At 35.7% G+C, this 72089-nt stretch overlaps 2 protein-coding genes across 2 annotated transcripts in view; both read left to right on the top strand.

Moving 5' to 3' along the window:
* The first annotated feature begins 27423 nt into the window (after positions 1-27423).
* On the top strand, positions 27424-51830 carry LOC121424166. Its single transcript, XM_041619775.1, has 9 exons — positions 27424-27707; positions 29397-29741; positions 31084-31419; positions 38013-38396; positions 47019-47078; positions 49579-49893; positions 50271-50354; positions 50717-51121; positions 51241-51830. The coding sequence occupies exons 1-9, from the start codon at positions 27647-27649 to the stop codon at positions 51609-51611; spliced, it is 2361 nt and encodes a 786-aa protein (XP_041475709.1). The 5' UTR covers positions 27424-27646; the 3' UTR covers positions 51612-51830.
* Positions 51831-67818: 15988 nt separating this feature from the next.
* The window catches only part of LOC121423917 (methylcrotonoyl-CoA carboxylase beta chain, mitochondrial-like), an 11382-nt gene continuing 7111 nt past the window's right edge, over positions 67819-72089 (top strand). The window contains exons 1-4 of the mRNA XM_041619466.1: positions 67819-68401; positions 69828-70006; positions 70682-70762; positions 71739-71917. Coding sequence (XP_041475400.1) covers positions 67951-68401; positions 69828-70006; positions 70682-70762; positions 71739-71917 — 890 coding nt within the window. The 5' untranslated portion in view covers positions 67819-67950. The remainder of the gene's footprint in view (positions 68402-69827; positions 70007-70681; positions 70763-71738; positions 71918-72089) is intronic.

Genomic DNA, 72089 nt, shown 5'->3' with positions numbered 1-72089 from the left:
ACTCGAAGCAAGAGTGGAAATTAGAAACCGCAACAGCTAAGCCAATCTTTCACGCATGGCAGATTACAATTAATAACTATGCATATCAGAAATGATTTGCGCAGAAAATCACGTGTGAATCTGAATCCACTCTCATTTCAGGGATCAGTGAGAGAAACTAAAATTGGAATGAAACCTTTGGAAGAAGTGGGCTCGTTTGGAAATAGAAAAAATAAAGAATATGATCAAAGAAAATTTGAGAAAATCATAGAAATAATGAAAAAAGATACATACATTTGGATATTGTGATCATAAAGGCTATGTAGATCCTCCTATTGTCCTATTGACAATGCGACAAAGATGTGTGATGTCATATGTGAAAAAATTACCTTTGGTGGACTATAAAATACCCCCAACATGTCTCTTGATGCTTTTTGTCATGGTGATACAAACTGTTGGTCCATAATTCATTATTTGAAAATGTGCGTAACGTACCCTCCTCTGGAAAAATACATGATCTACCAATAGATGTTATAAATAAGGCAGTTTAAATGAATTATACTAAAGTAATGGCAAGGTTGTTAACATGTGACATCACACATCTTTGTCGCATTGCCAATAGGAGGATCTACATAACAATAATGACTTAAAATTCAAATGCTCATAACTTTGTTACTATTCATTCAATTTTTCTCCAACTTTCCTTGATCTGTTTGTTTCAATTTTGTGTTTTCGCACAAGATATCTTTTTTCAAAGGTTTCATTTTCCTTTGACAAAGAATACAAAAGAAATGCTAATGAGCCAATCGTCGAAAAAACAAGGTCGTCGTATCTCGAACCAATCTTGTCCATTTCAAATTCTGCGCAACCTGGTCTCGACTTCAAACTCGTCTTGCTCATTAATGCGTGAAGTGTTTGTCTTATGTCTGGTAACAGATTAAAGATGAATAACTGAAATATATAAATATGTAATAAAATATCACTTTTTTTGTCTTTGAATGAAAATCACAGGATTCCCGGTTTCCTTTTTTTCTGAGACGCACTGTATATCTCGTCCTGGTTGTGGAAATTCTTTATTGTTTTAGAGTAAATCAAAATGTGCTTACCAAGCTTCAATGTCTTCAAAATAATGCTGCTGCGGTATGTTATGGAACATCTCATTTTCCTCATATCACTACAGCTAAGAAAATATCTTGCTGTCGGTATACAAAATAATAGATATCAACATAATCATTACGTCACTTGGAAAACCGTGCATGGTAATCTCCCGTACACATGATGCAAGATCTATCTTGGAATAATACGCTCTCAATCTCTGATCCTCCAGAAAAACTAAACGTACAAAGAAAATGTTTGACCATTTCATTTTTCATTTTATATTTGTTTCTTAACACTGTTCCCAAGCTTGGTAATGATTAACAAAGTGAAAATCAACCCTAAGCCATGTCATGTAAATCGCAGCTCAGTATAAAGCAAATATCGTTACGAGGGCCTCGGTGTGTGGAGGAGCGGGGTGGGGCGCAATACACTCTCCGAAGTGTTTTGGGAAGGAAACAAGTTTAAAAGGTAAAAGATATATTCAAATCAATTTTACTAGCTAGATTCCAAGTGTTCTTCATGATTAAGGTCTACTTTTATTCCCATAACGATTTCAAAGTTCTGCGCAAATCATTTTCACTAACTTTTCAAAAGTAAGTGGTGCTCACTCAAGAGGAAATATTTTTCGACAGCTATATCGTCATTTGCTTACATGGATCTGCACTAATGTTGAAATGTGGAAAATCACCAGGATATTACCAGTGTATAATTTAACGGGATTTTTTCTAAGTGTAAATTTTTTTACACTTAGAATTTTTATGTATATTGTTATTATTGGAAACGGGAAATGTAAAAAGATTAACATCAACTTTACCTTAATATGACAACTGTACATTTTATTTTCAATGTGCTCGTTTTTTTCACAAAAAGGGAATGAGAGGGTATATGTTTGACGGTAAATTATATAAAAGTTCTTCTCATATGATTATTGTCTTTGGTGATTGCATCAGTCTTTAAACGATGGCCATGCTTCACGAGGAATGTATATTAAGTTATTTTGCCATTACGAAAGCGACCATGGCGCAGCAGGCAATTAGGATTTTTTTTCATATATATATCAGAGCTACCATACTAACTGTATGTCCAGTCGAAAGTAGCCCATTATCAATGTCAAATTTGAAAATATCTTACTTTTACTACATTTATTTCTGATCTTTTGTTATATAATATTGTCTATTGTCATCAAGGACAGAGGTTTAACTGGTGGTGGGTTGGGCAGGGGGCACTCTACCCCCCGGAGGATTTCGCCGGGAATAAAAAAAAATAGGGAAAATGTGGGATTGTAAATTTCAACTTCAAGTTTACAACGTAGTTCAGATGTAATTTTACTCAAACTTTAGATGATTGCAACTTCATACCAGTCTTCATCTGTTTTGACTGAATGCGATAATTTGACCCTGAAATGTGAATATTAATGTCGAGATAGGTATCTCGATTGCAATTATAGAAACATCAGCTTGAAACTTAATGGAGACGATAGTTCGTAGAAATGAAAAGGAATTAATATGTTACCAAAGAGAAAAAAATTGAAATCCTTAGACCTTGAATGAATTGTAGCAAGGCGGTGACTTCAAGAATGCATGAATAAGGAGCTTACTGAGTCAGCATCCTTAATTGAAATCGATTGTGCATGAAAATAATTGTGTCATTATTGGATTGTTGTAAATGCCTATTCATCGAAAGCAAAGCATTATAATTTAACAACGTATTCATGAATAGGAATAATACATGTACAACGTAGAGCAGACAGTGTCACCAGATATAAGTTGAGCGACGTCTCTGAAAGATAAAAAATATAACCAATAATAATGCAAATTTTGAAAAATACGAATAGTAGTCCTTAACCATGTTAGCAACCCATCTAGATGAAATGTATCGATCATGATTATCTTTTGATGAATAATTCACAATTTTATTTTGAATTGGTTTCAAAATTACATTTCGCTGGATGAAAAATTCATAGTAATTGGTTTTAACATCAACGATTTTGCATTCATTTTGATGGATCAGTTACATTAATTTAATCAATATGCCATTTACAATATGTATATATTGGGTTTATGGAAATAAACAAACCAGAAGGACGTGTGAAGAAATCCCGAAACGTTATAGCTCCTTCTTATGTTTTATTTGTGTGTACAACCAGCTCATCAGACTCCAAAATAATTGAAGCTGACGATGCGAACCTCGGTGAACTTTTCATCAGACGAGGCTACCCATCTCGACTTGTCCATCATGCCCTCACCCAGGTTAGAAAAAAATCAAGAGAGGATCTCCTATTGCAGAACCAAAACAAGGAAATAATTGCATTGACGCCCAATGGCGACAATGCATTGTTCTTGTTCCATATTCCTATTCCGTAATTGCATTGACGCCCAATGGCGACAATGCATTGTTCTTGTTCCATATTCCTATTCCGTAATCTTCTTCTTCCACCAAAATCCCATTTGTTTAACACATGGTTTTGTTAGCTCTACCCTGACTCCGTCCCTGATCCAAATTCATCCAAATTTGGTAGACATGTTGTCCAGCATCCCTAGTTGTGCCTCTCGTCTTCCATTTTCCAAAATCACTCATGCATGACCATCCAGGCGCCATTTTGTCAATTTCAAGTCCATTTGCATACCATTCTTCATTCTTTCATATCTCAGTTATCCTGCATGCTACAGACTTCTAACAAATTGCTATAGATAGTCCAAGAGTTGCTCCATCATCTGCGACGCATAACTTGACCTTCAAAATGCCATCTTCATGCCTTAAATTCAAATCCGAAATAGCCTTCCTTCAAAAACTTCATATTTATTGAAATGTAATGTCTAAAAGTCGTAAAATGGCCGTAACTTTTGTGTTTTTATTCATTTTGCGCTCATTCTTTTAGAAATTGATCACGGTATCATAACATACATGCTACTAAGTTTTCACGCATCATTGATCTTCCGTCATTGAAATAGCGCCCTCTAAAGTTTCAAAAACGCTTACCTTTGAATGCCCCTCATTGCGCCATGCATGGCCAAACCCGTACCCTTTCTTGGATTTAGGGTCTTCAAGATATGCCCTTTCATGCCATTTAAAAAAATATATACCTTACAACTGACGAAATATCTCAAAAATGCTCCCGAAAATCAGCAAAATACCCCAAAATGCACTTTACTGCCAGCACAACTTCAACTTGCTCTTATTTCCTTATTATTGAAGCTTATTCTTTTTAACTTGGCAGATATGAGTATTGATATATACTTAAACAGTTCGTTAATGTTTTGTAACAGAAACTAACAAATTGCTGACGGTAGCTTAAAATTATTGTGCAAAACCTTCATTTTTAATGTCTTTCTTTATATGGCATTTACTTCCGGTCTATTGCCTCCACACAAATAAAAGTGGTATCAATGTCACCGCATTGGAATACTCTTTCTAGCGATACCAAATACGACATAGGTTACAACAGAAAATTTCAAGATAAGTCAATCTGAACACATGGTATCCTGCTCACAATGCACACATTTTCAACAACCACGTATGGGCCGCCAATATGGTCTAAAAAATTTTACTCGAGAATGTAACTTCCTATGGACAGCAAAAAGTGCTAATATCCAATTTGATTAACATGTAATATTTGTTAGTCCTCCCCTGCCACCGTTCCTCATCAAAATTCATTCTAATTTGGTAGACATGTTATCCATAATTAGTGACCATAACTTTAGAAATAGCGCCCTCTATTGCAAAGTCTTAAAATAGTTGAATTGCCATAACTTCCTTTGAATTTATTTTTGTCTCATATTTTCAGGGTTTGCCAATTGTATCATTTCACATAATCTAACTGTGTTTTACGCATCAGTGACCATTCCTTTAAGAAATAGCGCCCTCTAATATTTTGAGAATGTATATCATCTACAGTTTTCTTTCTATCTCTTTCTGTTTCTTGCCCTCTATTAAATCAGAGGCGTCAATGCATGCACATCGTTCTGAAACGATTGCAGTTCTAGTTGCATTGACGCCCAATGGCGACAATGCATTGTTCTTGTTCCATATTCCTATTCCGTAATCTTCTTCTTTGCATTGACGCCCAATGGCGACAATGCATTGTTCTTGTTCCATATTCCTATTCCGTAATCTTCTTCTTCTTCTTCTTCTTCTTCTTCTTCCACCAAAATCCCATTTGTTTAACACATGGTTTTGTTAGCTCTACCCTGACTCCGTCCCTCATCCAAATTCATCCAAATTTGGTAGACATGTTGTCCAGCATCCCTAGTTGTGCCTCTCGTCTTCCATTTTCCAAAATCACTCATGCATGACCATCCAGGCGCCATTTTGTCAATTTCAAGTCCATTTGCATACCATTCTTCATTCTTTCATATCTCAGTTATCCTGCATGCTAAAGACTTCTAACAAATTGCTAAAGATAGTCCAAGAGTTGCTCCGTCATCTGCGACGTATAACTTGACCTTCAAAATGCCATCTTCATGCCTTAAATTCAAATCCGAAATAGCCTTCCTTCAAAAACTTCATATTTATTAAAATGTAAAGTCAAAAAATCGTAAAATGGCCATAATTTTCTTGTTTTTATTCATTTCGAGCTCAAATATTCAGGAGTTGATTACAATACCATATCAAACATACTACTCAGTTTTCACGCATCACTGATTTTTCGTCATTGAAATAGCGCCCTCTAAAGTTTCAAAAACACTTACCTTTGAATGCTCCTCATTGCGTCATGCATGGCCAAACCCGTACCCTTTCTTGGATTTAGGGTCTTCAAGATATGCCCTTTCATGCCATTTAAAAAAATATATACCTTACAACTGACAAAATATCTCAAAAATGCTCCCGAAAATCAGCAAAATACCCAAAAATGCACTTTACTGCCAGCACAACTTCAACTTGCTCTTATTTCCTTATTATTGAAGCTTATTCTTTTTAACTTGGCAGATATGAGTATTGATATATACTTAAACAGTTCGTTAATGTTTTGTAACAGAAACTAACAAATTGCTGACGTCAGCTTCAAATTATTGTGCAAAACCTTCATTTTTAATGTCTTTCTTCATATGGCATTTACTTCCGGTCTATTGCCTCCACACAAATAAAAGTGGTATCAATGTCACCGCATTGGAATACTCTTTCCAGTGATACCAAATACGACATAGGTTACAACAGAAAATTTCAAGATAAGTCAATCTGAACACATGGTATACTGCTCACAATGCACACATTTTCAACAACCACGTATGGGCCGCCAATATGGTCTAAAAAATTTTACTCGAGAATGTAACTTCCTATGGACAGCAAAATGTGCTAATATCCAATTTGATTAACATGTAATATTTGTTAGTCCTCCCCTGCCACCGTTCCTCATCAAAATTCATTCTAATTTGGTAGACATGTTATCCATAATTAGTGACCATAACTTTAGAAATAGCGCCCTCTATTGCAAAGTCTTAAAATAGTTGAATTGCCATAACTTCCTTTGAATTTATTTTTGTCTCATATTTTCAGGGTTTGCCAATTGTATCATTTCACATAATCTAACTGTGTTTTACGCATCAGTGACCATTCCTTTAAGAAATAGCGCCCTCTAATATTTTGAGAATGTATATCATCTACAGTTTTCTTTCTATCTCTTTCTGTTTCTTGCCCTCTATTAAATCAGAGGCGTCAATGCATGCACATCGTTCTGAAACGATTGCAGTTCTAGTCTTCTTCTTCTTCTTCTTCCACCAAAATCCCATTTGTTTAACACATGGTTTTGTTAGCTCTACCCTGACTCCGTCCCTGATCCAAATTCATCCAAATTTGGTAGACATGTTGTCCAGCATCCCTAGTTGTGCCTCTCGTCTTCCATTTTCCAAAATCACTCATGCATGACCATCCAGGCGCCATTTTGTCAATTTCAAGTCCATTTGCATACCATTCTTCATTCTTTCATATCTCAGTTATCCTGCATGCTACAGACTTCTAACAAATTGCTATAGATAGTCCAAGAGTTGCTCCATCATCTGCGACGCATAACTTGACCTTCAAAATGCCATCTTCATGCCTTAAATTCAAATCCGAAATAGCCTTCCTTCAAAAACTTCATATTTATTGAAATGTAATGTCTAAAAGTCGTAAAATGGCCGTAACTTTTCTGTTTTTATTCATTTTGCGCTCATTCTTTTAGAAATTGATCACGGTATCATAACATACATGCTACTAAGTTTTCACGCATCATTGATCTTCCGTCATTGAAATAGCGCCCTCTAAAGTTTCAAAAACACTTACCTTTGAATGCTCCTCATTGCGTCATGCATGGCCAAACCCGTACCCTTTCTTGGATTTAGGGTCTTCAAGATATGCCCTTTCATGCCATTTAAAAAAATATATACCTTACAACTGACAAAATATCTCAAAAATGCTCCCGAAAATCAGCAAAATACCCAAAAATGCACTTTACTGCCAGCACAACTTCAACTTGCTCTTATTTCCTTATTATTGAAGCTTATTCTTTTTAACTTGGCAGATATGAGTATTGATATATACTTAAACAGTTCGTTAATGTTTTGTAACAGAAACTAACAAATTGCTGACGTCAGCTTCAAATTATTGTGCAAAACCTTCATTTTTAATGTCTTTCTTTATATGGCATTTACTTCCGGTCTATTGCCTCCACACAAATAAAAGTGGTATCAATGTCACCGCATTGGAATACTCTTTCCAGTGATACCAAATACGACATAGGTTACAACAGAAAATTTCAAGATAAGTCAATCTGAACACATGGTATACTGCTCACAATGCACACATTTTCAACAACCACGTATGGGCCGCCATATGGTCTAAAAAAAAATACTCGAGAATGTAACTTCCTATGGACAGCTAAATGTGCTAATATCCAATTTGATTAACATGTAATATTTGTTAGTCCTCCCCTGCCACCGTTCCTCATCAAAATTCATTCTAATTTGGTAGACATGTTATCGATAATTAGTGACCATAACTTTAGAAATAGCGCCCTCTATTGCAAAGTCTTAAAATAATTGAATTGCCATAACTTCCTTTGAATTTATTTTTGTCTCATATTTTCAGGGTTTGCCAATTGTATCATTTCAAATAATCTAACTGTGTTTTACGCATCAGTGACCATTCCTTTAAGAAATAGCGCCCTCTAATATTTTGAGAATGTATATCATCTACAGTTTTCTTTCTATCTCCTTCTGTTTCTTGCCCTCTATTAAATCAGAGGCGTCAATGCATGCACATCGTTCTGAAACGATTGCAGTTCTAGTCTTCTTCTTCTTCTTCCACCAAAATCCCATTTGTTTAACACATGGTTTTGTTAGCTCTACCCTGACTCCGTCCCTGATCCAAATTTATCCAAATTTGGTAGACATGTTGTCCAGCATCCTTAGTTGTGCCTCTCGTCTTCCATTTTCCAAAATCACTCATGCATGACCATCCAGGCGCCATTTTGTCAATTTCAAGTCCATTTGCATACCATTCTTCATTCTTTCATATCTCAGTTATCCTGCATGCTACAGACTTCTAACAAATTGCTATAGATAGTCCAAGAGTTGCTCCATCATCTGCGACGCATAACTTGACCTTCAAAATGCCATCTTCATGCCTTAAATTCAAATCCGAAATAGCCTTCCTTCAAAAACTTCATATTTATTGAAATGTAATGTCTAAAAGTCGTAAAATGGCCGTAACTTTTGTGTTTTTATTCATTTTGCGCTCATTCTTTTAGAAATTGATCACGGTATCATAACATACATGCTACTAAGTTTTCACGCATCATTGATCTTCCGTCATTGAAATAGCGCCCTCTAATTGCATTGACGCCCAATGGCGACAATGCATTGTTCTTGTTCCATATTCCTATTCCGTAATTGCATTGACGCCCAATGGCGACAATGCATTGTTCTTGTTCCATATTCCTATTCCGTAATCTTCTTTGCATTGACGCCCAATGGCGACAATGCATTGTTCTTGTTCCATATTCCTATTCCGTAATTGCATTGACGCCCAACGGCGACAATGCATTGTTCTTGTTCCATATTCCTATTCCGTAATCTTCTTCTTCTTCTTCCACCAAAATCCCATTTGTTTAACACATGGTTTTGTTAGCTCTACCCTGGCTCCGTCCTTCATCCAAATTCAACCAAATTTGGTAGACATGTTGCCCAGCATCCCTAGTTGTGCCTCTCGTCTTCCATTTTCCAAAATCACTCATGCATGACCATCCAGGCGCCATTTTGTCAATTTCAAGTCCATTTGCATACCATTCTTCATTCTTTCATATCTCGGTTATCCTGCATGCTAAAGACTTCTAACAAATTGCTATAGATAGTCCAAGAGTTGCTCCGTCATCTGCGACGTATAACTTGACCTTCAAAATGCCATCTTCATGCCTTAAATTCAAATCCGAAATAGTCTTCCTTCAAAAACTTCATATTTATTAAAATGTAAAGTAAAAAAATCGTAAAATGGCCATAATTTTCTTGTTTTTATTCATTTCGAGCTCATATATTCAGGGATTGATTACAGTACCATATCATACATACTACTCAGTTTTCACGCATCACTGATTTTTCGTCATTGAAATAGCGCCCTCTAAATTTTCAAACACACTTACCTTTGAATGCTCCTCATTGCGTCATGCATGGCCAAACCCGTACCTTTTCTTGGATTTAGGGTCTTCAAGATATGCCCTTTCATGCCATTTAAAAAAATATATACCTTACAACTGACGAAATATCTGAAAAATGCTCCCGAAAATCAGCAAAATACCCCAAAAGGCACTTTAATGCCAGCACAACTTCAACTTGCTCTTATTTCCTTATTATTGAAGCTTATTCTTTCTAACTTGGCAGATATGAGTATTGATATATACTTCAACCGTTCGTCAACCTTTTGTAACAGAAACTGACAAAAATCTGACGTCAGCTTAAAATTATTGTGCAAAACCTTCATTTTTAATGTCTTTCTTTATATGGCATTTACTTCCAGTCTATTGCCTCCCCAGAAATAAAAGTGGTATCAATGTCACCGCATTGGAATACTCTTTTCAGTGATACCAAATACGACATAGGTTACAACAGAAAATTTCGAGATAAGTCAATCTGAACATATGGTATACTGCTCACAATGCACACATTTTCAACAACCACATATGGGCCGCCATATGGTCTAACATTGTTTACTCCAGAATGTAACTTCCTATGGACAGCAAAAGGTGCTAAAATCCAATTTGATTAACATGTAATTTTTGTTAGCCCTCCCCAGCCTGCCACCGTTCCTCATCCAAATTCATTCTAATTTGGCAGACATATTATCCATAATAAGTGACCATAACTTTAGAAATAGCGCACTCTATTGGAAAGCTTTAAAATAGTTGAATGGCCATAACTTCCTTGTTTGAATTTATTTTTGTCTCATATTTTCAGGGTTTGCCAATTGCATCATTTCACATAATCCAACTTTGTTTTCCGCATCAGTGACCATTCCTTTAAGAAATAGCGCCCTCTAGTATTTTGAGAATGTATATAATCTAGAGTTTTCTCTCTATCTCCTTCTGTTACTTGCCCTCTATTAAATCAGAGGCGTCAATGCATGTACATCGTTCTGAAACGATTGCAGTTCTAGTCTTCTTCTTCTTCTTCTTCTTCTTCTTCCACCAAAATCCCATTTGTTTAACACATGGTTTTGTTAGCTCTACCCTGACTCCGTCCTTCATCCAAATTCAACCAAATTTGGTAGACATGTTGTCCAGCATCCCTAGTTGTGCCTCTCGTCTTCCATTTTCCAAAATCACTCATGCATGACCATCCAGGCGCCATTTTGTCAATTTCAAGTCCATTTGCATACCATTCTTCATTCTTTCATATCTCAGTTATCCTGCATGCTAAAGACTTCTAACAAATTGCTATAGATAGTCCAAGAGTTGCTCCGTCATCTGCGACGTATAACTTGACCTTCAAAATGCCATCTTCATGCCTTAAATTCAAATCCGAAATAGCCTTCCTTCAAAAACTTCATATTTATTAAAATGTAAAGTCAAAAAATCGTAAAATGGCCATAATTTTCTTGTTTTTATTCATTTCGAGCTCATATATTCAGGAGTTGATTACAGTACCATATCATACATACTACTCAGTTTTCACGCATCACTGATTTTTCGTCATTGAAATAGCGCCCTCTAAAGTTTCAAAAACACTTATCTTTGAATGCTCCTCATTGCGTCATGCACGGCCAAACCCGTACCCTTTCTTGGATTTAGGGTCTTCAAGATATGCCCTTTCATGCCATTTAAAAAATATATACCTTACAACTGACGAAATATCTGAAAAATGCTCCCGAAAATCAGCAAAATACCCCAAAAGGCACTTTAATGCCAGCACAACTTCAACTTGCTCTTATTTCCTTATTATTGAAGCTTATTCTCTCTGACTTGGCAGATCTGAGTATTGATATATACTTCAACAGTTCGTTAATGTTTTGTAACAGAAACTAACAAATTGCTGACGTCAGCTTAAAATTATTGTGCAAAACCTTCATTTTTAATGTCTTTCTTTATATGGCATTTACTTCCGGTCTATTGCCTGCGCACAAATAAAAGTGGTATCAATGTCACCGCATTGGAATACTCTTTCCAGTGATACCAAATACGACATAGGTTACAACAGAAAATTTCAAGATAAGTCAATCTGAACACATGGTATACTGCTCACTATGCACACATTATCAACAACAGAATTGTACACAGTGTCTATTGCATTGATAAACTCAGTTCATGCATGCACATCGTTCTGATATGTACTTAACACTGGGTTACGTTAATGAATTGTCAGTGAATTTGTATGCTTATTTCTATTACTCTCTCTACGTCTTTATCTCTCTCTCTCTCTTTGTTCAGCGGCCACATGGTCTAAAAATGGACGAAATCTGTTTGACTCGAGAATGTAACTTCCTATGGAAGGCAAAATCTGCCAAAATCCAATTTGATTAACATGTAATTTTTGTTAGTCTTCGCCTGCCTCCGTTTCTCATCCAAATTCATCCAAATTTGGTAGACATGTTGTCCAGCATCCCTAGTTGTGCCTCTTGTCTTCCATTTTCCAAAATCACTCATGCATGACCATCCAGGCGCCATTTTGTCAATTTCAAGTCCATTTGCATACCATTCTTCATTCTTTCATATCTCAGTTATCCTGCATGCTACAGACTTCTAACAAATTGCTATAGATAGTCCAAGAGTTGCTCCATCATCTGCGACGTATAACTTGACCTTCAAAATGCCATCTTCATGCCTTTAATTCAAATCCGAAATAGCCTTCCTTCAAAAACTTCATATTTATTGAAATGTAATGTCTAAAAGTCGTAAAATGGCCGTAACTTTTGTGTTTTTATTCATTTTGCGCTCATTCTTTTAGAAATTGATCACGGTATCATAACATACATGCTACTAAGTTTTCACGCATCATTGATCTTCCGTCATTGAAATAGCGCCCTCTAAAGTTTCAAAAACGCTTACCTTTGAATGCCCCTCATTGCGTCATGCATGGCCAAACCCGTACCCTTTCTTGGATTTAGGGTCTTTAAGATATGCCCTTTCATGCCATTTAAAAAAATATATACCTTACAACTGACGAAATATCTCAAAAATGCTCCCGAAAATCAGCAAAATACCCAAAAATGCACTTTACTGCCAGCACATCTTCAACTTGCTCTTATTTTCTTATTATTGAAGCTTATTCTTTTTAACTTGGCAGATATGAGTATTGATATATACTTAAACAGTTCGTTAATGTTTTGTAACAGAAACTAACAAATTGCTGACGGTAGCTTAAAATTATTGTGCAAAACCTTCATTTTTAATGTCTTTCTTTATATGGCATTTACTTCCGGTCTATTGCTTCCACACAAATAAAAGTGGTATCAATGTCACCGCATTGGAATACTCTTTCCAGTGATACCAAATACGACATAGGTTACAACAGAAAATTTCAAGATAAGTCAATCTGAACACATGGTATACTGCTCACAATGCACACATTTTCAACAACCACGTATGGGCCGCCAATATGGTCTAAAAAATTTTACTCGAGAATGTTACTTCCTATGGACAGCAAAATGTGCTAATATCCAATTTGATTAACATGTAATATTTGTTAGTCCTCCCCTGCCACCGTTCCTCATCAAAATTCATTCTAATTTGGTAGACATGTTATCCATAATTAGTGACCATAACTTTAGAAATAGCGCCCTCTATTGCAAAGTCTTAAAATAGTTGAATTGCCGTAACTTCCTTTGAATTTATTTTTGTCTCATATTTTCAGGGTTTGCCAATTGTATCATTTCACATAATCTAACTGTGTTTTACGCATCAGTGACCATTCCTTTAAGAAATAGCGCCCTCTAATATTTTGAGAATGTATATCATCTACAGTTTTCTTTCTATCTCCTTCTGTTTCTTGCCCTCTATTAAATCAGAGGCGTCAATGCATGCACATCGTTCTGAAACGATTGCAGTTCTAGTCTTCTTCTTCTTCTTCTTCTTCTTCTTCTTCTTCTTCTTCTTCCACCAAAATCCCATTTGTTTAACACATGGTTTTGTTAGCTCTACCCTGACTCCGTCCTTCATCCAAATTCAACCAAATTTGGTAGACATGTTGTCCAGCATCCCTAGTTGTGCCTCTCGTCTTCCATTTTCCAAAATCACTCATGCGTGACCATCCAGGCGCCATTTTGTCAATTTCAAGTCCATTTGCATACCATTCTTCATTCTTTCATATCTCAGTTATCCTGCATGCTAAAGACTTCTAACAAATTGCTATAGATAGTCCAAGAGTTGCTCCGTCATCTGCGACGTATAACTTGACCTTCAAAATGCCATCTTCATGCCTTAAATTCAAATCCGAAATAGCCTTCCTTCAAAAACTTCATATTTATTAAAATGTAAAGTCAAAAAATCGTAAAATGGCCATAATTTTCTTGTTTTTATTCATTTCGAGCTCATATATTCAGGAGTTGATAACAGTACCATATCATACATACTACTCAGTTTTCACGCATCACTGATTTTTCGTCATTGAAATAGCGCCCTCTAAAGTTTCAAAAACACTTATCTTTGAATGCTCCTCATTGCGTCATGCACGGCCAAACTCGTACCCTTTCTTGGATTTAGGGTCTTCAAGATATGCCCTTTCATGCCATTTAAAAAAATATATACCTTACAACTGACGAAATATCTGAAAAATGCTCCCGAAAATCAGCAAAATACCCCAAAAGGCACTTTAATGCCAGCACAACTTCAACTTGCTCTTATTTCCTTATTATTGAAGCTTATTCTTTCTAACTTGGCAGATCTGAGTATTGATATATACTTCAACTGTTCGTTAATGTTTTGTAACAGAAACTAACAAATTGCTGACGTCAGCTTAAAATTATTGTGCAAAACCTTCATTTTTAATGTCTTTCTTTATATGGCATTTACTTCCGGTCTATTGCCTCCACACAAATAAAAGTGGTATCAATGTCACCGCATTGGAATACTCTTTCCAGTGATACCAAATACGACATAGGTTACAACAGAAAATTTCAAGATAAGTCAATCTGAACACATGGTATACTGCTCACTATGCACACATTATCAACAACAGAATTGTACACAGTGTCTATCGCATTGATAAACTCAGTTCATGCATGCACATCGTTCTGATATGTACTTAACACTGGGTTACGTTAATGAATTGTCAGTGAATTTGTATGCTTATTTCTATTACTCTCTCTACGTCTTTATCTCTCTCTCTCTCTCTTTGTTCAGCGGCCACATGGTCTAAAAATGGACGAAATCTGTTTGACTCGAGAATGTAACTTCCTATGGAAGGCAAAATCTGCCAAAATCCAATTTGATTAACATGTAATTTTTGTTAGTCTTCGCCTGCCTCCGTTTCTCATCCAAATTCATTTTGATTTGATAGACATATTGTCCATAATTAGTGACCATAACCTTTAGAAATAGCGCCCTCTCGTGCAAAGTCTTGAAATAGTTAAATTGCCATAACTTCCTTGTTTGAATTTATTTTGGTCTCATGTTTTCAGGGTTTGCCAATTGTATCATTTCACATACTCCAACTGTGTTTTATGCATCAGTGACCATTCTTTCAAAAAATAGCGCCCTCTAATATTTTGAGAATGTATATCATCTAGAGTTTTCTCTCTATCTCCTTCTGTTTCTTGCCCTCTATTAAATCAGAGGCGTCAATGCATGCACATCGTTCTGAAACGATTGCAGTTCTAGTCTTCTTCTTCTTCTTCTTCTTCTTCTTCCACCAAAATCCCATTTGTTTAACACATGGTTTTGTTAGCTCTACCCTGGCTCCGTCCTTCATCCAAATTCAACCAAATTTGGTAGACATGTTGTCCAGCATCCGTAGTTGTGCCTCTCGTCTTCCATTTTCCAAAATCACTCATGCATGACCATCCAGGCGCCATTTTGTCAATTTCAAGTCCATTTGCATACCATTCTTCATTCTTTCATATCTCAGTTATCCTGCATGCTAAAGACTTCTAACAAATTGCTATAGATAGTCCAAGAGTTGCTCCGTCATCTGCGACGTATAACTTGACCTTCAAAATGCCATCTTCATGCCTTAAATTCAAATCCGAAATAGCCTTCCTTCAAAAACTTCATATTTATTAAAATGTAAAGTCAAAAAATCGTAAAATGGCCATAATTTTCTTGTTTTTATTCATTTTGAGCTCATATATTCAGGAGGTGATTACAGTATCATATCATACATACTACTCAGTTTTCACGCATCACTGATTTTTCGTCATTGAAATAGCGCCCTCTAAAGTTTCAAAAACACTTACCTTTGAATGCTCCTCATTGCGTCATGCATGGCCAAACCCGTACCCTTTCTTGGATTTAGGGTCTTCAAGATATGCCCTTTCATGCCATTTAAAAAAATATATACCTTACAACTGACGAAATATCTGAAAAATGCTCCCCAAAATCAGCAAAATACCCCAAAAGGCACTTTAATGCCAGCACAACTTCAACTTGCTCTTATTTCCTTATTATTGAAGCTTATTCTTTCTAACTTGGCAGATATGAGTATTGATATATACTTCAACAATTCGTTAATGTTTTGTAACAGAAGCTAACAAATTGCTGACGTCAGCTTAAAATTATTGTGCAAAACCTTCATTTTTAATGTCTTTCTTTATATGGCATTTACTTCCGGTCTATTGCCTCCCCACAAATAAAAGTGGTATCAATGTCACCGCATTGGAATACTCTTTCCAGTGATACCAAATACGACATAGGTTACAACAGAAAATTTCAAGATAAGTCAATCTGAACACATGGTATACTGCTCACTATGTACACATTATCAACAACAGAATTGTACACAGTGTCTATTGCATCGGTTTCGCGCAAAAACGAACTGAACGTCCTATGGCACGCCATTTGTCCAATAAGGCTATAAACTCAGTTTATGCATGCACATCGTTCTGATATGTACTTAACACTGGGTTACGTTGATGAATTGTCAGCGAATTTGTATGCTTATTTCTATTACTCTCTCTGCGTCTTTCTCTCTCTCTCTTTCTTCAGCGGCCACATGGTCTAAAAATGGACGAAATTTGTTTTACTCGAGAATGTAATTTCCTATGAAAAGCAAAATCTGCCAAAATCCAATTTGATTAACATGTAATTTTTGTTAGTCCTCTCCTGCCTCCGTTTCTCATCCAAATTCATTTGGTAGACATACTGTCCATAATTAGGGACCATAACCTTTAGAAATAGCGCCTTCTATTGCAAAGTATTGAAATAGTTAAATTGCCATAACTTCCTTGTTTGAATTTATTTTGGTCTCATGTTTTCAGGGTTTGCCAATTGTATCATTTCACATACTCCAACTGTGTTTTACGCATCAGTGATCATTCCTTTAAGAAATAGCGCCCTCTAATATTTTGAGAATGTATATCATCTAGAGTTTTCTCTTGATCTCCTGTTTCTTGCCCTCTATTAAATCAGAGGCGTCAATGCATGCACATCGTTCTGAAACGATTGCAGTTCTAGTCTTCTTCTTCTTCTTCTTCTTCTTCTTCTTCCACCAAAATCCCATTTGTTTAACACATGGTTTTGTTAGCTCTACCCTGACTCCGTCCTTCATCCAAATTCATCCAAATTTGGTAGACATGTTGTCCAGCATCCCTAGTTGTGCCTCTCGTCTTCCATTTTCCAAAATCACTCATGCATGACCATCCAGGCGCCATTTTGTCAATTTCGAGTCCATTTGCATACCATTCTTCATTCTTTCATATCTCAGTTATCCTGCATGCTAAAGACTTCTAACAAATTGCTATAGATAGTCCAAGAGTTGCTTCGTCATCTGCGACGTATAACTTGACCTTCAAAATGCCATCTACATGCCTTAAATTCAAATCCAAAATAGCCTTCCTTCAAAAACTTTATATTTATTAAAATGTAAAGTCAAAAAATCGTAAAATGGCCATAATTTTCTTGTTTTTATTCATTTCGAGCTCATATATTCAGGAGTTGATTACAGTACCATATCATACATATTACTCACTTTTCACGCATCACTGATTTTTCGTCATTGAAATAGCGCCCTCTAAAGTTTCAAAAACACTTATCTTTGAATGCTCCTCATTGCGTCATGCACGGCCAAACCCGTACCCTTTCTTGGATTTAGGGTCTTCAAGATATGCCCTTTCATGCCATTTAAAAAAATATATACCTTACAACTGACGAAATATCTGAAAAATGCTCCCGAAAATCAGCAAAATACCCCAAAAGGCACTTTAATGCCAGCACAACTTCAACTTGCTCTTATTTCCTTATTATTGAAGCTTATTCTTTCTAACTTGGCAGATCTGAGTATTGATATATACTTCAACAGTTCGTTAATGTTTTGTAACAGAAACTAACAAATTGCTGACGTCAGCTTAAAATTATTGTGCAAAACCTTCATTTTTAATGTCTTTCTTTATATGACATTTACTTCCGGTCTATTGCCTGCGCACAAATAAAAGTGGTATCAATGTCACCGCATTGGAATACTCTTTCCAGTGATACCAAATACGACATAGGTTACAACAGAAAATTTCAAGATAAGTCAATCTGAACACATGGTATACTGCTCACTATGCACACATTATCAACAACAGAATTGTACACAGTGTCTATTGCATTGATAAACTCAGTTCATGCATGCACATCGTTCTGATATGTACTTAACACTGGGTTACGTTCATGAATTGTCAGTGAATTTGTATGCTTTCTATTACTCTCTCTACGTCTTTATCTCTCTCTCTCTTTGTTCAGCGGCCACATGGTCTAAAAATGGACGAAATCTGTTTGACTCGAGAATGTAACTTCCTATGGAAGGCAAAATCTGCCAAAATCCAATTTGATTAACATGTAATTTTTGTTAGTCTTCGCCTGCCTCCGTTTCTCATCCAAATTCATTTTGATTTGATAGACATATTGTCCATAATTAGTGACCATAACCTTTAGAAATAGCGCCCTCTCGTGCAAAGTCTTGAAATAGTTAAATTGCCATAACTTCCTTGTTTAAATTTATTTTGGTCTCATGTTTTCAGGGTTTGCCAATTGTATCATTTCACATACTCCAACTGTGTTTTATGCATCAGTGACCATTCTTTAAAAAATAGCGCCCTCTAATATTTTGAGAATGTATATCATCTAGAGTTTTCTCTCTATCTCCTTCTGTTTCTTGCCCTCTATTAAATCAGAGGCGTCAATGCATGCACATCGTTCCGAAACGATTGCAGTTCTAGTCTTCTTCTTCTTCTTCTTCTTCCACCAAAATCCCATTTGTTTAACACATGGTTTTGTTAGCTCTACCCTGACTCCGTCCCTCATCCAAATTTATCCAAATTTGGTACACATGTTGTCCAGCATCCCTAGTTGTGCCTCTCGTCTTCCATTTTCCAAAATCACTCATGCATGACCATCCAGGCGCCATTTTGTCAATTTCAAGTCCATTTGCATACCATTCTTCATTCTTTCATATCTCAGTTATCCTGCATGCTACAGACTTCTAACAAATTGCTATAGATAGTCCAAGAGTTGCTCCATCATCTGCGACGTATAACTTGACCTTCAAAATGCCATCTTCATGCCTTAAATTCAAATCCGAAATAGCCTTCCTTCAAAAACTTCATATTTATTGAAATGTAATGTCTAAAAGTCGTAAAATGGCCGTAACTTTTGTGTTTTTATTCATTTTGAGCTCATTCTTTTAGAAATTGATCACGGTATCATAACATACATGCTACTAAGTTTTCACGCATCATTGATCTTCCGTCATTGAAATAGCGCCCTCTAAAGTTTCAAAAACGCTTACCTTTGAATGCTCCTCATTGCGTCATGCGTGGCCAAACCCGTACCCTTTTTTGAATTTAGGGTCTTCAAGATATGATCTTTCATGCCATTTAAAAAAATATATACCTTACAACTGACGAAATATCTGAAAAATGCTCCCGAAAATCAGCAAAATACCCCAAAATGCACTTTAATGCCAGCACAACTTCAACTTGCTCTTATTTCCTTATTATTGAAGCTTATTCTTTCTAACTTGGCTGATATGAGTATTGATATATACTTCAACCGTTCGTCAACCTTTTGTAACAAAAACTGACAAAAATCTGACGTCAGCTTCAAATTAGTGTGCAAAACCTTCATTTTTAATGTCTTTCTTTATATGGCATTTACTTCCGGTCTATTGCCTGCTCACAAATAAAAGTGGTATCAATGTCACCGCATTGGAATACTCTTTCCAGTGATACCAAATACGACATAGGTCACAACAGAAAATTTCAAGATAAGTCAATCTGAACACATGGTATACTGCTCACTATGTACACATTATCAACAACAGAATTGTACACAGTGTCTATTGCATCGGTTTCGCACAAAAACGAACTGAACGTACTATGGCACGCCATTTGTCCAGTAAGGCGATAAACTCAGTTTATGCATGCACATCGTTCTGATATGTACTTAACACTGGGTTACGTTGATGAATTGTCAGCGAATTTGTATGCTTATTTCTATTACTCTCTCGCTGCGTCTTTCTCTCTCTCTCTAAAAATGGACGAAATTGTTTGACTCGAGAATGTAATTTCCTATGAAAAGCAAAATCTGCCAAAATCCAATTTGATTAACATGTAATTTTTATTAGTCCTCTCCTGCCTCCGTTTCTCATCCAAATTCATTCTGATTTGGTAGACATACTGTTCATAATTAGGGACCATAACCTTTAGAAATAGCGCCTTCTATTGCAAAGTCTTGAAATAGTTAAATTGCCATAACTTCCTTGTTTGAATTTATTTTGGTCTCATGTTTTCAGGGTTTGCCAATTGTATCATTTCACATACTCCAACTGTGTTTTACGCATCAGTAATCATTCCTTTAAGAAATAGCGCCCTCTAATATTTTGAGAATGTATATCATCTAGAGTTTTCTCTTGATCTTCTCCTGTTTCTTGCCCTATATTAAATCAGAGGCGTCAATGCATGCACATCGTTCTGAAACGATTGCAGTTCTAGTCTTCTTCTTCCACCAAAATCCCATTTGTTTAACACATGGTTTTGTTAGCTCTACCCTGGCTCCGTCCTTCATCCAAATTCATCCAAATTTGGTACACATGTTGTCCAGCATCCCTAGTTGTGCCTCTCGTCTTCCATTTTCCAAAATCACTCATGCATGACCATCCAGGCGCCATTTTGTCCATTTCAAGTCCATTTGCATACCATTCTTCATTCTTTCATATCTCAATTATCCTGCATGCTACAGACTTCTAACAAATTGCTATAGACAGTCCAATAGTTTCTCTATCATCTGCGATGCATAACTTGACCTTCAAAATGCCATCTTCATGTCTTAAATTCAAATCCGAAATAGCCTTCCTTCAAAAACGTCATATTTATTGAAATGTAAAGTAAAAAATCGTAAAATGGCCATAACTTTCTTGTTTTGATTCAATTTGAGCTCATTTTTTCAGGAATCAATTACGGTATCATAACATACATGCTACTGAGTTTTCACGCATCATTAATTCTCTGTCATTGAAATAGCGCCCTCTAAAGTTTCAAAAACGCTTACCTTTGAATGCTCCTCATTGCGTCATGCGTGGCCAAACCCGTACCCTTTTTTGAATTTAGGGTCTTCAAGATATGCCCTTTCATGCCATTTAAAAAAATATATACCTTACAACTGACGAAATATCTGAAAAATGCTCCTGAAAATCAGCAAAATACCCCAAAATGCACTTTCATGCCAGCACAACTTCAACTTGCTCTTATTTCCTTATTATTGAAGCTTATTCTTTCTAACTTGGCTGATATGAGTATTGATATATACTTCAACCGTTCGTCAACCTTTTGTAACAGAAACTGACAAAAATCTGACGTCAGCTTCAAATTATTGTGCAAAACCTTCATTTTTAATGTCTTTCTTTATATGGCATTTACTTCCGGTCTATTGCCTGCGCACAAATAAAAGTGGTATCAATGTCACCGCATTGGAATACTCTTTCCAGTGATACCAAATACGACATAGGTTACAACAGAAAATTTCAAGATAAGTCAATCTGAACACATGGTATACTGCTCACTATGTACACATTATCAACAACAGAATTGTACACAGTGTCTATTGCATCGGTTTCGCGCAAAAACGAACTGAACGTACTATGGCACGCCATTTGTCCAATAAGGCGATAAACTCAGTTTATGCATGCACATCGTTCTGATATGTACTTAACACTGGGTTACGTTGATGAATTGTCAGCGAATTTGTATGCTTATTTCTATTACTCTCTCTGCGTCTTTCTCTCTCTCTCTTTCTTCAGCGGCCACATGGTCTAAAAATGGACGAAATTTGTTTGACTCGAGAATGTAATTTCCTATGAAAAGCAAAATCTGCCAAAATCCAATTTGATTAACATGTAATTTTTGTTAGTCCTCTCCTGCCTCCGTTTCTCATCCAAATTCATTCTGATTTGGTAGACATACTGTCCATAATTAGGGACCATAACCTTTAGAAATAGCGCCTTCTATTGCAAAGTCTTGAAATAGTTAAATTGCCATAACTTCCTTGTTTGAATTTATTTTGGTCTCATGTTTTCAGGGTTTGCCAATTGTATCATTTCACATACTCCAACGGTGTTTTACGCATCAGTGATCATTCCTTTAAGAAATAGCACCCTCTAATATTTTGAGAATGTATATCATCTAGAGTTTTCTCTTGATCTCCTCCTGTTTCTTGCCCATTAAATCAGAGGCGTCAATGCATGCACATCGTTCTGAAACGATTGCAGTTCTAGTTCAAGAATCCCTCTTGTTACTATGGACTATCCCCAGGCCAAAAGGTTTGCCAAAACCACAAAGAGGGAATGGTCTGCCAATATAGCTAGACCCTAAACTCAACCGCTTTAGGCGATCCTCCCCTTCACTAAAAACGCCAGCCTTCAAGCCTGAGAAGGCTACTAGTAAGCAGCGAACTGCCCAAACCTTCGCCCCCGGGGAAGGGGGGCACTCGACCAAAAAAGTGGTGGGGTGAGCCGCGGGCGAGACAAAAAACGGGGGCCTTGGAGCGGGCTAATTGTAAAAAGGAGGGTCCTCGGAACGGGCTTCGGAACTACAAATGTTTGTGAAAACGGGGGTCCTTGGAACGAGTCGCCTGCATGTGAGTGCGTATATGCATCCCTATGGAACGGGCATACGTGCATGCAGATAGCCCGGCGGCAAGGGCGCCGGGTGCCTAGCACACAGGCAATGGTCGGACATCGATAAGCGGCCGCTTTTTACCAAAATTGCGGCTCATTGTAGCAGATAAATGCGACCGGAACGGCGTTACGGAAAATATTTATTTATTTATTTATTTTTAGTTTTATGTAATCATTGAGCGTCGTGGCCCAGTGGATTAGTCTTCGGACTTTGAAACAGAGGGTCGTGGGTTCGAATCCCAGCCATGGCGTAATTTCCTTCAGCAAGAAATCTATCCGCATTGTGCTGCACTCGACCCAGGTGAGGTGAATGGGTACCCGGTAGGATTTTTCCTTGAACGCTTTAGCGCCTATTAATATGGCGGCTCAGCTACAGCCGGGGTAATAATATGATACCAATTATCAAAGCGCAGTAGAGTATATGCACATAGTAACTGCGCTATATAAATGGACCTATTATTATTATTATTATTATCAGGGTGGCCTCATCAGTTAACAAACTGCTAGCCTTGAGGGCCCTGAGATAAAAATCGATATGTACAATATTTACAAAGAATGAATACATAAATCAAAATGGCATACACTAAATCAGCAAATAAGAACATTAAAAATACAATCTAATAAAAGATCAACAAATATGCGAAGCTTTGGAGCGGATTTCTCTCTTCCCTTTTCACGATAAGAAGAAAATGCAATGCCTTGGAGCGGTTTTCTTTGTTCTTTTTCGCAATAAGACAAAAATGCTATGCCTTGGAACGGGAATTTGAGTGTCAGTAAAAATGGGGGTCCCCTCCGCGGCACATACCCACTATGCATTATACACTGAGTGCCCCCCCCCCGGCCTTCGCCCCCAAAAGGCAACAAAAGATGTGGCAAGCCACGATGCCAAGATGCCAAGTACCACCGACGGCACAGTAAAAATTTCTCAGTCCCTTACTGTCCACCCCCCCCCTACCACACATGCGACGCACAAAATGTCCTGTATTGCATATTAATGTGTACCAAATGCCCGGGGGTCACGGTGAAACCAGCACCTAATTCCGCACCAGATTCAATAACCACAAACTCCATCTCCAAAAACAAAAAAGGACTTTCTTGTGGCCGACCACTTCAACCTCCCCAATCATTCTGTCAAAGTCTGCATCTTCGGCGGATGATACAGATCGGCAGAGGAACGGAAATGGGCTGAGCTGAGACATATCGTCGAGCCGCACGTTTGAAAGCGGCCTGAACAAATCTCGACGGGGTGGGGGAGGCTTTGCCTCCTTAATTCGCTACCAAGAAAAAGGGGGATACGGTGGAATAAGATATTTGTTGAGTATATTATGTAAAAATCTAACAACAAATTGGATTTTCATTTTGAAACGTCCAACATTTTTGCTGGCTTGCAGCTTAAAAAAAATCTCACACATTGTCCCCTCATAATATTTGGCTCTTTGCGCCATTGTGTCAGGAGAATTAAACCTTTGAAAGAAGGTCCAATAGAGAAAGGGACAAATGAGGGGGTGTAGGGTTTGAGAGGGAGAAAGAGAGCGAGAAGGAAACTTGAAGGAGGCCGAGATGGTTGAAAGGAAAGGGTGTGTTAGCGTTAGAGAGAGAGAGGGAGAATGACACACACACATCATAAACACCCACCCACACTCACTCACATAGACAGGGGCCCAGAAAATGGGGGAGGGGTGTATAAAAACCTAAAATTACCATCTGATTGTGATTTTTTTAATGGTCAGCCCCCACTTATGGCTCATTCCCCCCCCCCCCCCACTTCCAGAACCGCCGTCCGCGGCCCCTGAGAGAGAGAGAGAGAAAGAAAGAGGATTCATTTGCAATTCTGCACATGACTGCGTCGGATTTTCTACAAGATGTATAACAATGAGATACTACAGTATCTGATAAAAAACAAATTTGTGAAAAATAAATGAATATTTTGTAAATATTGGATATGACGTGAATCGTTCATTTGATAATTGTAGAGACGACTACCATAATACATGTATACAGAGGAATAGTGAAACTGCATATTTTAAACCTATCACTTGTAAAGAAATTATAGAAATCGTTGATAAACTTAAATCTAACAAAAGTGCCGGTTTTGATGGAATTAATGTTAAAGTTGTGAAGCCTAGCTGTAATACATTTAATTGTTAACCCATTATGTAAACTATTTAATCAGTGTTTTCAACTGGGAATTTTCCTGATCAAATGAAATTAGCCAGAGTTACCCCTGTTTTCAAAAATGGTACACCTGAATTAATGACTAATTATCGTCCAATATCTGTTTTAACAATATTTTCAAAAATACTTGAGAGGTGTATTTATAATCGTCTACATAATTTCATATCTATGCGCAATATGAGCTATGTGCTATGATCAATAACCAATAGAGCAGGTCATTCTACTTCTTCTGCACTGGTTAATTTTATCCATAAGGTTGTAAATTCAATTGATAATGGTGAGATAATGATTGGGTTATTTTTGGATTTATCAAAGGCTTTTGATACTTTAGATCATCGCATATTGTTGAATAAACTGAATTTATATGGGATAAGGGGAATAACACTAAAACTTTTTGAAAGCTATCTTTCAAATCGGAAGCAAATGGTAACAATTAACAATGAACAGTCTTGTTTTCAACAAATCAGATGTGGTGTACCGCAAGGTTCCATATTGTGCCCACTTTTATTTATATTATATATTAATGATATTTCAAATGTTTCTTATTCTTTACAATGTATTCTTTTTGCTGATGATACCAGTATTTTTCTTTCAAACAAAGACCTACAGGCGCTTCAGTCAAGATTCAATAAAGAAATCAATGTAATTTCTCGATGGTTATATGAAAATAAGTTAACAATTAATATTAAGAAAACTAGTTTTATGGTCTTTTCAAATAAAAAGTTTAAAACTAATGATATCGTTGTAAACCTTTGTAAATCTCAAGTCAACCAGGTGTCTTCTTTAAAATTTCTTGGTGTAATGATTGATAAGAAATTGAAATGGACTGATCACGTTAATCTTATTTGTAATAGTCTATCTAAAAAAATATCGGTGTCATGTATAAACTTAAACACTTTCTTAAGACCATCTTAAAGATGATATATCATTCAATTATACTTTCATATTTATATTATAATATCATTGTATGGGGTAACTCATCTGCTGCCTCCATAGATAGTATTATTAAATTACAAAAACGCGCAGTTAGAATGATTGACATGCCACATTTCTTGCCCATACATCACCTATATTTTCTTCACTCAAAGTAATGCGATTCAATGATTTGTATGTGTATCAGATTGAATTTTTTATGTATCTATGTCATAAAAAAATTCTCCCTGACTCATTACTTACATATTTTGATTTAAATTGTGATATTCATAAACATAAAGTACTAGGAGTGTTTCTGACTTTCATCCTCCTCTCATACGTACATCTTTTTCAAAAAAATCTGTCATTTATCAAGGACCAGTCATTTGGAATTCTCTGCCATCTCCTCTTAAGGAGGTTCAGTCGTTAAGTGTATTTAAGAAAAAAATCCAGAAAAATAATTCTTCCCAGTTATCACGTCCTGTGAGTTAATTTTCTTTAATTTGTTTCATTTAACTCTTGCCCCCACCCCCATTTGTTTGTATTTCTATTGTAATATATTCTCTTAGGTACTTATACAACATTTCATGATATATTGTAAGATCGGCCGGTATAAGGGTTTTTCCTTTCTGGCTGCTTCCTGCCAAGCATAATTTTATTTATTGTATGAATGTAAATATTATATTTTATGTATGCGTATCATGTTATTGTATTTTTAATGCTTTGGTTAAATAAATTGAATTGAATTGAATTAAATCTAGTAGTTTGTATGCGAGGGAAAATTGTAATCATAACATGATGAAAAATATTTGGACTTTAGACTTTTATTGTGAGATCGATGAGTAATCATTATGTTCATGACATTGTACAAAGATTTCAATTGTAAAGAAGCCGCGTTACGGGGAGAGAATTGTTGTATGGGTTAGGCTAATTCGCTACCAAGAAAAAGGGGGATACGGTGGAATAAGATATTTGTTGAGTATATTATGTCAAAATCTAACAACAAATTGGATTTTCATTTTGAAACGTCCAAAATTTTTGCTGGCTTGCGGCTTAAAAAAAAACTCACACATTGTCCCCTCAGAATATTTGGCTCTTTGCGACATTGTGTCAGGAGAATTAAACCTTTGAGAGAAGGTCCAATAGAGAAAGGGACAGATGAGGGGGGGGGGTGTAGGGTTTGAGAGGGAGAAAGAGAACGAGAGGGAAACTTGAAGGAGCCCGAGATGGTTGAAAGGAAAGGGTGTAATAGCGTTAGAGAGAGAAAGGGAGAATGACACACACACATCATAAACACCCACCCACACTCACTCACAGAGACAAGGGCCCAGAAAATGGGGAGGGGGTGTATAAAAACCTAAAATGACCATCCGATTGTGATGTTTTAATGGTCAGCCCCCACTTATGGCTCACCCCCCCCCCTTCCAGAACCGGCGTCCGCGGCCCCTGATAGAGAGAGAGAGAGAAAGGGGATTCATTTGCAATTCTGCACATGACTGCGTCGGATTCAAACGACATCATACACCGTGCTTAATTCACTATGAAAGACTGACAGTCCGTACGAAAAAGTCTTTCCAAATTCCCCACGGATATTACGATAACACTTGAATCACATTCAGACCTCCGTCATCCATCTTTCCTTTCCTTTTGAGCTGCCTGGTGCAAAGCCCTCCTTGCAAAATTGATCATATTCATGTTTGTTTAGTGAAGGAAGCATGGCAGACAAAGTAGCAATGACATGGTGTGTATTCATAGCAGTCGTCTGTGTGCTATTGAGTAAGTATCAGAACATTAGGCATGTTGGGGGAAAGCGTAAAATGGTTTTAAGAACCATTTTAAAATGTGGTTATGGTATAACGTGTAACTGAAGAAAAATTACTGACAGGAAATCTTAAAACATGCCAGCCTATATTGCTTGCGAATTATAAGATACATAACACATTGTACATGCATATTGCATTATTCGTACATGTAAAAAAAATTCTTATTTTGCCAAACCTTTCTGAAGAAATCACGGTAGGGGATGGTGGGGGTAGGTTGAGCCTCAGGGATAGTTGAGCCACCCCCCCAGGACAATAATAAATGAGTCAGGAATTGTGGTTGTGCCATATATTGATGACCCATTGCCTAACCCTTACCCCACCACATTGTTTTCATGCGTTGAAACAAAAAGGTTATTTTTTCAGAGGGGAAAGTACAAACTTCAGTAAAGAAAAAAAAGGGGGGAATAGATGACCGCCTTTCCAACACGCGTCTTTGAATATAAAGACATAAAAAACATTATTATTAGTCCAAGTGAGGATCCTCATTCTGGTCATATTATTTTAACATGACGGATGCTTAAGAAATGTGTGGATGTGAAAACATCACATTAAGTTCGGACTGGGTTGGTTGAGCCAGCCAACATGGGGCAATTTGAGCCATGGTAATTCATATAGTCATGCATACTTAAAAAAAATAAATTGATAATGCAGGCAAAAAGGACAAAATTCTTTTACAGGATGTTAGTATTCATACAGAATTATCAAGTGCAAAGACTTTGAATAAAAAAATGTCATGCTGGTTCTTGCCCCATACCTATTGTACATATTTTTTGTGGCTCAAATTACCCCAGAAGGTGGCTAAACTTTATACCCTATGGGTGGGGCAAGTTGAGCCATTTGACATCTCTTTTTTTAAAGCTGTCAGTGACTTTCAGTGTGGGGGCAGAAAGTTTCATATAGGTAAAAAATGATTCCCAAGAAATAAATTTTAAGGCAAGGTACTTTTTTCTACAAGATTATTAGTCATATCAGTTCTAATATGCAAAGAGGCATCCAAAATTATCTCCTAGTGTTATCTGGAGGGTGCAAAACTAACACATTTTCTGTGTATTTCGACCGATGAACAAAGATTGCTCAATGGGAACAGGTGTAGTTTAGTTAGTCGTCATTACTCCTGAGTATCTCTGCTGATGTCTGTAAGAACAAGAATCTGACTTCTTGATAACTTATGGAGAGCCGAAAAAAAATTGACTGAAGATGTTATTTCAGAAATTAAAAAGAGGACGTCGATTTTGTTAGGATTTAAAAAAAATTCTTTTTCATTCAATTAATCTTATCACATTGAATCTGACTACGATTCACAAAGTTATTGCGACTAATTTGCATGTTTAAGAACAAGTCGAAAATAGATGTCCGCCAGCAATGTTTTCCATCATAACCAGTGTCAAAAATATGTTGTTTTTTGTGTGTGTTTAGGAGAATTGGAATTAATTATCTTGCATGTTATTCCAGAGACCTTATTCAACATTATTCCAACCTTTAAACTAGCAAATATGAGATCAAGAATATGTACTTCGACATAGAAAATAAAACTTCATCAGCCTGCCTCTCCTGTAAATAACATGCCAAATTAGGCCATGACTCTTAGTCCTTCGCTATCTTGATAGTTTAACTACTATCATTCTATTATGAATTGATTCAGGCACATACGCTCTAGGAGCAGTCCCAGACGGCCTGGTTTATACAGAAATGCAAAAGACATTCGTCAGAGGAAGCCAAGGTGTTCTTACATGTCGTTTCTACGGAAGACCTTGGGCAGTGTACTGGAGTAAAGGCAAATTCGATCCCTTGAATCCATACTCTTCGATCGTATGGAACGATGGTGCAATATCGGGTCCCCGATATGACGATGGAAGTTACGACATCGATGATGAGTTTTCCTTGATTCTCAAAAACGTCTCAGCTACAGATGCAGGACGTGTATTTTGCACAGTTTCTAACTATGAAGGGCATTTGATCGATAACTACACTGATGTTTCAGTTACAAGTAAGATCATTTCTATTGTGTTTTATACAGTGCGTATCAAAAAAAAGTTTACACTTTGAAGAAGCCTTGGGAATTCAAAAATATACAACATGTGGGTGATTTTTTCACATATAATCTTGGGTTTGGGTCTCGTCTATCCAATGAAAGTAAAAGTTTTGACAGAGTGTTACACTTGAGTGAGCAATGTCCATTTTAGTAAAGCTCGCAGAAGTCTGTTTGCGCAGAAATGCTCGTTTTAAGCTGTGTCAAGGGGTAAGGGCGAAATCAAACTTACCCTGCGAAACATTTCTCATACATTATAATAATAAAACGGATACATTTAAGTATTTGACACAATTTGCCACCCAAATTGAAATTTCAACATTTAATAAGCACAATCTTTACCCTTTTTGTGCCAGCTGGATCTGAGGACAAAACTGAATCTGAACAAAAGTTTATATCTGACATCTCCACCATTTTTTTTTACTGAGTTTTTATAAGTTACATTTACCTTTTCATTTAATCCTTGTTTCTCCACACTTTTCCCAAGCCTGACAATGATTAACAAAATTAAAATCAAGCCTAAGCCATTTCATGTAAATCACAGCTCAGTGTAAAGCAAACTTGAATATCGTCTCGATGGCCTCGGTGTTTGGAGGAGTGGGGTGGGGAGCAATGCACTCTCCGAAGTGTTTGGGGAAGGGAAACAAGTTTAAAAAAGGTAAAATATATCTTCAAATCAAGTTTACTAGCTAAATTCCACGTTTTCTTTATGATTAAGGTCTACTTTTACTTGCATAACTATTTCAAAGTTCTGCGCAAATCATTTGTCACTAAATTTCAAAAGTAAGTGGAGCTCACTCAAGCGGAAATATTTTTCGACAGTTATATCGTCATTTGCTTGAATTGATCTGTACGAAGATTAAAATTTGGAAAAAATCTTCAGGATTTTACAAATGTATAATTTTACATGATTTTTCAGAGAGAAAACTTTTTTTCGGTACGCACTGTAGTAACAAATCTTAAGAGACTTGTGTACCTTTATATTATAGTCGTATAAACATGTAAAATAATGTTTGTCTTTAATGAAAAATTTGTTTCCTTTTTATGCTAATTTAACATACCTTTAACACATTAATTTATCAATTAATGTAAAACCATTGTGATCATCTTGCCCTTCCACAAAAGTACTTTTTAACCTGTTCTCTCTGTCAAGTGGATTGAAGCCAAAGCCGATATCCATTGTGGTTACGTTGATGGTAGTAGTAGGGGATATGTATGGGATATTTGAGGCAGTGTTTGGGGGAGGTATCACCGCTAACCAGGCCTTTCATTTGATAATTGTGACTAATTTTTCATCCAGATACTGCGCTTGAAACGAACCCACATGCCACTCTTCAGATGCGCGTAGCCCCGTATGGCATTCTGCAGTGTACCGTTCATATCAAAGCTAGAAGAGTCTCCTGGACAAAGATAACTTCTTCTTCAGCAAACCAGAGTCTTGTCTTCGTAGAAAGCTGCCAAGATTATATTGAAGTAAATGGAACTGGTTACAACCAGGGCAATTACAATATCACCCAAGATTACTCCTTGGTCATCGAGGAGGTTAGGGTTCACCATGAAGGTCTATATGTTTGTGAGGTGACTGACTTTGACACAGGGATATCTTTCAAGGATAAGACATTCGTCACTGTGATTGGTAAGTAAACTTGTCCATATGGATTTCAAAGCAGGGGCCCGTTTTATGAATGACTTACAATTATGGTAATCTTATTTGGCATTATGGTGTGTCGTCACAATACATTAAAGATACGCTACATTCGTACAATCCAACTCGTACTTAAGATCGAGAAGTGACAATTTACTTCTGATTTCTCGCACTACATGTAGGTCCTTCTCACATGCTGCAGTAATGTTGTGGAATCAATTACTCAGTTACTTCGCTTAAGACACTTAAGACCTATTTGTTTAACATTTAATATACCTTCGAGAACTGAATCCATATGTTTGGGTTTTTTTTAGAAATAATATTTGTTTTATGTACATGTAAAGTACCCTCTTTTATCATCACTCACTGGACTGACTAGCTTCTTATGAGGGCTGGTGCCCTTATAGATTGAGCTCCTGTGAGTACTTAGCTGACCAGGCTTACCCCTTAAATTGTCGGTAAACGGAGCAGCAAGCATGAGGCACCAGGCCCCACCAGAATGTAGCAAGGAATTGTGGGTGATGAAAAACTGTACTTGTAGTAACTTATGATATCTTGAATGTTGACTTCATTTACATTTATACCTGTTTTATTTATGTATAGGCCTATCCAATGGAACTGTTGCTGTGCTAGCGCCAGCATGAGCGTCTCTGGACGGTGTGTGCGCTTAATAAGACATCACTATCATTTATCTTTATCATTATTATGCTAACTGCCATTATAACAGTTCTCAAACAAAAACATCGTTTCCACGATGGTTACCTCAATGGCAAGAATGCCATCATTGGAAACCTTCATTCAACGGTACCTTGCATGAGATTTCAAAGGACTTATGGAAGAAAATCATGTACTTAGGAATGTCCACAAAACCTAGCAATCATCAACTGATTACATTGACAACAACGTACAATCAATTGTGGAAATCAAGCGTACGATTAATCGCTAATCTTTGTTTTACTATAACTATTAATATTACTCCTTTTTGTGCTTTACTTTCTCGAAATAACTTTTTAAGGATTCTATTGACAGTCATAATTTTCATCACACAGCTCGTACTTTTCTTAATCCCGTAGTACTCTGTGATCTGTCATGAAACAGATTGATCGATTGATTGATTGCATTCATAAATTCCAAAATTCAACAAAAGTTACAATGTAAGGCAAACTGACTCAAAAATATATTATACAGAAATGAAAATGGGAACCAACTGGAAAGCAAAGCTTGTTAGTATGGATATCCCGCATGGTAAATAGTTAATTAAAGTATACCATTGGTAAATGAAATTCAAAGCATAAAGCAAAAAGATTTGGACAATGAAAAAGAATACTAACAGGGTCAAGATTTTTATGCCTACTGACTATGTGACAATTACAACAAAAATATTATATCATACCTCTGGTGAATAAAACCTGAGTTCAGGAATTTGTAAACAGACAATCACTTGGACAAGACAGGACGAAAAAAAGACGCACAAACAAACAAAAACAAAGCAGGACAGATCAGGACAAGAAAAAAAAACACTATACAGACATAAGCAAAAGAACAAGACATTAAGGTGATAGGAAGAGAAAAAAAATCAATGTGAGAGGAGAGGGGGTAAGAGAAAAAGGAAGAAAATAAGAAAAGAAAAACGAAAGAGGTGGTAGCTGCTAACACAGAAACGTTTTAAGTTTTAAGGTTTATATCCAATAAGAATTTCTTTAACCCTCTACCGAAACTTAAATGTGTTGGTTTGTTACGTAATGATTCTATAAGGGAGGTCTAATGCTTGATAGCTTCAACATATTATATTTATAGGAAAGTTCGTCAGTATATGAAGAACATTTGCATGGCAAATAATGCAAATAGCCTTTTTCCGCAAAAGTAAAATTCTGTTGAGGAGACAGCACAATTTCCTCATGCTTTTATACCATAGTTTAAATGAGGCAGGATCAAAGTTGAATACGAATTAAATACTATATGAGTGGGGAAGAGTTTTTTTTGCTTTGTTTACCATACCAATATTTCTCGTTATTACTTTACAAATGTAATCCACGTGTTCTTTCCAGGAAAGATTATTATCAATAGTTACTCCCAACACGCCCAAGAAATTTAGTACTGCCAACTCTTTGTAAATTACTATTTTTGAAAATGATATTACCTGAAAGTTCATCTATGATAGAACTAAAGAGCATATCATTTGTTTTTTTTTAGATTCAGTGATAGTTTATTGGCTTTAATCCATTCAGAAACATATTCCAGTTCGTGATTATGGTGGCAAGCAAATGTCGTGGATCCTTATGGGAGAAAAAAAAAATAGAATCGTCGGCAAACAAAATAGAGGATAAAATATTGGGGCACTCGGAAAAATCATATATATATAATCGTATATATATATATGTACGAAAAGTAGGGGACCAAAAATAGAGCCTTGTGGAACCCCACATGTAACAACTTTTGTGTTGGAGATATTTTTTTCGATAGAGACAAATTGTTTTCAATTGTCTAGGTAGTTCCGGAACCACTCCAAGGCTATTCCCCTGACTCCATAGTAATTACGATTGTATAATAAAATTTCATGATTAATGGTATCAAGCCTTTTAGAATTCCAGGAACACCCCCAACAGTATGTTAAAAATCGTCGGTTCCGCTGGCAATCTTATCAACAATTGTTTGTTTGTTTTGTTTTGTTTGTTTTATTTCCGTATATAAAATAACAAATACAAAGTACATATACATATAACATGAGATGATGAGGTCAATGTTAAAATACAAGAATAAAAAGGTAAGGCAATAAAGTTAATTATACGGCTGGTAATCCATTTTCAGCTGCAATAATGCATTGCTGCTGGTCTTCCATGGAGCCAGTTTACTTGCAATATTATGATTACCATAATGAAAAGGAAGTTGACCTTCAGACATAAAAGTGAACTCATTAAAAAAAAGAAAAAATAAAACATATAACCTACACTTACCCCCCCCCCCCGGTACAAATCAGTGATTTAGTTTCATTTAGCACAGATATATTTCAAAAATGTATTTTTAAAAGAATTAAAAGTGGTGACATTACGCACGTACAAAGGGATTCTGTTGAATTCAGAGGCAGCTCGGTAAGAGAAAGATCTTTTACAACTATTGGTTCTAGGTCTGGGTAAACATATGTTATTTTCATTTCTAAGAGGGTAAGGAGTAGCTTTTGTACGAAACATACTTTTCATATATTCAGTGGACATGTTGTTACTAATCTTATACATGAATAATATCAAGTGAGTATACTGTCTCTTTTGAATAGTGTCCCAACCCAGAATAGAATGAATTTGAGAGGTTGAAGTGTGTGAATAGGGGTCAATTTTCAAAATTATTCTTCCAGCTCTATTTTGAATATTTTGAAGTTGGTCAAGAAGAGATTTGTCAGCCGATTGATAGATAATGTCACCATAATCAAAATGAGGTAAAATTATTGAGTTATATATTAACTTTAATTCTGACAAATTTACAAAATGCTTTAGCCGTGCAATATAACTAATCATTCTCCCCAGTTTTTTACATAAATAATTTACGTGATCGTCCCACTTCATGTTTTCATCCACAAAGACACCTAGATACTTAAAATTTTTCACTTGAGTCAGTAAATGACAGTCAATTTTTAGTTGTAAATGTTGTGACCTTTTAAGCATTTTAGGCGTTCCAATCAACATGCTTACGGTTTTATCATAGTTTATTTTCAAATTATTCATCTTCATCCATGCAGATAAACTTTCAAGTTCCTTATTAAGGACGCGTTCAATAACTCTAACATCTTTATGTGAGAAATATATGACTGTGTCGTCAGCATATAGGTGTACAGTGGACTCTTTAAATACAGAAATTATATCATCGATAAATAAAATGAACAGTAAGGGTCCAAGGAGAGATCCCTGGGGTACTCCCTTAAAAATGACCCTTTCTTCTGATAAAATTCCATTAATGGATGTACGAATTCTTCTATTAGTCAAATAACTTTTGAACCAATGCAATTCATTTCCAGATATACCAATATTTTTAAGTTTGGATAAGAGAATTGCATGATCGACTAGGTCAAAAGCCTTTTGAAGGTCTATAAAAATAGCCCCTGTATACTGCCCATTGTCCATACAATGAAACCAGTCATCCGTTACCTTAGCGAGAGCAGTAATGGTTGAGTGTTTCGGACGGAATCCAGATTGAAAGGCAGAAAGTAAAGAATGACTTTGAATATAACGAAGCAATTGCTTCTGCACAATTTTTTCCATTAATTTAGACACACAGGGTAGAATCGATATCGGTCTATAGTTGTTAAATTCAAACTTATCACCTTTCTTGTGAATAGGAACAATTTTGGCTACTTTCCATTTCTCAGGTACAACACCATCATATAAAGATTTATTTATCAAGAAAGTAACAGGTTCAACTAAAACTGAGATTGATTCTTTGATTATATATACTGAAATACCATCTAGACCAACAGACTTTGTATTCTTCAAATTATGAACCTCTTTCAAGACATCGCTTTCAGTGACAGGCGATAATCGAAAATTTTCATGGAGAGTGGACGCTACATGATCGTGGTGTACAGTTGACTCACCAGCAATTTCTAACGCCACATTAGCAAAGTGATTGTTAAAACCATTAGCCACTTCCTCTGACATTACTTTTGGAAAAGTGCTATTAGACGAGTTGTTTTTGCCCATAACAGATTTTAACATTTTCCAAGAGTCATTTCTATTTGTCACATTTGATAATTTGTCACAATAATATCTACGTTTAGATTTCCGGATGACAAAAGTGACCTTATTTTTCAGAGTTTTATACAATTTCCATAAATCATTATCGTTTTTAGTTTTGGCCTTTCTTTTAGCTTTATCTCTTTCTTTCATTAAAGACAAGATCTCATTATTCATCCAAGGAGAAGATTTTTTACGAATGCGCTTAGATTTTAAGGGCATATGTTTATTAACAACTTCTAATAGCATTATTTCCCACTTATTGACAGCGTCATTGATATCATCAAAATCTTTTATTATCCTCCAATTTTGATTACGAAGGTCATTTCTAAAAGACTCTAAATCAACATTTTTGGATTTTCTATACCTTATATAAGTTTCACAAGACGAGAACTTTTGTTTGGATTTCCATATAAAATAACTAATGTAATGATCACTCATCCCATTACATAACACACCATGAGCTTTCACTTTATCCATGTTATTAGTTAACATGTGGTCAACAAGCGTAGAAGATGAATCTGTCACTCTGGTACATGAAGAGTCATTTATAAATTTTAGCGAATATACAGTATTAATTTGGTCAAAGATCTTGGTGTTTCCATAAAATGGTTTTTTCGTAATATCACAGTTAATATCACCCATGACAATAATGTCACAATCAAAACTACAAGCAAATTCTAAAAATTGTTCATATTGATGAAATACCTCAATTCTACTATTAGGTGGCCTGTACCAATTAAAGAATAATAACGGTTTAGTGTTTCTTAAGTGGATCCGTAAACATATTGCCTCTAACCCAGAAAGAGAATTATGATTAATCAACTCAACATGCAAAGATTCGTGCATATAAACTGCCACCCCGCCTCCATTCCTATCACGGTCCGCACGAATGATAGAGTAATGAGGTATTTCAACTTCACTATCTAAAATGGAGCAATCCAATCTAGTTTCGTTTAAAGCAAAAACGTGTATGTCATTTACATTCAAAATATGTTTAATTTCATCGTAATTTTTCAGAAGGCTGGCTACATTCAAATGAACAAACTTAATTCCTTTATCAGACAGCTGATCATATTTCAAACAAATGTTATCTTTCTTTTTACGAAGATGTGTAATATTATCAGTTTCAGTATATACTTCAACGCTTTCTTCTATAAAACATGGAAGATGATTAAAAATACATTTTGTACACTCCCAGTTGAAAAAGACCATTGAAGTATCATTATACACCTTCACTGGAATCCGAGCGCAAGATATATTATTGTCAATAATACATGTGTAGTATTATGATTTTCATGCAAGCCAAATTGCAAGGGATAAAATAAATCATGCAAATTAAAATATTTCGTCGTACGAACAAATATAATTTTTTTCAAGTACTTTAGACAAACAGGTCAGCAGTGATATGGGTCGATAATTACCTGACGCAGTACTGTCACCTTTTTGAATACAGGTATAACTCGAGCTAGTTTCAGCGATAAAGGAATCACTCCAGTAGACATACATAAGTTATACATATATACCAAGAGTTTAACAATGGTATTATAATTCTTTTTAACAAAATATTATTGATGCCATCATGTCCCAAGCTTTGCTTCATAAGATGGGATAAGGTGAGTAGACTATACGATCACCAGGGGTGCACGAATTCAGACTTTTTAAAGGAGGAAAAAACATAGTATTTGTACTTTATATTGTCAAAATTCAAAACAAGGAAATAGTGTCGATGAATTATTGTTTGCCTTTAAGAGAATGAGTAAGAGCAATATTATCCAGTAATGTGTTGCTTAACTTTTTGATAAGTATTTTGATTAGATATCAACATCCCGAAATCTGCTTGTATCTGTTTCAAATTTCCAGCCCAGCCCTTGGCCCCATTTCCTACTATCCAAGAATGCGTTTACACTGGCAAGTACGGTTCAACAAACGAATATTGCACTCTCGTTGCTAAATCAGAGATGACTCTGACATGTGAAGCTAATGGCTACTACCCGGCTTTTCATCTTTATTTCCTTTATGGATCAAGACAAGTAGAACCATTGGAAACCAACGAATTTAATAACATCGACGGGACCAGAAACAAAACGGTCACAATCGCTTCAGTGGGAACCAAAGAACTATACACATGCGTAGCATCTAATATACCTGGGGGTTCTGAAGATGAATCCACATCTGTCTTACTGCATGTTGAACATGATGGTCGACCTGATAAACAAAATGGCGTATTGACAATAATGATGATTTGTAAGTTTTATCAATTCACTCCATTTTTTTCTTTTCACTGTTATTGCGACGATCGTAGGGGGCCTTGCTTTATTGACATATCGGTTATGCATTTTTTTTTTTACTTTAGTGATGTTGGGAAAAATTGTGATTGTGAAATAACGTGAGGTTAAATTTTGGAAAGAACGCTCGTTGGCCCAAGATTACCATGCTTACTGTTTATTTCTGCAGCACTAAAACACGATTCTCTTTAGGACAACTAGTAACATATCATTATATAGGACACCGGGGAATCAGGCATTTGAATGCAATATCAAACAACATGGTATTAAGGCACTTTCAAACAACCCCGCAAGTGTTTGTTTGCCAAAGGAATGATAGTTCGTCTGGCAGGCAAGCTTCTCCCTTCTACCATGTCTACCCAACCTCGCACCATTATTTAATTTTTGGCACCCTCAAGGCTTGGCCGCTTGGCTCATCAAAAATAAATGAATTAGGTGATTGTAGCTCAACCCACAGCGGGATGATAGCTCGAGTGTCTGGCAAACATCCTCTAGGTTTCTACCTAGCCTCCCAGCTTTATGCGATTTGAGGGACTCTCAATTGATATACCAAGGTATGTCTCATCAAGAACAGGTGAACGGGCTGGTGATAGTTTAATCTGCGAGGTATTGTCTGCAAGGTGGATGAAAGCTCAACTGGCACACATTCTGACTCTACTACCAAACCTACCACCTTATTGTGATTAAATAAGTGATCATACATGTGCACATCGACATTGCAAAAAAGGCATGACATTCTATACATACATTACGAAACGAGACTGGGTTGGGGTGTTAGATTTTTGCTACCTCCGGGTTTGGCGTCTCTAGGCAGAAACATTGTCAAGTCATAGAGGGTTTTTATCAGGAAAGTGCTATGGTAATGTGTTTACCTCACATGACTTTGTTTATTGTTTGATGCCAATTATGACACATTCTAAAAAAAAATTATTCTTCCAAAATATTCATGATCAGCTTATGATGATCATTTAATTTCTAAAATATAAAATGTTTATTCATGATCTTTTGCAACTACATCAACTTATAGTCCAGTAGACGGTCTCATCGGCCATATACAAGACCTGGAAAAGTTGTTAAGTACAAGGTTTTTTTTGTTGACTCGCGTTCTAGATGGGTATTGAAGTAAATTCAGCTTGGTTGCCACCTTGGCAACCTTGAGCATTTTTTTAATTAGCCTAATTAGCATAATCATCTAATTAGCATATGTACGATACTTCCCTCAAACCAGAAAGACTAAAAACATAAATAATATCATTTTTCTAAGAGGTCCTGTGACGTTGAATCCATGCATAACAATATTTTAAATATCTAAGTTACGCAATTATCGTAATCAGCCTAATTAGCATAATGAGCTAATTAGCATAAGTGTAATACACTGTATATATATATATATATATATGTATTTGTGGATGTCTATCCAAAAAATTCACAATACGTAAATAATGCAACCTTTTTATGGTTTTCTATAGCGAGGAATCCATTTACGACATTATTTTTCCATTTTAACCAATGTAATCACTGTAATTAACGTAATTAGCATAAAGCACTAATTAACATATATGTGTGTAATATATATAAAATACATATTTCATTGTCATTTCATATCGAGAATGCCAGAAAAATGAATAATACCGCTATCCTACTGTTTTCTATGGCGAGGAATTAATTTATGACATTATTTTTCCATTTTAACCAATGCAGTCGCTGTAATTAGCATAATTAGCATAATCAACCTAATGCACTTAATAACATATACATATAGATTTATTTGTCCATAAGTACCGTACTACAACAGCCTGAAAACATAAATACAGCTATCCTCTGGTATTATTCTATGAGGAATTCTTTTGTGAAATTATTTTTCCCGTTTAACAAATGTTATGGTTTTAATTAGCGTAATTAGCATAATGCGCTAATTATCTTATGAGCAATATTTTACATATGAATATATATTCCTTTGTCATTTTATATCAAGAATGCCCGAAAACATGAATAGTACAGCTATCCGATGATTTCCTGTGACTAGGAATTCACTTATGACATTATTTTTACCTTTTTTACCAATGTGATTTTTGTAATTAGCATAATGCACTAATTAACATATATGTGCAATATGTATATCTATATAAATAAATATATATGTATGTATATATATATATATATATATATATATATATATATTCCTTTGTCATTTTATATTGAGAAAGCCTGAAAACATAAAAAAGAAAAAAGTTATCCAATGGTTTTCTATGATGAAGAATTCTTTTGTGACATTATTTTCCCCGTTCAACAAATGTTATTGTGTAATTAGTGCAATCAGTATACTGCCCTAATTAACATAATTAACGTATATATATATATATATATATATATATATATATATATATATATATATATATATATATATATTCCTTTGCCATTTCATATTAACAAAAATGCCCGAAAACATGAATAATACAGCTATTTCATAGTTTTCTATGTCGAGGAATTCATTTATGATATCGTATTTCACTTCAAACAATGTTAATGGTGTAATTAGCTTAATTGACAACGAAATATATGTATTGCACCTGTATTTTAATTACCACTAACCATAGGATAGCTGTATTTTTCATGTTTTCAGGCACACTTGATATAAACTAACATAGAAAAAATGAAAATCCATAATTTATTGTTCGAAATAGACATGAAATGAATATTACTCCGAAAATTTGCTTTGCCCAATTGATCGTGGGCCCGGCAGCCGCTGAGCAGGGCCAGATCGACGAGGCTCTATCCCTTTAATCGTTGAACGTCAAACAGGGTAGCAGCAACTCCCATCTTTTAACGTCTTTTGGTCTGACGCGGCCGGGGTTTGAACCCCCGACCTCCCGGTTGTGAGACGGACGCTCTACCAACTGAGCCAACACACTGGTCATAGGAATATATACTTGATATATTGCACATAGATGTTAATTAGTGCATTGGGCCAGTAATTCTAATTAAGTCATTGACATTGGTTAAAATGGAAAATTACTGTCATAAATGAATTCATCAACATAGAAAACATTAGAAGAGCTGTATTATATTATGTTTTCAGGCCGATGTAGACAGTACTTTGACACAGAAATCTATTTATTGCAAATATATATTAATTAGCGAATTATGCTAATTATACTAATTACGACAATTACATTGGTAAAAAGGGGAAAAAATAATGTCAGAAATCAATTCCTCGTCATAGAAGACCATGGGATAGCTGTATTATTCATGTATTCGGGCATTTTCGATATAAAATAACAAATGAATATATGTATTGCACATATATGTTAATTAGCGCATTATGCTAATTATACTAATTACGACAATTACATTGCCAAAAAGGGGGGAAAATAATGTCAGAAATTAATTCCTCGTCATAGAAAACCATGGGATAGCTGTTTTATTTATGTATTTGGCATTTTCGATATAAAATGACAAAGGAATGTATATATTGCACATATATGGTAATTAGCGCATTATGCTAATTACGACAATTACATTGGTAAGAAGGGAAAAATAATGTCATAAATGAATTCCTCGCCATAGAAAACAAGCATAGGGTAGCTGTATTAATCATGTTTTCGGACATTCTCGATATGAAATGACAAAGAAATATATATTTCTATATGTATTACACATATACATGTATATGTGTTAATTAGTGCATTATACTAATTATGTTAATTACAGCAATTACATTGGTTAAAATTGAAAAATAATGTCATAAATGAATTCCTCGCTATAGAAAACCCTTAAAAAGATGCATTATCTACATATTGGTAATTTTTTAAATAAACATCCACAAATACGAGGGTCAATCTCAAAAAAATGATACAATTCACAAAAAACGTGTCTCGACTATCTTATGGCCGCTAGCTTCACAACCCTGAACATTTTCTACAAAATTTTTATCAAGAAAATGACAATAATAGACTAGTTTCACAAAGCATATGCGACCAGTGACTTGTAAAGCTCTAATTTTATTACAAAAGCCTTTTATTTTTGCTTTTTGTTAGAATAGACACTGTCTCGGGTCAGTTTTAGATTTTACTATCATTCTCTTTTATAAGTACTCTGTATTTCTTACCTACATTGATGTCTGGTGAGGGCAGCATGGTGTAAACGTCTGACATACTGCGCTTATCCTAGTATTTGATGATCACTTTGTGATTAATTTCACTTTTAACTTTGTCCCAAATTTATTTTAACCTCCGTAACGAATACTGCCACAAGTTTTTTCTCCCTTTCAAACTGAATTATATTACATGATAATGTGTCTGCAAGTAGAGTGATAATCAATAATAAATAATTGATAGGGAATTATCATATGTGTTTCCTGTTTTACACGAAAATAAAGGACTGTTCTTACAAAATGAAATGTATGACTAAACAGATTTAACATCCGTAACGCACCTTAAGAAGATATGCACTTTAGCAGTTCTGTTGAGAATTCAGCATTATATAGAATAAGAGACACCTTTCATAATAAATAGTTTGCAAAGTTAGGGCTGCTACATAAGGACCACGTTGGACCTTAAAGCATAAAGACATTAACTTCCGTAACGCATTAACTTCCGTAACATTTTTTATTGAATATGCTACAAATTTATGCTATAATTAATCACTCCGGATCATACAGATATAAATCATATAAGGTACCCTCCACCTACTCACCCATAAAAATGATAGCTATTCATCCTTGTAAAATTATTGTTACACACCTTATTTTCGACATCACTTTGTAAAGAGGGAAAATCGCCAGCGAAAACAATTTCCGGCGAATTATATACGATATTTAATGCTTTTGGAATTTTAAATAATTCATACTAGAAATTTGGAATATTTGCAACTTCTTTAGAACTTAACAATTTTAACTACCTTTGCTATATAAAGTGCATTAACTTCCGTAACAATTATTGTTACGGAAGTTAATACACTTCTTTGATGTACTTTGCTGAGATTGATAGTACGATTCTAGTTCCAGAACATGTGACATGGCTTTGTCTAATGCTGAAGTCGGCAGAAACGGTGGAAAGAAAGGGAATAAGGAGAAACAATAAAACTTTCATAGACAAGGAAACAGAACGGAAAACTATTTGCAATGACTCATGAGCAATGATGAGGAGGGTTATTTCACCGATCAAAAATGTGAGCGCAAAGCGCGAGCTAAAACTTGTGTATAGTCTTACCTGAAAACTTGAGATTCTAAGCATTTTTTGTAAAAATGATCAGGAGGATATCTGAATAAATTATTAATGTGAGTACAAAGTGCTAGCTGATTTTTTTTAGTATTCCGACTGAAACCTTGACATTCTAAACAGTGTTTGTACCATTTACAATGATGGGTATCTTAATTGATGCGACTGTAAATTTGTTAAGTTTTGATCTGAAAACAATCATTTTTGGACGTTTTAATTTGAGAACAAGATATGCATCCAATAAACAATTATTGAAAAGGTAAAACGCGCGCTTTTTGAAGTTTAGAACCCAAAACGGGACATTCTATTAACTTTTTGTAATCATAAAAAGGATGGGTGTCTTGCTAAGGAACTGATGCGCAGCGAGTGCAAAGCGCTAGCTGAAAATGTGTCATTCCAATATAAAATACAGTCATTTTAAGCACACTTTCAAATAAAGAGGATATAAATTGAATAAAAAAATAATTTCATGCAATAGAATACAAAAGAACAAGTGGGGTTACATGTATGTACACCATCAATCAACTATTTAGATATTCATGAAGATATGCATAGACCAAACTGTTCCCCTAAATTAATGCAAATCTTTAAAATGGCATAACTTCGTTATTCCTTGCTCGATTTTGATCATATTTGCAGTATTTTATTTTTTCAGATTATTATCTGTTCAGAACATATTTTTTGAGCCTGGATGACCCCTTTAATGCGCATGAAAAGAGCTGAAATATTTGATATAGGTCTACCTACGTGAAAACGTGGAAAGGGGTATTCAAACACTCAAGGTTTGTTGGAATTTATTAATGAAATACGTATTTCGATAATCAAACATTTTGGCTATTCATCATTTTTGTAAATCATTTCTGTAACAGGATGCGTAATTGGGTATCTCGATGAAACAAAATAATGAAACGAAAATCGCGATTAGATCATAAAGATTCCATTAATAATTTATGTATTTCTGATATCCTCTTGTTTCATTCACGTCACTTTATTATTATTCGTTTCCCCATGTCCTTTTAAACGTTTTTTTCTCTCTCTCTCTATCTTATTTGGCTATTGGCAAGCGGCGGGATTTCTTGTAACCCAGAGAACTCATCCTGGTTACGGGACTACGATTGTTATATTTTGTTTATTGTCAGAAACTTTTAAGATGAACTGCAATTCTGTGGCCCTGATATTCGGTTTTCTCATTCCAACTTTGAACAAGAACGACAATAAAATTACAGTTTCCGTTTCATGTTATGTGTTCACAATTTTTGGGGGTGGCAAAAGTAAGCTATGCGCGCCACATTTATCTTTATTTATTAAAAAAAGGTAACACGAATACCTAAATATGGATTTTCCTAAGCTAACAATAAATATTGCAATTTGTAACTTGATTTAACTTCGGTAACGAAGATTGACAAGGGTAAAGGCCACTCGATGATTTGATGGTAAAGTATCTTGGGATTCCCAGAATTGGTCATGCATTTCTTAGGATCTTGCTTAGGATTACTTGAGGCCAGAAACTTCTAAGACGAACTACAATTCTGTGGCCCGGTTATTCTGTTTTCTAATTTTAACTGTGACCAAGAACGACAACAAAAATGACAGTTTTCTGTTTCCTGTTCTATTTTTAACATTTTTTATTGGGGGGGGGGGGGAATTAAGAAATGCGTTCCACATTAATCTTTAAAAAATGATATACGAATACCTTAATATGGATGTTCCTAAGCTAACAAAATAAGTATTGCAACTTGTAACTTAATTTTAACTTCCGTAACGAAGATTGACAGAGTTAAATGCCATCGAGAGAATTTAATGGTAGACTATCTTTGGATTCCCAGCATTGGTCATGCATTGCTTAGGATCTCAGGTTATGGATGAAACTTATTTTAAGGTTAACTCATTCAAATTATGAACATTATACTGAACGAAAGATGTGCAATGATTTTTATGGTACTTTTTGTTATATGTTATTTGGTAAAATCCTAGTTCTGAAAAACAATATTGAATATTTTTCCATCTTTCAAACATTTTGGCTTCAGAGATAAAATTGTTGATACCACACTGAAACTAAATTGTGTGCATTTCAATTCCAATCATTTCAAAAGTGATTTAATCGAGTAACATAAGTGGGCAATGCTAACGATTAACCTCCGTAACGTTGATATACAGTGCTCGAGTTAATCCGGTCAGTACTTCAAATTGACGCAACAGCGACTTGCCCCTTTTCTGTTTCCACTTTCTCATACATGGTACTTTCACAATATGCATCTTTCAACCCATTCTGTAGACTTCAGTTTTACGATTTTTTCCCCCATCAATTGGTGCATTTTTCTGAGAATGACCCACGTATATATTATATTACACTTATGCTAATTAGCTCATTACGCTAATTAGGCTGATTACGATAATTGCAGGTCTTAAATATTTGAATTATTGCTATAAATCGATTCCTCGTCACAGGACCTCTTAGTAAAATGACATTATTTATGTTTTTAATCTTTCTGGTTTAAGAGAAGTCGCATATTACCTAACGTAATATGCTAATTAGATGATTATGCTAATTAGGCTAATTAAAAAAAAATTGCTCAAGGTTGCCAAGGTGGCAATCAAGCTGAATTTACTTCAATACCCATCTAGAACGCAAATCAACAAAAAAAAATTGTATTTAACAACTTTTCCAGGTATGAAAAATATCTACTGGACTATTACCTTTTGATGTGCAAAAATCTGTTTATTTTTATTGAATAAATTATATAGAAAGAGAGAGAAAAATAGAATTTTGATAACGTAAAAATAGGCATACATTATAATAATTAATATTAATATGAACAAAAAGGTTGCCAAAATGTTGATTAGGATAACGAAAAATCGTTGATTGTGTTTTAACACATCGTTTTTCTCGTTTTGTATATTTGTTTGTGTTTTCAGTGATTGTGATGTTAATACTCTTGTCTTCTGTGGCCTATCTAATTTGGAGAAAAAGAAGAAATCGTAAGTATTTCGATAGTAGTAAATTTGATGAAACGTTGCTTTGCCCATGGTGACTCAATCGGATACAACATTTTTAATAGGTTGTAATTTACAGTATTCTATCGAAATTTGTTATCGTTCGTTTATATAGCTATTAATATATTGAACTCTTTAAAATTTAGGTAAAGTTCCCATCTATTGGTAACACTTTATTTCATGGTTAATTGCTCATTGAAAAAGGTTGAATTGACACGTTAAAGTTTCTATATTGCTATGTCAAACGGGGGATCTATATCGTAGTAGACATGATAAAAAATATGAACATTGATAATTTGTGAAAGGTTAACTTAATATGTTCAAATTACAATGATTTAAACCAGATTATTAATATTCCATCTTCCCAGATGCGAGATCCTCTGCCACAAAACAGGTTGGCTATAAGCCTGTTTCACCAGAAACCTCAGGTAAATATGTAGATATGTAGATATTTTGTAAACATAATATTAATTGTTCTTAGTCTGTGCAACGATTTTGTCTTCAGATCACATCTGGATCACGCCCATACCCATTTGGCTGTCACATGGGGAGAAGATGTTTTCACTGTTATTTTCTCGCATTCAATTTTGTTAATTGGTGTAAAATAATAACGGAAAGAAAATATGTACGATTTAATACAGAAAAATCGCCAACAAATCCCTTCATTGAAGTTATTTCTAACTGACTCTTATCTTGATCATGTTATATTTCAGATGTGGAGAACCTGTCTGAACAATTACAAAATCTGAAACAACGTGTAAATGGAATCTTGGTGAAACACTACAAGAGAATTTATGAAGCAGTTGAAACGAAAACATTGCAATTGGAAGAAGCAATTGGGGACATAAATACTTCTCTCTTCGATAGTCACAAAATGCTCACTGATTGGCAGGAAATAAACACACCTACATCTAGGCAATGCAGAAAGATAGTTGAAGATATATCGATTGCTGCAGATGAGTCAGGTAATTATATCAAGTCCCAAAGTGGATAGGAACAGATGCAATTTAAAAGGGACATAAAGATATACCTTTTAGAGGAAGTATAAAATGAAATATTTGGATTATCACATGCGCAGTCCGGCACAGTAAAACTGCTTTATACAACTGTGTTTACTTGATGAACTGATGAGGTATTGTTTGAATTTTAAACTACATGTTTAAAAAGCAATGTCCAGTTTCGGATATTTTAACCTAGAAGTTAAACATGTTTGTGTAAGCTTTGAAAATATTTTCGTTAATCGGAAGATGAATTTATTGGTGTATTTAATTTTCTTTTTCAATTTTCAGTTATAGAAATCAGTGATGCAAGTCATATAAACACTCTCCAAAAAGAAAAAAAAATAATCATGAAAGCTTACAGTTGTACATAGATAATATCATACAAGCGAGGGCCAGGGTTCGCTGCCTCTTTAATTTTTTAAGAAGTAGGAGAAAAAAAGAAAGGGAAGAAAAAATTGATAAAGAAGAAAAAAGAGCATTTTGTCGTTTAAAACATGTGATTCATTAAGAAACAACAAACAAACATCCCTTTGGCTCGTCTCCCCCCCCCCCCCCATTCTCCTTCAAAAACTCTTGACACCTTCCAGCTCAAACAACAATTTACTAGGGTTCCATTGACTTTTACCATCAAATCAATACCTGCTCCGTTTTAAGTATGAATTCTGGCGCCCGTTTCATAAAGGACTTGCAACTGTTGTAACTTTTCCATTATGGCAACTCTCATGTTAAAGGAGAATGAAACCTTTGGAACAAGATAGCTCATGTGAAAACAGAAAAAATCAAAGACACAGATCAACGAGAGTTTGATAAAAATCAGACAAATAATAAGAAAGTTATGAACATTTGAATATTGCGATCACTAATTCGACCAATGCGACAAAGATGTGTGATGTCACTTGTGAACAACTCTCCCCATTACTTTATTATACATTTCACTTAAACTGCCTCTTTTATCACATCCATCAGTAGATCATGTGTTATTTTTATAGGAGACCATATAAAACAGATTTTTAAACAAAAGAATATAATGGATGAAGAGTTTGTATCACCTTAAGAAAAAGCAAAAAGGTACATTTTGGGGGTATTTTATAGTCGATCAAAGGAAAAGTTGTTCACATGTGACATCACACATCCTTGTCGCATTGCCAATGGGAGGATCTCCATAGTATTAGTGATTGCAATGTTCAAATGCTCATAACTTCATCACTATTTGTCCGATTTTTCTCAAACTTTCTTTGTTCTTATTCTTTGATTTTTCTGTTTCGACACAGCAAGCCAACTTGTTCCAAAGGTTTCATTTCCCTTTAACCTTGATTTTGATTGGCTGCTGAGCCCTGTTACCATGGTAGTTGCCATAATGGCAAAGTTACAACAGTTGCAAGTCCTTTATGAAACGGGCCCCTTATTGGTACAAATACATTAGGATACGCTTGGCCTTCAGACGAGGAGCTCAAATCGATTTCACACCATCTTAATGAAGCATCACTGGAGACCATCAGTAAGAAATTAAAACTTGAAAGAGAGAGCAAATCTGGCTGTGCTAATGCAGAAGGGATCGACCACTGTATATTTAAATGGAGAAATAAAATGGCGGACAAAAGTTTCCTGGAGAAACATGATCAACTTCATTCAGCCATGAAATCTGCTGGATTAAAAGGTAAAATTTGACCTCGAATGATATTGCGATAAGTGATAAAATATCTATCATTTTATTATCATTATCATTATTATTATTCATTTATTTGTTAAATCATTTTCCTACATGTGGAAATAAGCTTGAGAGCCCGAGGCGTCTTAATGGTACACTGTACCGATATCACAGTTATACATGCAAGATATACAGGATTTCGTTTGATTTACAATAAAATATTCGTGATATGATTTGCATATTTGAATGTTATGTGTTTATTTTTTTCTAACTACACAGGTTTGGTCCCTGTGTTACAGGGGCATTACATATACAAAGCTGAACTCGTGGAGATGGCTTTTCAGTTGGTTATTCAGGATCTTCTACCTATCGCTAAGCCATTTGATATCTCTTTCACCAAACTGGTTTCCTATAGACAGGAATTCCATCCATCACACCTTGGGATGGGTACTATCAACTTGCTTACAAAACTTCTGGTAGAAATCAAAGAAAATACATCTAGTATTCTGAGCATGCAAGGAGACAGGCGAGATATTTTCTGCAAGAAGCTGGGAAAACTCCAATATCGCAACGTCGCTACTCGCGGAATGTGTGGTAAGAAATACCTTAATGTTCTTGAACAGTATAAAGTACTCGTTTTCAATGTCAAAGTATAGTTAAGTTTCACAACACCTAAGAGCTAGCCAAATAGCAAACAGCCCTTTTACTTTAGTAAACGACGCGTTCCTCTTTTTCTTACATGAGACCTAGCTCCGCCCAGGAGAACTGCTGTTAGACTTTCAGCAAAAAACGCACACCCACACACACACTGTTTCGTGGTTTCTTCTTTCATAACCAGGCATAATAGAGGCATACTGATTTGCGTATACATACAGTCCGAACGGGAAAGTAATTGCTGAAATGTCTTACACACGTAATGTCATTATATACAATATAAATATTAAATCATCTTTTTTATTCCAATTTCATAGTGTACGAGATGAGCTATGGCGAATTATTCCGAATCGCAGATGCAATGGAACAAGCCAGTGAAGAAGGGCATACACTTATTACAGGTAAGTAGTCGATGGAATTAGCGTTTGTATTTCATCCCGGATTTAACCACCCCCCCCCCCCCCCCGACTTGTTAAACACCCTCTGTATATTTTGCCGTTGAAGTGTGTATTTGATTTGATTATTATGATTACACCTAATTAGTAAAACCTCTGTGAAATTAAAGGAACAAACCCTATTAACACATGAGCATGAGCGGGAATTTTCATGATTCTAGAAAATTCCAGCTACATGATCTTCATGTCGATTGTGGAATATATTGTTTTTATAATGCTTTATAGAAAATATGATACAAAGTCAATATGCAGTTATCAAGATAACTCTTCTATACGTTTGTTCATGATTTGAATATTTTCTCATTCAGGAGGTGAATTTCAGAGTGATAAAACAACACTGGCATCAACGAATGACCAGAGTGACGAAGTTTGCTGTCTTGTCACACCTTCAGCATCCTCTCATCTTGGAGACGCGGAAGAAAACGAAACCATGAAAATGATGGAGACTGGCCTGACTGGTGATTCGTTAGAAATGCCAAATAAGACGATCAAACCAGCGATTTTGCTGTCAGAAAATTTGATTACTCTTCAACGTATTCTACAGCTAAAGGATGAAGACATGACCAGCGACGTTGAAAGCTCAAATACTACTTTCACTCTGTTGAAGATATGGAAAGAGAAACCACGCCAATCTGTCTTCAACTATCGTGCAGCTTTAGCTTATGAACTACGACAAAATAAGATGTCTAGACTCGCAGATCAAGTACTTGAAGGTGGGTAAAACAATATTCCATTGACTTCTTATACATATACGATGATGTTCACTAATTATACTTCTGTACATGTTATTTGGGATGTTATCATAATTACTTCATTGGTTTCTTTATGACAGGCAAATACATCAAGGAAGAGACGAGCCATGAATTCATTCAAAACGTTGTCGAGAGCCTGACCCGAGATCAACTGAAGAACCTTGGGAACCTACTCAAGTTCAGTAAAGGGAACTGGCATACGGAGACACCATTGGATGATATCACAAAACAGATCTGTGACTGGGTGGCAGACTGGACAAAGAAGATGAAAGGAGACTCAAAAACATTCTTCAAGGGTTTAAATAAATTAAAAAACGATGTTATCGATGTAACACGCTTTACCCCGGAGTCCAAGGAACACAGAGATCTGAATGATAAACTTGTAGATAATGGTTTTCTTGCCCTAGCCCGTGAGGTTATGATCATAGAGCAACAACTTGCTTGGATGTGAATACAAAGTGATGGTTATGTTGTAATCACTTATATTGTACAAGGATTGTCATGTTAACAGAAGTTTGGATAAATTTTTCTGAAACCCATCTGCCTAATGAGAAGGCTGGAAAACATAACAGGAAGTTTCATAATTTTTTTTCTTAGAGAAAAGAAATTGATCCCTAAGATCTCAAAATCCCTATGTCTGTCAACTAAAGTTGCAGCATTTCTATTTCACTTGTATGTATATCTCGTCCTGATGGTGGAATTTCTTTAGTTTAGATTAAATCATAATACAACGATTCAAAATAATGCTGCTGCGATCCGCTATGCAGTCGTTTCTCCCATATCACTCCAGCTAGAAAAAGTATCTTGCTGTCCGTATCCAAAATAATAGATATCAGCATAAATATTACTTTATACATGGAAAACAATGTATGGTCATTCTCCCGTACACATGATGCTAGATTTATCTTACAATACGCTCTCCGTCTCTGATTTTACAGTGATAAACAACTAAACGTATAAAGGAAACGTTTGTTGTAGAAAATAGGGTTTTACTTTTTCATCTCAATTTCTCTGAAATGATCTTCAACTGAGGATCTGATCCCCTGAATCGCTCGAAAAGTGTTTTCTTTTAGTTTTTTTATTTTATTTCTATATTTCAATCATACAATGTATTTGTTTTCATCTTTTCATATAAATATTGTTAGATAATTGCTTGTATATTACTGTCATGCATCCAAAAATTTGTACATAATTACGTAGACATCATAAATTATCGCTTTTCTTTATTTGTAATTCCTCACTCCTTTAACTTCTTAATCATTCCGCGCCTCTGAGTATTAAATATATGCGCATGGTAAACGTTCTATTTATCAGTTTTAAACATTATTTCATTGTCATTATTAATGGAATAGGGGAAAAGATCCAAATTAAGTTCAGCTTGTGAATTTTATTTACACGTGTGCTTGTAATGTCAGCGTACGTTTTAACGGTAAATAATGTCTTTTTCAATATTTGTAAATATTAATAAGATCTGCCTCAAGTGCGTAGATTTGTTACCAGTATGCAACTTTTTCATCATGTAGTCTGAAATAGGCTAATTATAATAGAGAGATGAATAATATTCCTGTGAGATATTCATCTTACTGAGATTTGATTTCTAAAACTATCCTTTCTCTTTTTAATATCTTTCACTTCTACTGTTCCTCTATTTTCCATCTCCATGACAAAGAACTCTTTGTATTCACTTGTATAGTATACTGGGTATGCTGAGAATGCCCTTAGTAAATTCAGTCTTATAAATGTAATCATTGAGCGCGCAAGTGTATTATTTAAGCGTGCTTTATTCTCTTAAAGATATATCTAATATACTAGAAACACGAAAGTTCAAGTACTGGGAAATATAAACATGATTAATGCACAATATTTGCCTCAACAGTGTATATTTACAGTTTATTAAAGGTTACATGAAATTTACCTTTTGCTTTCATTAAGGATGAAATAGGCATCAGCATGCATAATATTTTCAATCATTTGTTGAAAATGTGTATGTTTAAATATTATTCTAAAGCATTGTGCTTTCATTTCTAAAAACTCTGACAGGGTAATGGCGGTTTTCCTTGATAGGCACCTACAAAAACAATTGCTTGAAATGTTATTTCATTAGAACTTATCTCCTGTGTAGAGCACAATCGTGTAAACTCCGCACAAAAGTGTACGGCCTGAATAACTTCAGGTGCATGCCTTTGGAATCCTTTTATAAATGAACAATGATAGTGAATCATTTTTATGCATTTTAAGCTATCCCTGATTGGATATTCCGCAATTGGCTTTTCTGTATATGTTTTATATGTAGAGTGTTAAGATTACACTTTGGTTGCAATTTTGCAATAAAACATGTAATTGACTCGCATTTCTGCCAGAAGAAAACTCTGACTATGCTACATCAAGGCCCCAGATCATGTCATATTGTGAAAGAATATGCTAGATCCATTTTCAGGAACACTCTTCTTCACAGAATTCTATTACAAGCTCCCCAAAAAGTATTCGCCAATTTTTACAAACAAATAGAAAGATAACAGTGGGTATAAATCTTTTTAAAACTTGTGTTTTTCATAACAACTCTAAAATTATGTTAGATTCTTCAAAATTACACCATAAATAATGGTAGATTCCAAAAAGATCAAAACAGTATGCCAAAAGTCTTATTTATTTCTAACGGTTGGCAATTTTGTTGAATTTGCGAAAAACAAACAAGCAAAAACAAATCAAAGCATGATTTTTGTCCCCCTATACAATCCAACATAATCATGGGCCAAGACTTATATTAGCATAATTGTAGTTTTCTACCTGGCAACACTGATAGGCAAGGTGTATGGATATGCCTAAACAGGATCTACACTGAACATGAATTCTATATGACGTATTTCATATGACTTCTATACACAGGTCACATGATGTGGATTATCTTGTTGAATAAGTAAAAGTTCATATTTTGTATAAAGTAATTGCTCTTTGTAGGTTAGAAATATTAACTTTTGAAATATGTATTTAATAAAGTTTGTATCGTACACTATAGCTATGCTACATTGTTCATTATTTTCTTTTAAAAAGATGATTATAGGGAGTTACACAGAAAGAAAAGTGAGAGAGATAGGGATACATTGTACATGACAAGGGGTGGGGATATGGTGGGCTAGAAGGGGAGGGGGGGGGTAAGGAGGGACCAAGGTGAAGGTCCTGTCACGTCGTTCCGTGCAAGCCTTGCAGATGATTTTCCGCAACTCATCTGCAAAAATGTGAGCATGTAATTTTTCTGCGTGCAAATCAGACTTGCGTGTGTTTCTGTGTGTGAGTTGCGAGCGAGATACTGTCAACGCGGCCGACCTGCGGGTAGCAAGGTCTGCACGGAACGATGTGGCAGGGCATTTAAAAGAGGATGGATTCAATAATTCATTTATTATTATTCCAATTGGGGGATGAGAATACGTGTCATTTTTAAATTTTTTTTTAGAAAAGCCCATTCTTAAACACGATATTAGAAATTAACGGTTTATTTCTAATTCGTACATGCCAATTCGTCCAATTGCCAACACGTCTACTATCATTTGGTCTACCATTACTTCTTCTTGTTCTTCCTCCGCTTTTATCGGAGATCAGCATCATTAGTTCGTTCTCTCACCACATGATCTACTATCATTTCGTCTAATGCCATTCCATCTGATAACCAGTTGGTCCAATAGCTCTACCATCATTTTGTCTAATGCCATTCCATCTGATAACCAGTTGGTCCAATAGCTCTACCATCATTTTGTCTAATGCCATTCCATCTGATAACCAGTTGGTCCAATAGCCCTATAGTCCATATAGGCTACCATTTAGCCTAAAAAGTATTAAATTGTGCAAAATATGAATGAAAATGAATAATAGACCCACTGGAAAATGTGCCCACCCCCGTTTTGAATATCCTGGCTCCGCCCCTGATTAGACCAACTGGTTCTGAGACGAAATGGTCATAGACGAAATGGTGACTGGACGAAGTGATAATTGGACCAGATGATTAATGGACCAAAATGGTAGACGAAATGATGATCGGAATGGCATTAGACTAAATAAAAGTAGACCATGTGGTGAGTGGACGAGTTGGCAGTAGACAAATTGGCAATTTATCAAATTAATAAGGTCAAGTATCCCAGAAAAATGTTGATTAGAATCAACAGAGAAAAATCAAAGAAGCATAGCGCTGAAAATTTCATCATAATCGGATGTAAAATAAGGAAGGTATAACATTTTAAAGTTTCGCTTATTTCCAGTGATATGCACAATTCAGTGACATGCAAATGGGACGGTCGATGATGTCCCTCACTCACTCTTTCTTTTTTTAGATATTGTTTGAATTATACAATTATACAAATGTTGTTAATTATTATTAATTATTATCATTATTACAATATTTCATTTTTTTACAGATTTGATAATAAAGACCAACTTCATTCACTTGACAAAGAGGAGAAAATTTGAATATTTCGTATTTCATGTAATAAAATACAAAATAAATAGTGATTGGATGACGTCATCAGTCTTCTCATGTGCATACCGAGCAGGATATGCATATAATTTCTGTATAACTTTTAGTTTGTGAAGTTAGGCGAAAATTTGAAATGTCATAACTTTCTTATTTTACATCCGATTTTGATGAAATTTTCAGTGTTATACTTGTTTTTTTTTATTCAAATCAAATTTTTGTTGGGGTGGACTTGTCCTTCACTTGTAATCCAACATTGTCGAATAATTGGGGAGGGGGAGGGCGGAAAAATTATGACACTTTTGCCGATCGGCTGTTCAAAGATTAAGACAAAAATGGTAGTAGTCATTAAGTCTGAAGTCTCGGGGCATTATATAGCTTGTTAGGCCTACAATTAATATTATAGGTATTTTGCAAGTTCTTTTTTTTAGACAATTCTAAGCTCGAATTGGATGCGAGTCTATCTAAAAAAAAATCGAATAAAACTCATTGAGAATATTTTTGTAGTTCCAATGGTACATCCATTTCGAATTTCATACCCTACCCCCCCCCCCCCTCCCGTCCCCATGGTAGCGTCTCTCATTCCATATCCTCCTATCCGATATTATTTTCTTTATATTTTGTCAAATCAACTCCACCATGGGGTCCGGACAGCCCGACCACCGGACAGCCCGACCCTGGACAGCCCGACCCGCTGCCCTGGACAACTCGTCCCGGTCGAGTTGTCCAGGGTTGGCTCTGAATCGGACAACTCGACCACTTGAATTCTTCTTCAAAATTTCATTAAATAAAATTTCAAACTTTACTTCAACGTATTCTCCCGCATAATCCATGTTTCTTCAATACATTCTCGACAGAATAATTGACATTTCAGTTCATTTTGAGAAAAATCCGATACCGCCGGCGAGCTGTGTTCATTCAACTTACAACTTGCAAATTTGAGTTGATTTTTCCGTCACTTTACACATTTTAATGGTGAGTGTGTGCTATTTTGTATTTTCATATTCCATTTTCACATGTCCTATACTTATTTAAAGTTATTGCATTTCACAAAACTGATACTTAACGCAAACTTTTTGAGATGGTTCACCTGGAAAGGACTGATAGTGATACGGTGCTTCGCCTCGCCGGCCGGCCAGCTGGGTGAGCGGCTGTGCTGTGATTGTGACTGAGTGAGGCAGTCAGCTCAACTGGCTAATATGCGAGGTCAACTTACTTATTTTAGTTAATTTTTCCGTCTCTTGACATATTGCCCAATTTCCAGTTGCGAGAGTGTGCTATTTTTTTATTTTTACACTTATTACTTTTACACTTTTACTACTTATTAACAAGTTTTTTTAATGTCACTAAAAGCTGATTAGGACAGTGACTGCGTGGTCGGAATGCGCTTTCCTAAACCATGACGCCCCTTTTTGGAGGCCTTAAGGCCGGGGGGGGGGGGGGTGCTTCCAACCAACATCTAAACCAATTAAGGAAATAGATTTGAAAATGTCTCAGTTTGTAAGTTAAGTTATGAAGTTTACAATATGGAATAGTGACGACAGTGTATTGAAAAAAAAAGTATTGTACCGAAATTGAAAAACTTTACTTTTTTTATCAAAATCTAAATTCTAAAACTTGCTTTTCGTTATCGAAAAACATGTCTCTCATTTTTTTACCTGTCGGTATCTGTCACAGCTTTTTTAAGTGCAAATTCCACTGGAAACAATGGGTCTTCTGGAGGATACAAGCACTTGGGCTGGTCCCAACCACCTACACCCGGGATGAGGAGAAGAGGTTTCATACTCGACAAGCGATGGCCTTTCCATTTCTTTCACAAGCAGAAATAATACCGAGTTCCAATGACTTTGGCATCAGAGCGGCAGTCCCTTGATCGATGAGGTAAATACAGCTTCTTGGATAATATCAAATTTGTGCACTTCATGCAGGCATATCAAATTTCAATTTTTATTTTTTGGTATTTTCAAATTCTTTAAATGAAAGAGAAAAATTGAATTGAACATTTACTTATTATGTCTTTTATACATTGTTTGAATTGAACAAAAATTTAACTTATTTTTTCTTATATACATTGTATTCATAAAAATTCAAAATTGCTTCTTCTTAAAAATGTAACCACTACATTTTTGGGTTAAGTAGAAGTTGTAACATTCTAAATTAATTTTGGGTATGTAGGGGTTATGCTTAATTCATGAGGAACATTTATGTCATACACATCTAGATGATACCAAGTATCGTTCAAGTGAGCTTGAAGGGGAAGTTCACCCTGACAAAAAGTTTATTGTAAAAACAGCAGAAAAAAATAATAAAAAATATTGCCGAAGGTTTGAGGAAAATCCATCAAAGAATTGAGAAGTTATTAGAATTTCAATTATTGGATTTGTGATGGGGCAGCTGCTTGTTTATGACGCCACAAATCTAAAACTTAAAATTCAAATAACGTTTTTAAACTTTTCCTCATAAATTCACCAATATTTTTTTTGTATTATTTTTCTGCTATTTTTACGACAAACTTTTTTCAGAGTGAACTTTCCCTTTAAGATTGAATTAGTTGCAATTAATTTAACTTTAATGTATTTAAAAAATGTATTTGCTTCTAAACTGATGGTTGAAATGGTTTGATTTGTTTCAGTAGCAAAAGAGGTGCAGAGCTTCAAATACCAGTAGTTGAAATTACTTTATTTTCTTTCCAGCTCTTCGAGACCACCTGAATTGCAAGATCTGTATGGCCAGTTTTTGTGTGACAAAATAAAAGATGAGGAAGGGTTGAAAATCCCTCCAGCTAAGTTAGGGATCATGTGATTGCCATTGAAACCAAATATAGTAATGTATAACAGGTTGTATATTCCTGAAAGTGCAATTGTTGGATAAATGTTAATTTATATTGCCACTAATGTAATTTTTTTTTAGATTGTCCTTATTGTTAGCTTTACATAAACACCAAAAGCAGAGGATGTTGTTCCCAGTTGGAATTGTGTCATATTTACTATCATAATAGTATCATAATTTTGGTAATGTAATCCTATTTGAAAATAGAACCAGTATTTATTTTATGTGGGATATAATATGTTTTATATACACTGAAGTTCAATATGTGTTACTATGTAATTTTAGATCTGATCAAGTTTACCTTAATGTTACTTAATAAAACCCACTTAACTCCAAAGAAGTATTTTGAATATTTGGTTCTTGCACCATTGTGTATCGCTTTTCTCGCCAAATATTTACCTTTTATTGAGAGCTGTGGTAACGGGTTCCATGACATTTGCTCTGGCAAATTCCACACCATAATCTTATGAACAGCTTCAACCAGTAGGGGAAGGCGGGGTAAGTTGTGAAACTTTTTGCATTTTGCATGTTAGAAGCGATATGACTAATAATATTGTAGAAATAAGTACCTTGCCTTTAAATTTGATTCTTGGGAAATATTTTTCACCTATATATAACTTTCTACCCCCACACTGAAATTCATTGTGACCTTTGAAAAAAACGATGTCAAATGGCTCAACTTGCCCCATATGTGGGGTAAGTTGTGCCACCTTCTGGGGTAAGTTGAGCCACAAAAACTATGTACAAAATGTATGCAGGAAGAAGCAGTACGTCAATTTTTTATTTCAAGTCTTTTCACTTGCTAATTCACTATAAGGACTAACATTCTCTAAAAGTGAAAGAACTGTCATGTGAATTTACACCTTTCTGCCTGCATATCAATGACTTTTCAAGTTTTTTTTTAATTTTTTCATTCTTATTACCATAAGAATTACCATGGCTCAACTTGCCCCATGTTGGCTGGCTCAAAGTACCCCAGTCCGAACTTAATGCGATATTTTCACATCCACACATTTCTTATGCATCCATCCTTTAAAAGACTATGACAAGAATGAAGATCCATACCTGGACTAACAATATTATTCTTATTTCTTTATTATATTTAAAGACGTGTGTGGGTAAAAAGCACTCCTCTATTTTACACCCTTTTTTACTTTTTTGGCTGAAATTTGTATTTTTCCGTCTAAAAAAGTACTTTTTGTTTCAAAGTCGAAAACAATATGGTTGGGTAAAGGGTTATGTAATGGGTCATCAATACATGACACCACCACAATGTCTGACTCATTCATTATTGGCCTGGGGGTGGTGGCTCAACTTGGCCCTATGCTCAACTTACCCTGCCTTCCCCTAAGGTCTAAACCTAAGGGGAACCCTGAACCTCTATCTTAAGGGGCTTTCACAATTGCTCGTGCGATTGTTTGCGATCACTTGTTCACAATATATTTTGCACAGAATTGCAACGGTGAAGGGTTGTAAGTAGTCGCGCAACCAATTGTGAAAGGAGCTTTAGACAAAATTAAGCCTGGGGCAATTGTCGCAGGAGCAAATGTTGTGTCACATGGTAATCAGATGGAGATGATTGGAGAGATGAAGATGGGGGGGGAAGGATGGAGATGGTGAAAGGTGGGATGGCCATGATGAGGAGTGATGGAGTTGAGATGGGTGTGGATGATGAGTAGATGGAGATGATGAGAGGGATGGGGATGATGCAAGGATGGATGGAGATGATGCGGGGAGGGATTGAGATAAGGTTTAGAGATGAGGATGGAGAAGGTGAGGAGTGGTGGAGATGATGAGAGGAGTAGAGATGGTGAGGTGAATGGAGATGATGTGGAAGGGTTGACAGGGGTAGGGGGTGGAGATGAGAGGAGAGATTGAAATGAAATAGGGATGGAGATGCGAAAATGGTTGAAGACGGGAATAGAGATAATGGGAGTGGAGATGTCAGGAGGCGTGTTGATAATGGGGGAATAAAGATGAAAGGGCCGGGGGTGGTCATCATCACAAATATTATTGCCTCCACCAACTTCATCATCATCAATATCATTACCATCATCGCCATTATGACATCATCATCACCACAAACTTCATCATTATCATTGGCGTAACGAGTGAAAGATTTTGAGGGGTAAGATATCCCCATCATGCCAAAGTTACTTTTTAAAAATTGAGAACGAGTCAATTTTTTGACATTTTTATTACACAAACTCATTTTTTGATAGATATTACGACATCATACTAAAACTCCTCTCTTTTCGTTTCTTTTTCATTCTTTTTTTTTGTATTTTATCGTCTTGTTTTGAGGGGGTGCTCTTGCCCCCAAGACCATGATCCCCCACCACCTGTATTCCACTGTTCATTAGCAACACCATCTACTATCGTCATAATCATCATCATCATCAACACCACTAGCTTCATTACCATCATCGTCATCATTAACATCATCACCACCACCATCATCGACATCATTACCATCACTATCATCACCACCTCCCATCTCATCACAATCACCAGTCCATAATTATCTTCATCACATCATCATTATCCTCATCATCACAACATCTTGATCATCATCATGATTATTTCATCTGTGATTTCATACACAGATACTAGTACTAATGTCACATTATTCATCCCTTACCCTGCCTAAAATGGACTTTACATATTCTCACCCAAAAATGACATTTCAATCATTTTTAGTAAAAATCAATGAATAGGATTTATATCTCCCTTATCAAATCAGTGCGTGTTGAAAACGCTTTGAAAAGGGAACCCGACAATAATGTATTTCATAACTATTAATGAGAATTAATGAAAAGTAAAATGTCAAGATTCAAACTCGCAGCTAAAGAAGTCATATTTGCGTTTGACAAAAGGAATATTTCAAGCTAAAGCTGTTTGTTGGAATTCTTGTAGAGAGTTGGTATGATTATCATTAAAGGGGTGGTCCAGGCTGAAAATATTTATATCTTAATACACAGAGTAGAATTCACTGAGCAAAACGCTGAAAATTTCATCAAAATCGGATAACAAATAATAAAGTTATTGAAGTTTAAAGTTTAGCAATATTTTGTGAAAACAGTCGTCGTGAATATTCATTAGGCAAGCTGATGATGTCACATCTCCACTTTCTTTTTTCTTTTTTTTTCATTATTTCATACTTGTGAGAATAATATGTCTCCCTTATGATGAAATAAGTTGCAGCAATAAATATCTAATTTACGAAATCAGTTGTCAATCTAGTTTCTCTAGTTCTTGGAGGAAAAAAATTGATTAAACCTAATTTCATATATTAAAATACAAAAGAACAAGAGGAGATGTGACATCATCAGTCCACCTAATGAATATTCATGACGACTACTTTTACAAAATATTACTAAACTTTAAAATTCAATGACTTTGCTATCTGTTGTCCGATTTTGATGAAATTGACGGCATTTTGCTCAGTGAATTCTACTCTATTTATTAAGCTATAAATACTTTCAGCCTGGACCACCCCTTTAATCAAAAAGTGGCACGAATATTCATCCTTGGATAAAGACATGCAAGATTCATTTTCTAAATGTGTTGGAAACAGCATTACCATGGAAATAACAAAAGACAGGGTATTAATCACCTTCAGTGGTATCCTTTTTCTGCACTTTTATTTATTTTCACTATCTTTCCTTTTTTCATTTCTTTATTTGCGCCCCCTGAATGTGCCCCCTAGATACGACCCTGACTGACCTGGGCACAATACTAGTTTTATCTACTTGATGGTAGCTCCCAAAAAACTATCAACTTTTGACATGGCTGCCGAATAAAAAATATATCACTTTTGGGGGGGACCTACATATATATGGAAGTCAATAAAGCCAACTTTAAAATGACATCAAAATGTGTTGAGCGAGCACTTCCCACAAGGGTATGAAAATTAGACTGGGCAGGAAATAGCCCTCCAATATCAGTGTTTTTGAAAGGCAAATCCGTTAGAACCTGCAAAGTTAAGGGTGTTGTGATAAATTAATGATCAATCGTGGCCAGTTTTGGTTGTTAAAGCAAATTTCATAAATTATTAAATTGAACTTTAATGCATGAGTGAAGTTCAACACACATTGCATTTTTTGGGGCAGCATTTTAACTTTATTATGTGGATCTCAGCAATGTGTTCATGGGAGTCGGGAGAATAGGGGGTGAGATGGAACTTAAGTGGGAAAAGTGGGTTGATGGAATAAGGTTCAACAGAACATTTAGCCCCCCTCCAACCTCCCTCTCACCCGCCCTCCCCTTCTGTTGAGAGACTGATTGCTATTACATGTACGTATGAAGTCTAGAGCAGAATTTTCGGAATTTAATGATAAGTTCCGAAAATTGGGGCATCAACTTTTACCTATCAATCCTTTTGTCAAAAATTTATCAATAAATCAACTCAATCAATGTGCAATATGCTTGATCAAACATTCATTTTTTTCAATAAATTATTTAATCAATCATCATCGGCCTAATCAGTCAATTTCTTGGTAATAATTTGGCACCCCCTATTCAAACATCAATCCCCCCCCCCCTTAATTCAAACATCAATTTTGCACTCCTACATGGATAGAACATGGCAGGGGATAAGGTTTTAATATCAATGACACCTTAAAAATGCTATGAGGGAATGTGGTGACCGGAGAGAAAATCTTTGAAGAATTTGAATAGTAAAAACTTAATTGATTCTAGAGCACTTGATGACATGAATGGAATAGTCCGGAATAGTCCATTAATACATAATATGGCCCACATAATATATAGCGATTATTTTCTTGGTGGTCGAAAAATCTTGGTAGCTAGGGCTTGAGCGATTTTTTTTTTTTTGGGGGGGGCTTTAATCCCCCCCCCAAAAAAAAAACGCGCCTGAAGAAGAGAAAAAAGGAGGGAAAGAAGAAGAGAAAAAGTGGAAAGACAGAGCGAATGAAACAGTGGAATGGGGGAGAAAGGAAAAAGAAGGGGAAAAGGGAAAAACAACAGAAAAAGCGAGAGAAAGGAGAAGAGAGTGACGGTCCTACTTTATTAGGCCTTTTGAGATAACCTAATCGTGTTTTTGAGAATGAAATTATGATTTCCTTAAACTTTGGTCTGCAGGACTATCCCCACAACATATTTATCATGGTGCCCCCTACAAAAGTTCAAGGCCCCCTGTGAACCCAAAGCTAAATAAACCCAGCTACTTCATGCACTGATGAGATCGAGTCAATGGATTGCATCATTTCAGAGATGATGAAAAGGATGTTGGTGGCGATGGTAATGATGATAATGATGAACATTGGTGATGACGGTGATGATATTGGTGATCATGATGATGCTGATGACCGGACATGGTGGCTCAGTGGTAGAGCGTTCGCCTCATGAACGGGAGGTCGTGGGTTCGATCCTCGGCCGAGTCATACCAAAGACTTATAAAAATGGGACCTTCTGCCTTCTTGCTAGGCGCTCAGCATTTAGATTGGAGAAGGGTAATAATAACATATAATGTTTTGCAGGGCCCGCTGGTAGAGCACTTTCCTAACTGAAGTGGCTACCCTGGGTATATAAAACATTATTATTATGATTATACAGGTGATACGATGAAAATTATGATGGATGATGTTGTGATGATGATGGTGGTGATGGTGGCGATGATGGTGAAGTGATGATGAAGATTATGGTGATAATAATCATGGCGATGATGATCATGGATCAGAATGATGTTGGTGGTGATGATTTTGGTGTGATGATAATGGTGGTGATGGCAATGATTGTGATATTGATGGTGGCGATGTTGTTGGTGATGATGTTGAATGATAATGTGATGATGGTGATTAAGATCATGATGGCGATGATGATAGCGATAGTGATTATGGTGATGATGATGATAAGTGATGATAATGATGGCGATGAATATAGCGATAATGATTGTGGTGATGATGATGATAATTAAGATAATGGTGATGATGATGGCGATGATGATAGCATAGTGATTATGGTGGTGATGATGATGATGGTGGTGGTGATGGCAATGATTGTGACGATCGTGATGGTGGCGATGATAGAGATGATGTTGGTGGTGAACTGGTGATGTTCCATTCCTCCTCTACATCCCCTCATCTCCATCGCCTCCTCATCTCTGCTCCTCTCAGCTTCATCTCTCTCTCGTCGTCATCCCCTCCATCGTTTCCCTCATAATTTCAATCCCTCCTCTCATCTCCATCCTTCCTTTCATCTCCATGCCTCCTCTCATCATCTCTATCCCTCTCATCTCCATCCCTCCTCATCATCTGCATCATTCTCATCTCCAACCCACTTTTCATTACCATCCTTTTCACATCACCGTCTCCATCCCTCCAATTTCAACTTCATCTCTCCCAAAATGTCCACTTGATCGCCACAGCACTTAATAGTGAAATGTTCAGCAGAAAAAAATACATGGGAGTAATAGAACCCAATATTCACAATACTTTTTTAGTAGACTCTTTATTTTCTATGTAACAATGTGATAAACTTGATCACAACTAAAATTACTAAGTAACACATAATTTTCTGTTATATCTTACAAACAGTATAGCATAACAAAACATGGTCTTGTTATGCTGTTGAAAAAAACATACATAAAGAAAATCAAATAGTGCACCATTCCTGGTATATTTGTTTACTATTTACATATTCACAAATTCATGTGTGCCCAGTCATACTTTTGCCTCTTAGTATAAAAAGCAATTGCCAGTCCAACTTCAGACAAATAATTCCTGCTATACTTCCTTAAAGCCTGCTATATTTGTATACTAATATTATTTGTACATATTCACATATTCATGTGTGCCCATACTATATTTGTTGATTTGTAAATCCGATTGAGAACAATATCCTCTGCTTTGGGTGCGAATGTAACAATATAGACAATCTTAAAACTACAATAGTAACCATACAAATTAACATGTAATAATTAATTGCCCCTTTTGGTTTAAGAATATACATTTCAAAATTTATTGCATATATATTTGATTACCATGACAACTAACTTAACCCTAACTTACGTAGAGGGCTCTTTCAAGGTTAAGTCCACCCCAGGAAAATGCTAACTTGAATACATAGAGAAAAATCAAACTAGCATAGTGCTAAAAATTTCATCAAAATCGGATGTAAAATAAGAAAGTTATGACATTTTAAATTTTCGCTTATTTTTCACAAAACAGTGATATGCACAAATAGGTAAGTCGATGATGCCCATCACTCACTATTTCTTTTTTTATTGTTTGAATGATAAATATTTTATTAAATAGATTTGATTTGACAATAAGGACTAACTTGACTGAACCATATTAGCATTAAACAATGATAATTCCACATGTTCAGGGAGGAATTAATCGTTGTATCACTTGACAATGAGGAGAAAATTAGAATATTTCATAATAAAATACAAAAGAAATAGTGAGTGGATAACATCATAGTCTCCTCATTTGCATACCAGCCAGGATTTGCAGATAACTGTTTTGTGAAATTAAGTGAAACTTTAAAATGTCAAAACTTTCTAATTTTACATCCGACTTTGATTTCTCTCTTTTTATTCAAATCAACTTTTTGTTGGAGTGGACTTGTTCTTTCAGCACTTACGATTTTGTTTTATAACTAAAACAAGCTAAGTACGGTTTGCAATCCATGTTGTCTCAACTAAGTCAAACAGCTGGAAAGATGAAATGAAGTATGAAATGAATTATTGACAAAATTATTGTAATTTCAAATATTTGAAGATCTGCAGTCTGCACCTCTTGATAATAAAACAAATTCGACCATTTTCAATCTTCACCTTGTCTTGAACAATTTAGAAGCAAATACAATAATAATATATCAAAGTTAAGTTAATTTGCTAAACACACTAGAACCATCATCTGGTAGCTTCTGGAAGATTTACATAACATAAAGGATCTACATAAATTTCGCATTACCATACCCAAAAATTAATGTATAAAGAAAAAAAAGTAAATTCATTATTAAATTCAATTGTCCTTTCTTTCTTTTAAAGAATATGAAAATACCAAAAAAAAATTGATCACTTTGATATGCGTGCATGAAGTGCACAAAAATTCATTTCTTGTATTTATAAAGCTGTATTGACCTCATCGATCAGGGGACTGCCGCTCAGGCTGATGGCCAAGTCATTGGAACTCTGTAATATTTCTGCTCGTGAAAGAAATGGAAAGGCCATCGCTTGTCGAGTATGAAACCTCATCTCCTCATCCCTGGTACAGCCCAAGTGCTTGTGTCCTCCAGAAGACCCACTGTTACCAATGGAAGTTGCATTAAAAAAAGCTGCGACAGTAATCGATAACGAAAAGCAAGTTTTTAGATTTTGATAAAAAAGTTAAGTTTTTAAATTTCGGCAGAATACATTTCATTTTTCAATTAACTATTCAATTTTGATAATTATAAATACCCAATCTATTGTCAGTTGTTTGCCGGTACCCCCCCCCACTGCTCTTCAAAACTTCGAAAACAATAAAAAAATTGTGTTATTGAAGAACAAAAATAAACAATGACACTTTCCTATACAAATATTGTAAACTTCATAACTAGTTACATGTACATATGCCGGCTACCGAGACATTTTCAAATCTATTTCCTTTTAGTTAGTGACATTAAAAAAAAAAATTTAATAAGTAGAAGCGTAAAAATACAAAAATAGCACACTCTCGCCACTGGAAAATGGGCAATATGTCAAGAGACGGAAAATTAACTAAAATAAGTAAGTTGACCTCGCATATTATTAGCCAGTTGAGCTGACTGCATGCCTCACTCAGTCACAATCACAGCACAGCCGCTCGCCCAGCTCAGCTCGCCGGCCGGCGAGGCGAAGCACCGTTTCGGTGTCCTTTCCAGGTGAACTATCTCAAAAAGTTTGCGTTAAGTATCAGTTTTGTGAAATGCAATAACTTTAAATAAGTATAGGAAATGTGAAAATGGAATATGAAAATACAAAATAGCACACACTCACCATTAAAATATGTAAAGTGACGGAAAAATCAACTCAAATTTGCAAGTTGTAAGTTGAAAGAACACAGCTCGCCGGCGGTATCGGATTTTTCTCGTTGCAAGGGAACTCGCTTTATTTTCTTTCATAATAGCTCAAAATGAACTGAAATGTCAATTATTCTGTCGAGAATGTATTGAAGAAACATGGATTATGCGGGAAAATACTTTTGAAGTAAAGTTTGAAATTTTATTTAATGAAATTTTGAAGAAGAATTCAAGTGGTCGAGTTGTCCGATTCAGAGCCAACCCTGGACAACTCGACCGGGACGAGTTGTCCAGGGCAGCGGGTCGGGCTGTCCAGGGTCGGGCTGTCCGGTGGTCGGGCTGTCCCGGATCCCTCTACCATGACTGAGGGGGTTGGGACTTTTCGGCAGACGGTTTACTTTTGGAGATTTACTAGATTATTATTGATATTAAACGATCGTTATATTTGACTGTATTTACCAAATGCCTTATTCTAAATAGTGTAATCACCATGACTACGTTTGTGCAAATTCTATGCAAGATCCGATCTCCAAGACTACCATTTCTGTCGTCCTTGTCGGAGACAAAGAATTTGCGGAAAATACCATCCGTGCTATGGCAGTGCGCACAGTTCCGCACTTGTTCGGGTGCGGCATCGAAATCTTCAGAAACTCCTTTTGTTCCTTTGGAAGGAGATATTGATACTGGACATGTAGATTTCCAAGCTAATTTTGTACACAATTACCAGCTGAATGACCAGCTTCAGGAAATACTAGGGATTGTACAAGCTGGAGGTGGAGAAAAGTCACTGAAAAAACACACTGAGGTGAACAAGAAAATATTTGTCCGTGACAGATTAAGATTGCTTTTGGATGACTACGACAATGAATTCCTTGAATTATCTTCTTTAGCTGGATGGGATATGGAGTACGGGAGAATACCAGCTGCAAGCAACGTTTGTGGTAATATCTTTAAACTTTTTTTTATGAGGTATACCCAGGCAGGCTCTGAGTACGCCGCTCCGCCGGAGCGGCTCCGGCGATGTGATTGTGAGCCCAGGGGGGTGTTTCACAACGATTTAAGTATGACTTAGGTCGCACTTAAATGCCGACGCGTATCTGAAATGCAACGCACAATCTTATTGATCAATATGCAGTAATGCGCGTCCTCTTTTTGCATGATCTGACCAATGCAGTCAAGCCTTTTATACCTCGCGCAACTAGGCACTTAAGTGCGACTCTAGGCCTAAGTCATACTAAATCTTTGTGAAACACCCCCAGGAATCGTTAAACAGACGTATGGCGTAGTCATAATTTCATAGGCCTATTTATTGCCTTGGATTTTAGTGACACAAAGTCAAAGGTACCACTAATGTTCCTCAAAACATCCCAAAATTATTTTTGAAACTGAAAATTATGCACCCACCTCAACCTCTATTCTATCCATATGTTTTGGCTTATTTCCGGTCTGTCTTGTCTGTAGTCCATTGTAGAATGGAATTATGAATATGATGAGAAATGTGTTTTTCCTAGATCTACCCTGAAAAACATGATATATAGGCCTACACTACCAGTCACAATTCTTTGACTACCTGTTTAAATGTTCAGCCAGAGAGCAATAGATTCGGTCCACTGAATATATTGTACTCTGGTGAAACAGACCAGTCAAAGAATTGTGACTGGTGACTAGGTCAGCATTTATTGATCTCTTTTAATTTGTAAAATGGCCAACGGGTGTCAATGCGAAGGAATCACGATTAGACATGAACATGTACATGAATGATAAATCCTATATTGTACCAGAAGTCTCAAGGCGCAAGAGAGCGAGCCTGTCTGGGTTAACTGTTAACCAACCATGCCTACCTTTGAAGTCTGTTAAACTTGAACTTTAAGTTTAAAACAATCACCAAACAGCTGTAGGAAGAACTGTCTTTTCTGGGCATTTAACAATTTCTATCAATGTATTTCAGCAGCAGAACCAATTCATTGTACAGAGAATGAAACTTTTTTAAATATCAGATTATGAAACTTTTTTAAATATCAGATTATGACATCATAGTCTAACATTTTATAGACAACATTTGATTTTTTCTCTGACAAATTTTTCTTATTTTAGTTTCCACTTCATGTTTGTGCATGATGAACACTGATATGTTGTCATGATAATGATAAAGATTTTCTTTTGTGTAATTTTAGACCCCTCCCATAAAATAATTTTTATATGATATAAATATGGAACAACAGAGATTATAAAAGAAGGGTTCACACATGGCACAAGCCCTTGTTAAAGTTAAAAAAATATGAAATAAAGTGATTAATTGTTTAACAACTGAGTGGTACGATATATGATTCATGTATCTATGTTTATGAATTGATCTTTTTTTTGCAGGTGTTGGGAAAGTGAGGGGTACATGGTGTACAGTATCCGCATCAGATGCTACCATCAAGGGTGGAACCAGCTACCCCATCACAGTGAAGAAACAGCTCAGAATGCAGGAGATCTGCCAGCAGAATTCCCTTCCAGCAATCTACATCATAGACAGCGGTGGAGCTTTTCTTCCATTACAGGTAAGTGACCCATGTTTTACCTTGTCATACCCACCGACTTTTATTTTTCAGATTTGATGATCCCCCTCCCCGCCCCCCCCCAAAAAAAAAAGAAGGAAAAAAAGAAATGTACCGGCCAATTTAAATTTTCGTTGTTTTGTTTTTGTAACTGGCAAATGGTGTGGTAGAACAGAAGATATTAAAGCAAAACCAAAGAATGCCAGATGACCCTTTTCTTTTCTCCCCTAGATGGCTAAAAAACATTTTTAGGCCTAACTGCAACAATAAGAAACTTTGTAATAAAATCGCTCCCTGATTTATTTCTAAGATGCAGTAGGCATTTCATAGAATAAGGGGAGACCAATTTTGTGTTAGCGAAACAGAAAAATATCTGAATCAGAATACGAAGCAGATTGATCTATTGAAAGTCCCTGAATGCAATCGATTTGTGTTTTAAACATTTTTTTCAATTTACTTATTCATAGAATATTTTGAACAGCTATTAGTCTGCTGAGTTTACACTGATCATTTTGAAGTAAAACAACAAGTAAAATACTGTTTACAGACTGAATGAAAAATAAATCAGTTCTTTGGCTATACTGTATGTGATTCCTATTTGAATTAATCTCACCTTAACATCGTTTGTGTGTATACTGTATGATTCAACTTCTATTATTTGTTCTCTTTTCTTTCAAGTCTGAGATATTTCCAGATAAAAACCATGGTGGTAGGGTCTTCTATAATGAAGCGGTTCTATCAGCACAAGGCATATCACAGGTTGGTACATATATGAAATATCATTCTACCTGCCATGGACAGGTGTCAGGTCAGTCCATTTTTTTAGCAGCAAAAGCTCTGGGAAGTGTTCAAACTTGGTAATTCATCAGGTATTTTTATGCCTTTATGTTAAAAGATTGAAAGCAAAAAATGAGATAAATACTAAATTTCCAACTTACATGATCAATTATCATCCACTTCGAACATAACAAAGTAACAGTATTTTAACTCTGTGCCCTCTTTGTTTGACTTGATTCAAGTTTTATTTCACGTAGTGCTTTATTATTAAAAGACATACACACAGATACACAAAAGTGATGTGTGCCTCGCATAGTCGCATTGTACATTGTGTACACAAAAAGCTTGGAATAACCCATCAGAGGTCATTGTTAGTTTAATTGGCATAGTCAACGGTAAACCACATTAAAGGTTGCATGCTAAAATAAATGTAGCACAGGAGGAATTGATTGTCCATGGCAGAAAAAGAGTTAAGAATACCTTGTTCAGTTTCATCGAATTTGATAATTTGATAATAAAAACAAGAAGAGGTAAATGGGTACCACAGGAAGTGATTCGTCATAGAATTGTGAGCACTAGAATGGATAGGCTAGCTTAGCTGAGTAGTGTGGGAATGCCTTGAGCACCTACATGTAACAATGTTGATACATGTATAATATAAGTAATAATAATGGTATATTTACCCAGGGTTGCCACCTCAGTTCTGAAAACTGTTCTCCCAGCGGGCCCTGCTATAATTATTATTAGAAGTAGTATGTGCACTGTACAAATAACCTATATTTCTATTATAATGATTAGTAATTTCAAAATTGTTAACAAAAAATATTCTACGAAACATGTAAGAATACTAGCCTTGTCTTTGACCATTGAGGAGAAAGATGATGAATATTGCTGAACAAATATGAAGATCAACTCTCCCATTGCCAATTCATTATCAAAACAGTGATTCTCTTTGCAGTTGGCAATAGTTTGCGGTTCTTGCACCGCCGGTGGAGCATATGTACCGACCATGGCAGATGAAGCCATCATTATGCACAAGATTGGTACCATCTTCCTGGGCGGACCACCGTTAGTCCAGGCAGCAACGGGTGAGAGGGTGACCTCAGAGGACCTAGGCGGCGCAACATTACACTGCAGGTATGGACAGAGCATACAGCTTTTTCATCACTGCTTTTGCCAAATCGTAACTCCTCTATGATGATAAAAGATACAACTAAATATTCACTGTTGCATTGTGCACAATCCTTTTCTCTATTACAATTTTACCAGGGACCATGGATTTCCAGGAAGCAATGGGTTAATCATGTAT

Source organism: Lytechinus variegatus, chromosome 11 (genome assembly GCF_018143015.1).
Source record: "Lytechinus variegatus isolate NC3 chromosome 11, Lvar_3.0, whole genome shotgun sequence".
In the NCBI taxonomy this organism is placed as follows: Eukaryota; Metazoa; Echinodermata; class Echinoidea; order Temnopleuroida; family Toxopneustidae; genus Lytechinus; species Lytechinus variegatus.
Note: the sequence above shows the minus strand (reverse complement) of the source record. Positions and strands in the feature narration are given on the sequence as shown.

Coding starts and splice junctions, on each gene's coding strand:
- LOC121424166 (XM_041619775.1), top strand. CDS start 27,647: ATGGCAGACAAAGTAGCAATGACATGGTGTGTATTCATAGCAGTCGTC. Junction 29,742..31,083: donor CACTGATGTTTCAGTTACAA/GTAAGATCATTT, acceptor TTTTTCATCCAG/ATACTGCGCTTGAAACGAAC. Junction 38,397..47,018: donor ATTGACAATAATGATGATTT/GTAAGTTTTATC, acceptor CCATCTTCCCAG/ATGCGAGATCCTCTGCCACA.